Source organism: Diceros bicornis (assembly GCF_020826845.1).
Source record: "Diceros bicornis minor isolate mBicDic1 chromosome 16 unlocalized genomic scaffold, mDicBic1.mat.cur SUPER_16_unloc_1, whole genome shotgun sequence".
Classification (NCBI taxonomy): Eukaryota; Metazoa; Chordata; class Mammalia; order Perissodactyla; family Rhinocerotidae; genus Diceros; species Diceros bicornis.
The window spans coordinates 106,975-175,090 of NW_026690870.1; positions in this window are offsets into that span (position 1 = coordinate 106,975).

Below are 68,116 nucleotides of genomic sequence, written 5' to 3' on the forward strand. Positions count from 1 at the left end.
CTCAAGGCTCTGCCTGGGCCTGCTGCTTCGGCCAGGGGCTCATTTTTTCCTGGAAAGACAAAGCCATGGCCTCACCCCACGCCTGCACTTTGCCACGGCAGGCAGCCCAGATGTAGGAAAGGCTCTGTGGAGTCAGAAGTGCCGAGACAGGCAGATGGCACCAGAGGGTTTGGGGGCCAGGGCGCAACTGGGCTAGCCCCTCCTCCCGGGAGTCGGGGAGGCCCGGCCTTCCTAGTGCCCAGGCCACGGCTCCGGGGAGAAACCCGCCATGGAGGGCACGCGGGAGGCCCTCTGCCTGAGGTGGCAGGTGTCACGCCAGGGCCACTGCAAGCCTGGCTCGGCTTGCCTGCTTTCTCCAAAGGAGGCTGGCCGACCAGCCGAACCTGGCACCTGGGCCAGGCCCCTTCCAAGGGGACGAGTTCCAGAGGCTAGAGCCCTGGGGGCGGCTGCCAAGACTCCTGGGGCGTGTGCTGGGCCCCCGTCAGAGGAGGAAGCAGCCTGGTAAACGGTGTGCCAGGCCTGAGATCTGGAGGCCTCCCACAGCCGGGTCCCTGTCCTGCCCAGGCCCCCCGAGGGAGGACGATGGTCGGGCAGTGGCGAGCGGGGTGGGGCTGGCGCCGAGCCTGCCCTTGGATGCCCCGGGGAAGGGCGCCGTGGGAAGGGCTGCCCCTGGCCAGGTCTGAGGGACCGACCCAGCTCGGGGCTGTCGGGGGCAGAGAGAGAACCCCCCTCCGCCCTTTCCCTTCAGGTTCTTAGGGCTGGCCAAATCCTTCCCAAGACAGCTTGTCTGGAGAAAATCAGACCCAGCTGAAGAACATGTGTCCATGGGGGAAACCCGGGAAACTGAGTCTCCCCACACAATAGCAGAGATTCTCATCTTGCATCCTCTCCTGAGCTAATGACAAAGGTGGATGTCCCGGGTGGGCCTGTGGAATGGGAGAGGGGAGGAAGTCTATTGTCATGCAGAGGGACATGGAAAGACTTGTCTGAAGCTTATCCCCTGCACTGGGGTCAGGTCGGGAAGGGACGGCACAGAGGTGAGCAGGAACCTACCGGCCTCTCTGTGGTGGGGCTGGCCCCGGGGCAGGCATGGGGGTGATGGCTGGAAGTGGGATGGCGCGTGAGTTGGCACCAGCCAGCGGTGGAGGCAGAGACTCAGAGGTCAGGGATCTCTCTCTCTGTCTCTGTCTCTGTCTCTCTCCCTCAGGGAGCTGAGGAGAGTAAGGTGGCGCCCCCTGCCCACCTCGCCTACCTCTCCATGGGCCCTTCTTTCTCTGGACGCTCCGGGAGCCCTGCGGGCTTGGGTTCAAGCCCCCACACACCGCACAGGCCAAGGGCGCATGCCCGACCGCCGGGGCCTAGCGCTGGTCTCGGGGGGGGGGGGGGTCCTCAGTGAAGGCCCCGCCCTCCCTCCAGGCTCTGACCCAGCTGCAGCTCTTCCATCGCCGCCCTTCTGCAGCCCTTCTGGACTCGGCTTCAGCTGTCTCCCTCCCCTCCCCCACTCCCACTCAGCTTGCAGGCCGCTTCCCTGCCTTGAAAGCATTGCTCTGGCCCTGAGGGCCACAGACCTACTGGGCTTCAAGCTCAAGGCTCTGCCTGGGCCTGCTGCTTCGGCCAGGGGCTCATTTTTTCCTGGAAAGACAAAGCCATGGCCTCACCCCACGCCTGCACTTTGCCACGGCAGGCAGCCCAGATGTAGGAAAGGCTCTGTGGAGTCAGAAGTGCCGAGACAGGCAGATGGCACCAGAGGGTTTGGGGGCCAGGGCGCAACTGGGCTAGCCCCTCCTCCCGGGAGTCGGGGAGGCCCGGCCTTCCTAGTGCCCAGGCCACGGCTCCGGGGAGAAACCCGCCATGGAGGGCACGCGGGAGGCCCTCTGCCTGAGGTGGCAGGTGTCACGCCAGGGCCACTGCAAGCCTGGCTCGGCTTGCCTGCTTTCTCCAAAGGAGGCTGGCCGACCAGCCGAACCTGGCACCTGGGCCAGGCCCCTTCCAAGGGGACGAGTTGCAGAGGATAGAGCCCTGGGGGCGGCTGCCAAGTCTCCTGGGGCGTGTGCTGGGCCCCCGTCAGAGGAGGAAGCAGCCTGGTAAACGGTGTGCCAGGCCTGAGATCTGGAGGCCTCCCACAGCCGCGTCCCTGTCCTGCCCAGGCCCCCCGAGGGAGGACGATGGTCGGGCAGTGGCGAGCGGGGTGGGGCTGGCGCCGAGCCTGCCCTTGGATGCCCCGGGGAAGGGCGCCGGGGGATGGGCTGCCCCTGGCCAGGTCTGAGGGACCGACCCAGCTCGGGGCTGTCGGGGGCAGAGAGAGAACCCCCCTCCGCCCTTTCCCTTCAGGTTCTTAGGGCTGGCCAAATCCTTCCCAAGACAGCTTGTCTGGAGAAAATCAGACCCAGCTGAAGAACATGTGTCCATGGGGGAAACCCGGGAAACTGAGTCTCCCCACACAATAGCAGAGATTCTCATCTTGCATCCTCTCCTGAGCTAATGACCAAGGTGGATGTTCCGGGTGGGTGGGCCTGTGGAATGGGAGAGGGGAGGAAGTCTATTGTCATGCAGAGGGACATGGAAAGACTTGTCTGAAGCTTATCCCCTGCACTGGGGTCAGGTCGGGAAGGGACGGCACAGAGGTGAGCAGGAACCAACCGGCCTCTCTGTGGTGGGGCTGGCCCCGGGGCAGGCGTGGGGGTGATGGCTGGAAGTGGGATGGCGCGTGAGTTGGCACCAGCCAGCGGTGGAGGCAGAGACTCAGAGGTCAGGGATCTCTCTCTCTGTCTCTGTCTCTGTCTCTCTCCCTCAGGGAGCTGAGGAGAGTAAGGTGGCGCCCCCTGCCCACCTCGCCTACCTCTCCATGGGTCCTTCTTTCTCTGGCCACTCCGGGAGCCCTGCGGGCTTGGGTTCAAGCCCCCACACACCGCACAGGCCAAGGGCGCATGCGCGACCGCCGGGGCCTAGGGCTGGCCTCGGGGGGCGTGGGGGTCCTCAGTGAAGGCCCCGCCCTCCCTCCAGGCTCTGACCCAGCTGCAGCTCTTCCATCGCCGCCCTTCTGGACTCGGCTTCAGCTGTCTCCCTCCCCTCCCCCACTCCCACTCAGCTTGCAGGCCGCTTCCCTGCCTTGAAAGCATGGCTCTGGCCCTGAGGGCCACAGACCTACTGGGCTTCAAGCTCAAGGCTCTGCCTGGGCCTGCTGCTTCGGCCAGGGGCTCATTTTTACCTGGAAAGACAAAGCCATGGCCTCACCCCACGCCTGCACTTTGCCACGGCAGGCAGCCCAGATGTAGGAAAGGCTCTGTGGAGTCAGAAGTGCCGAGACAGGCAGATGGCACCAGAGGGTTTGGGGGCCAGGGCGCAAGTGGGCTAGCCCCTCCTCCCGGGAGTCGGGGAGGCCCGGCCTTCCTAGTGCCCAGGCCACGGCTCCGGGGAGAAACCCGCCATGGAGGGCACGCGGGAGGCCCTCTGCCTGAGGTGGCAGGTGTCACGCCAGGGCCACTGCAAGCCTGGCTCGGCTTGCCTGCTTTCTCCAAAGGAGGCTGGCCGACCAGCCGAACCTGGCACCTGGGCCAGGCCCCTTCCAAGGGGACGAGTTGCAGAGGATAGAGCCCTGGGGGCGGCTGCCAAGTCTCCTGGGGCGTGTGCTGGGCCCCGGTCAGAGGAGGAAGCAGCCTGGTAAACGGTGTGCCAGGCCTGAGATCTGGAGGCCTCCCACAGCCGGGTCCCTGTCCTGCCCAGGCCCCCCGAGGGAGGAGGATGGTCGGGCAGTGGCGAGCGGGGTGGGGCTGGCGCCGAGCCTGCCCTTGGATTCCCCGGGGAAGGGCGCCGGGGGATGGGCTGCCCCTGGCCAGGTCTGAGGGACCGACCCAGCTCGGGGCTGTCGGGGGCAGAGAGAGAACCCCCCTCCGCCCTTTCCCTTCAGGTTCTTAGGGCTGGCCAAATCCTTCCCAAGACAGCTCGTCTGGAGAAAATCAGACCCAGCTGAAGAACATGTGTCCATGGGGGAAACCCGGGAAACTGAGTCTCCCCACACAATAGCAGAGATTCTCATCTTGCATCCTCTCCTGAGCTAATGACAAAGGTGGATGTCCCGGGTGGGTGGGCCTGTGGAATGGGAGAGGGGAGGAAGTCTATTGTCATGCAGAGGGACATGGAAAGACTTGTCTGAAGCTTATCCCCTGCACTGGGGTCAGGTCGGGAAGGGACGGCACAGAGGTGAGCAGGAACCAACCGGCCTCTCTGTGGTGGGGCTGGCCCCAGGGCAGGCGTGGGGGTGATGGCTGGAAGTGGGATGGCGCGTGAGTTGGCACCAGCCAGCGGTGGAGGCAGAGACTCAGAGGTCAGGGATCTCTCTCTCTGTCTCTGTCTCTGTCTCTCTCCCTCAGGGAGCTGAGGAGAGTAAGGTGGCGCCCCCTGCCCACCTCGCCTACCTCTCCATGGGCCCTTCTTTCTCTGGCCGCTCCGGGAGCCCTGCGGGCTTGGGTTCAAGCCCCCACACACCGCACAGGCCAAGGGCGCATGCGCGACCGCCGGGGCCTAGGGCTGGCCTCGGGGGGCGGGGGGGTCCTCAGTGAAGGCCCCGCCCTCCCTCCAGGCTCTGACCCAGCTGCAGCTCTTCCATCGCCGCCCTTCTGGACTCGGCTTCAGCTGTCTCCCTCCCCTCCCCCACTCCCACTCAGCTTGCAGGCCGCTTCCCTGCCTTGAAAGCATGGCTCTGGCCCTGAGGGCCACAGACCTACTGGGCTTCAAGCTCAAGGCTCTGCCTGGGCCTGCTGCTTCGGCCAGGGGCTCATTTTTTCCTGGAAAGACAAAGCCATGGCCTCACCCCACGCCTGCACTTTGCCACGGCAGGCAGCCCAGATGTAGGAAAGGCTCTGTGGAGTCAGAAGTGCCGAGACAGGCAGATGGCACCAGAGGGTTTGGGGGCCAGGGCGCAAGTGGGCTAGCCCCTCCTCCCGGGAGTCGGGGAGGCCCGGCCTTCCTAGTGCCCAGGCCACGGCTCCGGGGAGAAACCCGCCATGGAGGGCACGCGGGAGGCCCTCTGCCTGAGGTGGCAGGTGTCACGCCAGGGCCACTGCAAGCCTGGCTCGGCTTGCCTGCTTTCTCCAAAGGAGGCTGGCCGACCAGCCGAACCTGGCACCTGGGCCAGGCCCCTTCCAAGGGGACGAGTTGCAGAGGATAGAGCCCTGGGGGCGGCTGCCAAGTCTCCTGGGGCGTGTGCTGGGCCCCCGTCAGAGGAGGAAGCAGCCTGGTAAACGGTGTGCCAGGCCTGAGATCTGGAGGCCTCCCACAGCCGGGTCCCTGTCCTGCCCAGGCCCCCCGAGGGAGGACGATGGTCGGGCAGTGGCGAGCGGGGTGGGGCTGGCGCCGAGCCTGCCCTTGGATGCCCCGGGGAAGGGCGCCGGGGGATGGGCTGCCCCTGGCCAGGTCTGAGGGACCGACCCAGCTCGGGGCTGTCGGGGGCAGAGAGAGAACCCCCCTCCGCCCTTTCCCTTCAGGTTCTTAGGGCTGGCCAAATCCTTCCCAAGACAGCTTGTCTGGAGAAAATCGGACCCAGCTGAAGAACATGTGTCCATGGGGGAAACCCGGGAAACTGAGTCTCCCCACACAATAGCAGAGATTCTCATCTTGCATCCTCTCCTGAGCTAATGACAAAGGTGGATGTCCTGGGTGGGTGGGCCTGTGGAATGGGAGAGGGGAGGAAGTCTATTGTCATGCAGAGGGACATGGAAAGACTTGTCTGAAGCTTATCCCCTGCACTGGGGTCAGGTCGGGAAGGGACGGCACAGAGGTGAGCAGGAACCAACCGGCCTCTCTGTGGTGGGGCTGGCCCCGGGGCAGGCGTGGGGGTGATGGCTGGAAGTGGGATGGCGCGTGAGTTGGCACCAGCCAGCGGTGGAGGCAGAGACTCAGAGGTCAGGGATCTCTCTCTCTGTCTCTGTCTCTGTCTCTCTCCCTCAGGGAGCTGAGGAGAGTAAGGTGGCGCCCCCTGCCCACCTCGCCTACCTCTCCATGGGCCCTTCTTTCTCTGGCCGCTCCGGGAGCCCTGCGGGCTTGGGTTCAAGCCCCCACACACCGCACAGGCCAAGGGCGCATGCGCGACCGCCGGGGCCTAGGGCTGGCCTCGGGGGGCGGGGGGGTCCTCAGTGAAGGCCCCGCCCTCCCTCCAGGCTCTGACCCAGCTGCAGCTCTTCCATCGCCGCCCTTCTGGACTCGGCTTCAGCTGTCTCCCTCCCCTCCCCCACTCCCACTCAGCTTGCAGGCCGCTTCCCTGCCTTGAAAGCATGGCTCTGGCCCTGAGGGCCACAGACCTACTGGGCTTCAAGCTCAAGGCTCTGCCTGGGCCTGCTGCTTCGGCCAGGGGCTCATTTTTTCCTGGAAAGACAAAGCCATGGCCTCACCCCACGCCTGCACTTTGCCACGGCAGGCAGCTCAGATGTAGGAAAGGCTCTGTGGAGTCAGAAGTGCCGAGACAGGCAGATGGCACCAGAGGGTTTGGGGGCCAGGGCGCAAGTGGGCTAGCCCCTCCTCCCGGGAGTCGGGGAGGCCCGGCCTTCCTAGTGCCCAGGCCACGGCTCCGGGGAGAAACCCGCCATGGAGGGCACGCGGGAGGCCCTCTGCCTGAGGTGGCAGGTGTCACGCCAGGGCCACTGCAAGCCTGGCTCGGCTTGCCTGCTTTCTCCAAAGGAGGCTGGCCGACCAGCCGAACCTGGCACCTGGGCCAGGCCCCTTCCAAGGGGACGAGTTGCAGAGGATAGAGCCCTGGGGGCGGCTGCCAAGTCTCCTGGGGCGTGTGCTGGGCCCCCGTCAGAGGAGGAAGCAGCCTGGTAAACGGTGTGCCAGGCCTGAGATCTGGAGGCCTCCCACAGCCGGGTCCCTGTCCTGCCCAGGCCCCCCGAGGGAGGACGATGGTCGGGCAGTGGCGAGCGGGGTGGGGCTGGCGCCGAGCCTGCCCTTGGATGCCCCGGGGAAGGGCGCCGGGGGATGGGCTGCCCCTGGCCAGGTCTGAGGGACCGACCCAGCTCGGGGCTGTCGGGGGCAGAGAGAGAACCCCCCTCCGCCCTTTCCCTTCAGGTTCTTAGGGCTGGCCAAATCCTTCCCAAGACAGCTTGTCTGGAGAAAATCGGACCCAGCTGAAGAACATGTGTCCATGGGGGAAACCCGGGAAACTGAGTCTCCCCACACAATAGCAGAGATTCTCATCTTGCATCCTCTCCTGAGCTAATGACAAAGGTGGATGTCCTGGGTGGGTGGGCCTGTGGAATGGGAGAGGGGAGGAAGTCTATTGTCATGCAGAGGGACATGGAAAGACTTGTCTGAAGCTTATCCCCTGCACTGGGGTCAGGTCGGGAAGGGACGGCACAGAGGTGAGCAGGAACCAACCGGCCTCTCTGTGGTGGGGCTGGCCCCGGGGCAGGCGTGGGGGTGATGGCTGGAAGTGGGATGGCGCGTGAGTTGGCACCAGCCAGCGGTGGAGGCAGAGACTCAGAGGTCAGGGATCTCTCTCTCTGTCTCTGTCTCTGTCTCTCTCCCTCAGGGAGCTGAGGAGAGTAAGGTGGCGCCCCCTGCCCACCTCGCCTACCTCTCCATGGGCCCTTCTTTCTCTGGCCGCTCCGGGAGCCCTGCGGGCTTGGGTTCAAGCCCCCACACACCGCACAGGCCAAGGGCGCATGCGCGACCGCCGGGGCCTAGGGCTGGCCTCGGGGGGCGGGGGGGTCCTCAGTGAAGGCCCCGCCCTCCCTCCAGGCTCTGACCCAGCTGCAGCTCTTCCATCGCCGCCCTTCTGGACTCGGCTTCAGCTGTCTCCCTCCCCTCCCCCACTCCCACTCAGCTTGCAGGCCGCTTCCCTGCCTTGAAAGCATGGCTCTGGCCCTGAGGGCCACAGACCTACTGGGCTTCAAGCTCAAGGCTCTGCCTGGGCCTGCTGCTTCGGCCAGGGGCTCATTTTTTCCTGGAAAGACAAAGCCATGGCCTCACCCCACGCCTGCACTTTGCCACGGCAGGCAGCTCAGATGTAGGAAAGGCTCTGTGGAGTCAGAAGTGCCGAGACAGGCAGATGGCACCAGAGGGTTTGGGGGCCAGGGCGCAAGTGGGCTAGCCCCTCCTCCCGGGAGTCGGGGAGGCCCGGCCTTCCTAGTGCCCAGGCCACGGCTCCGGGGAGAAACCCGCCATGGAGGGCACGCGGGAGGCCCTCTGCCTGAGGTGGCAGGTGTCACGCCAGGGCCACTGCAAGCCTGGCTCGGCTTGCCTGCTTTCTCCAAAGGAGGCTGGCCGACCAGCCGAACCTGGCACCTGGGCCAGGCCCCTTCCAAGGGGACGAGTTGCAGAGGATAGAGCCCTGGGGGCGGCTGCCAAGTCTCCTGGGGCGTGTGCTGGGCCCCCGTCAGAGGAGGAAGCAGCCTGGTAAACGGTGTGCCAGGCCTGAGATCTGGAGGCCTCCCACAGCCGGGTCCCTGTCCTGCCCAGGCCCCCCGAGGGAGGACGATGGTCGGGCAGTGGCGAGCGGGGTGGGGCTGGCGCCGAGCCTGCCCTTGGATGCCCCGGGGAAGGGCGCCGGGGGATGGGCTGCCCCTGGCCAGGTCTGAGGGACCGACCCAGCTCGGGGCTGTCGGGGGCAGAGAGAGAACCCCCCTCCGCCCTTTCCCTTCAGGTTCTTAGGGCTGGCCAAATCCTTCCCAAGACAGCTTGTCTGGAGAAAATCGGACCCAGCTGAAGAACATGTGTCCATGGGGGAAACCCGGGAAACTGAGTCTCCCCACACAATAGCAGAGATTCTCATCTTGCATCCTCTCCTGAGCTAATGACAAAGGTGGATGTCCTGGGTGGGTGGGCCTGTGGAATGGGAGAGGGGAGGAAGTCTATTGTCATGCAGAGGGACATGGAAAGACTTGTCTGAAGCTTATCCCCTGCACTGGGGTCAGGTCGGGAAGGGACGGCACAGAGGTGAGCAGGAACCAACCGGCCTCTCTGTGGTGGGGCTGGCCCCGGGGCAGGCGTGGGGGTGATGGCTGGAAGTGGGATGGCGCGTGAGTTGGCACCAGCCAGCGGTGGAGGCAGAGACTCAGAGGTCAGGGATCTCTCTCTCTGTCTCTGTCTCTGTCTCTCTCCCTCAGGGAGCTGAGGAGAGTAAGGTGGCGCCCCCTGCCCACCTCGCCTACCTCTCCATGGGCCCTTCTTTCTCTGGCCGCTCCGGGAGCCCTGCGGGCTTGGGTTCAAGCCCCCACACACCGCACAGGCCAAGGGCGCATGCGCGACCGCCGGGGCCTAGGGCTGGCCTCGGGGGGCTGGGGGGTCCTCAGTGAAGGCCCCGCCCTCCCTCCAGGCTCTGACCCAGCTGCAGCTCTTCCATCGCCGCCCTTCTGGACTCGGCTTCAGCTGTCTCCCTCCCCTCCCCCACTCCCACTCAGCTTGCAGGCCGCTTCCCTGCCTTGAAAGCATGGCTCTGGCCCTGAGGGCCACAGACCTACTGGGCTTCAAGCTCAAGGCTCTGCCTGGGCCTGCTGCTTCGGCCAGGGGCTCATTTTTTCCTGGAAAGACAAAGCCATGGCCTCACCCCACGCCTGCACTTTGCCACGGCAGGCAGCCCAGATGTAGGAAAGGCTCTGTGGAGTCAGAAGTGCCGAGACAGGCAGATGGCACCAGAGGGTTTGGGGGCCAGGGCGCAAGTGGGCTAGCCCCTCCTCCCGGGAGTCGGGGAGGCCCGGCCTTCCTAGTGCCCAGGCCACGGCTCCGGGGAGAAACCCGCCATGGAGGGCACGCGGGAGGCCCTCTGCCTGAGGTGGCAGGTGTCACGCCAGGGCCACTGCAAGCCTGGCTCGGCTTGCCTGCTTTCTCCAAAGGAGGCTGGCCGACCAGCCGAACCTGGCACCTGGGCCAGGCCCCTTCCAAGGGGACGAGTTGCAGAGGATAGAGCCCTGGGGGCGGCTGCCAAGTCTCCTGGGGCGTGTGCTGGGCCCCCGTCAGAGGAGGAAGCAGCCTGGTAAACGGTGTGCCAGGCCTGAGATCTGGAGGCCTCCCACAGCCGGGTCCCTGTCCTGCCCAGGCCCCCCGAGGGAGGACGATGGTCGGGCAGTGGCGAGCGGGGTGGGGCTGGCGCCGAGCCTGCCCTTGGATGCCCCGGGGAAGGGCGCCGGGGGATGGGCTGCCCCTGGCCAGGTCTGAGGGACCGACCCAGCTCGGGGCTGTCGGGGGCAGAGAGAGAACCCCCCTCCGCCCTTTCCCTTCAGGTTCTTAGGGCTGGCCAAATCCTTCCCAAGACAGCTTGTCTGGAGAAAATCGGACCCAGCTGAAGAACATGTGTCCATGGGGGAAACCCGGGAAACTGAGTCTCCCCACACAATAGCAGAGATTCTCATCTTGCATCCTCTCCTGAGCTAATGACCAAGGTGGATGTCCCGGGTGGGTGGGCCTGTGGAATGGGAGAGGGGAGGAAGTCTATTGTCATGCAGAGGGACATGGAAAGACTTGTCTGAAGCTTATCCCCTGCACTGGGGTCAGGTCGGGAAGGGACCGCACAGAGGTGAGCAGGAACCAACCGGCCTCTCTGTGGTGGGGCTGGCCCCGGGGCAGGCGTGGGGGTGATGGTTGGAAGAGGGATGGCGCGTGAGTTGGCACCAGCCAGCGGTGGAGGCAGAGACTCAGAGGTCAGGGATCTCTCTCTCTGTCTCTGTCTCTGTCTCTCTCCCTCAGGGAGCTGAGGAGAGTAAGGTGGCGCCCCCTGCCCACCTCGCCTACCTCTCCATGGGCCCTTCTTTCTCTGGCCGCTCCGGGTGCCCTGCGGGCTTGGGTTCAAGCCCCCACACACCGCACAGGCCAAGGGCGCATGCGCGACCGCCGGGGCCTAGGGCTGGCCTCGGGGGGCGGGGGGGTCCTCAGTGAAGGCCCCGCCCTCCCTCCAGGCTCTGACCCAGCTGCAGCTCTTCCATCGCCGCCCTTCTGGACTCGGCTTCAGCTGTCTCCCTCCCCTCCCCCACTCCCACTCAGCTTGCAGGCCGCTTCCCTGCCTTGAAAGCATGGCTCTGGCCCTGAGGGCCACAGACCTACTGGGCTTCAAGCTCAAGGCTCTGCCTGGGCCTGCTGCTTCGGCCAGGGGCTCATTTTTTCCTGGAAAGACAAAGCCATGGCCTCACCCCACGCCTGCACTTTGCCACGGCAGGCAGCCCAGATGTAGGAAAGGCTCTGTGGAGTCAGAAGTGCCGAGACAGGCAGATGGCACCAGAGGGTTTGGGGGCCAGGGCGCAAGTGGGCTAGCCCCTCCTCCCGGGAGTCGGGGAGGCCCGGCCTTCCTAGTGCCCAGGCCACGGCTCCGGGGAGAAACCCGCCATGGAGGGCACGCGGGAGGCCCTCTGCCTGAGGTGGCAGGTGTCACGCCAGGGCCACTGCAAGCCTGGCTCGGCTTGCCTGCTTTCTCCAAAGGAGGCTGGCCGACCAGCCGAACCTGGCACCTGGGCCAGGCCCCTTCCAAGTGGACGAGTTCCAGAGGATAGAGCCCTGGGGGCGGCTGCCAAGTCTCCTGGGGCGTGTGCTGGGCCCCCGTCAGAGGAGGAAGCAGCCTGGTAAACGGTGTGCCAGGCCTGAGATCTGGAGGCCTCCCACACCCGGGTCCCTGTCCTGCCCAGGCCCCCCGAGGGAGGACGATGGTCGGGCAGTGGCGAGCGGGGTGGGGCTGGCGCCGAGCCTGCCCTTGGATGCCCCGGGGAAGGGCGCCGGGGGATGGGCTGCCCCTGGCCAGGTCTGAGGGACCGACCCAGCTCGGGGCTGTCGGGGGCAGAGAGAGAACCCCCCTCCGCCCTTTCCCTTCAGGTTCTTAGGGCTGGCCAAATCCTTCCCAAGACAGCTTGTCTGGAGAAAATCAGACCCAGCTGAAGAACATGTGTCCATGGGGGAAACCCGGGAAACTGAGTCTCCCCACACAATAGCAGAGATTCTCATCTTGCATCCTCTCCTGAGCTAATGACAAAGGTGGATGTCCCGGGTGGGTGGGCCTGTGGAATGGGAGAGGGGAGGAAGTCTATTGTCATGCAGAGGGACATGGAAAGACTTGTCTGAAGCTTATCCCCTGCACTGGGGTCAGGTCGGGAAGGGATGGCACAGAGGTGAGCAGGAACCAACCGGCCTCTCTGTGGTGGGGCTGGCCCCGGGGCAGGCGTGGGGGTGATGGCTGGAAGAGGGATGGCGCGTGAGTTGGCACCAGCCAGCGGTGGAGGCAGAGACTCAGAGGTCAGGGATCTCTCTCTCTGTCTCTGTCTCTGTCTCTCTCCCTCAGGGAGCTGAGGAGAGTAAGGTGGCGCCCCCTGCCCACCTCGCCTACCTCTCCATGGGCCCTTCTTTCTCTGGCCGCTCCGGGAGCCCTGCGGGCTTGGGTTCAAGCCCCCACACACCACACAGGCCAAGGGCGCATGCGCGACGGCCGGGGCCTAGGGCTGGCCTCGGGGGGCGGGGGGGTCCTCAGTGAAGGCCCCGCCCTCCCTCCAGGCTCTGACCCAGCTGCAGCTCTTCCATCGCCGCCCTTCTGGACTCGGCTTCGGCTGTCTCCCTCCCCTCCCCCACTCCCACTCAGCTTGCAGGCCGCTTCCCTGCCTTGAAAGCATGGCTCTGGCCCTGAGGGCCACAGACCTACTGGGCTTCAAGCTCAAGGCTCTGCCTGGGCCTGCTGCTTCGGCCAGGGGCTCATTTTTTCCTGGAAAGACAAAGCCATGGCCTCACCCCACGCCTGCACTTTGCCACGGCAGGCAGCCCAGATGTAGGAAAGGCTCTGTGGAGTCAGAAGTGCCGAGACAGGCAGATGGCACCAGAGGGTTTGGGGGCCAGGGCGCAAGTGGGCTAGCCCCTCCTCCCGGGAGTCGGGGAGGCCCGGCCTTCCTAGTGCCCAGGCCACGGCTCCGGGGAGAAACCCGCCATGGAGGGCACGCGGGAGGCCCTCTGCCTGAGGTGGCAGGTGTCACGCCAGGGCCACTGCAAGCCTGGCTCGGCTTGCCTGCTTTCTCCAAAGGAGGCTGGCCGACCAGCCGAACCTGGCACCTGGGCCAGGCCCCTTCCAAGGGGACGAGATCCAGAGGATAGAGCCCAGGGGGCGGCTGCCAAGTCTCCTGGGGCGTGTGCTGGGCCCCCGTCAGAGGAGGAAGCAGCCTGGTAAACGGTGTGCCAGGCCTGAGATCTGGAGGCCTCCCACAGCCGGGTCCCTGTCCTGCCCAGGCCCCCCGAGGGAGGACGATGGTCGGGCAGTGGCGAGCGGGGTGGGGCTGGCGCCGAGCCTGCCCTTGGATGCCCCGTGGAAGGGCGCCGGGGGATGGGCTGCCCCTGGCCAGGTCTGAGGGACCGACCCAGCTCGGGGCTGTCGGGGGCAGAGAGAGAACCCCCCTCCGCCCTTTCCCTTCAGGTTCTTAGGGCTGGCCAAATCCTTCCCAAGACAGCTTGTCTGGAGAAAATCGGACCCAGCTGAAGAACATGTGTCCATGGGGGAAACCCGGGAAACTGAGTCTCCCCACACAATAGCAGAGATTCTCATCTTGCATCCTCTCCTGAGCTAATGACCAAGGTGGATGTCCCGGGTGGGTGGGCCTGTGGAATGGGAGAGGGGAGGAAGTCTATTGTCATGCAGAGGGACATGGAAAGACTTGTCTGAAGCTTATCCCCTGCACTGGGGTCAGGTCGGGAAGGGACGGCACAGAGGTGAGCAGGAACCAACCGGCCTCTCTGTGGTGGGGCTGGCCCCGGGGCAGGCGTGGGGGTGATGGCTGGAAGAGGGATGGCGCGTGAGTTGGCACCAGCCAGCGGTGGAGGCAGAGACTCAGAGGTCAGGGATCTCTCTCTCTGTCTCTGTCTCTGTCTCTCTCCCTCAGGGAGCTGAGGAGAGTAAGGTGGCGCCCCCTGCCCACCTCGCCTACCTCTCCATGGGCCCTTCTTTCTCTGGCCGCTCCGGGTGCCCTGCGGGCTTGGGTTCAAGCCCCCACACACCGCACAGGCCAAGGGCGCATGCGCGACCGCCGGGGCCTAGGGCTGGCCTCGGGGGGCGGGGGGGTCCTCAGTGAAGGCCCCGCCCTCCCTCCAGGCTCTGACCCAGCTGCAGCTCTTCCATCGCCGCCCTTCTGGACTCGGCTTCAGCTGTCTCCCTCCCCTCCCCCACTCCCACTCAGCTTGCAGGCCGCTTCCCCCGCCTTGAAAGCATGGCTCTGGCCCTGAGGGCCACAGACCTACTGGGCTTCAAGCTCAAGGCTCTGCCTGGGCCTGCTGCTTCGGCCAGGGGCTCATTTTTTCCTGGAAAGACAAAGCCATGGCCTCACCCCACGCCTGCACTTTGCCACGGCAGGCAGCCCAGATGTAGGAAAGGCTCTGTGGAGTCAGAAGTGCCGAGACAGGCAGATGGCACCAGAGGGTTTGGGGGCCAGGGCGCAAGTGGGCTAGCCCCTCCTCCCGGGAGTCGGGGAGGCCCGGCCTTCCTAGTGCCCAGGCCACGGCTCCGGGGAGAAACCCGCCATGGAGGGCACGCGGGAGGCCCTCTGCCTGAGGTGGCAGGTGTCACGCCAGGGCCACTGCAAGCCTGGCTCGGCTTGCCTGCTTTCTCCAAAGGAGGCTGGCCGACCAGCCGAACCTGGCACCTGGGCCAGGCCCCTTCCAAGGGGACGAGATCCAGAGGATAGAGCCCAGGGGGCGGCTGCCAAGTCTCCTGGGGCGTGTGCTGGGCCCCCGTCAGAGGAGGAAGCAGCCTGGTAAACGGTGTGCCAGGCCTGAGATCTGGAGGCCTCCCACAGCCGGGTCCCTGTCCTGCCCAGGCCCCCCGAGGGAGGACGATGGTCGGGCAGTGGCGAGCGGGGTGGGGCTGGCGCCGAGCCTGCCCTTGGATGCCCCGTGGAAGGGCGCCGGGGGATGGGCTGCCCCTGGCCAGGTCTGAGGGACCGACCCAGCTCGGGGCTGTCGGGGGCAGAGAGAGAACCCCCCTCCGCCCTTTCCCTTCAGGTTCTTAGGGCTGGCCAAATCCTTCCCAAGACAGCTTGTCTGGAGAAAATCGGACCCAGCTGAAGAACATGTGTCCATGGGGGAAACCCGGGAAACTGAGTCTCCCCACACAATAGCAGAGATTCTCATCTTGCATCCTCTCCTGAGCTAATGACCAAGGTGGATGTCCCGGGTGGGTGGGCCTGTGGAATGGGAGAGGGGAGGAAGTCTATTGTCATGCAGAGGGACATGGAAAGACTTGTCTGAAGCTTATCCCCTGCACTGGGGTCAGGTCGGGAAGGGACGGCACAGAGGTGAGCAGGAACCAACCGGCCTCTCTGTGGTGGGGCTGGCCCCGGGGCAGGCATGGGGGTGATGGCTGGAAGAGGGATGGCGCGTGAGTTGGCACCAGCCAGCGGTGGAGGCAGAGACTCAGAGGTCAGGGATCTCTCTCTCTGTCTCTGTCTCTGTCTCTCTCCCTCAGGGAGCTGAGGAGAGTAAGGTGGCGCCCCCTGCCCACCTCGCCTACCTCTCCATGGGCCCTTCTTTCTCTGGCCGCTCCGGGTGCCCTGCGGGCTTGGGTTCAAGCCCCCACACACCGCACAGGCCAAGGGCGCATGCGCGACCGCCGGGGCCTAGGGCTGGCCTCGGGGGGCGGGGGGGTCCTCAGTGAAGGCCCCGCCCTCCCTCCAGGCTCTGACCCAGCTGCAGCTCTTCCATCGCCGCCCTTCTGGACTCGGCTTCAGCTGTCTCCCTCCCCTCCCCCACTCCCACTCAGCTTGCAGGCCGCTTCCCTGCCTTGAAAGCATGGCTCTGGCCCTGAGGGCCACAGACCTACTGGGCTTCAAGCTCAAGGCTCTGCCTGGGCCTGCTGCTTCGGCCAGGGGCTCATTTTTTCCTGGAAAGACAAAGCCATGGCCTCACCCCACGCCTGCACTTTGCCACGGCAGGCAGCCCAGATGTAGGAAAGGCTCTGTGGAGTCAGAAGTGCCGAGACAGGCAGATGGCACCAGAGGGTTTGGGGGCCAGGGCGCAAGTGGGCTAGCCCCTCCTCCCGGGAGTCGGGGAGGCCCGGCCTTCCTAGTGCCCAGGCCACGGCTCCGGGGAGAAACCCGCCATGGAGGGCACGCGGGAGGCCCTCTGCCTGAGGTGGCAGGTGTCACGCCAGGGCCACTGCAAGCCTGGCTCGGCTTGCCTGCTTTCTCCAAAGGAGGCTGGCCGACCAGCCGAACCTGGCACCTGGGCCAGGCCCCTTCCAAGGGGACGAGTTCCAGAGGATAGAGCCCAGGGGGCGGCTGCCAAGTCTCCTGGGGCGTGTGCTGGGCCCCCGTCAGAGGAGGAAGCAGCCTGGTAAACGGTGTGGGCCTGAGATCTGGAGGCCTCCCACAGCCGGGTCCCTGTCCTGCCCAGGCCCCCCCGAGGGAGGAGGATGGTCGGGGCAGTGGCGAGCGGGGTGGGGCTGGCGCCGAGCCTGCCCTTGGATGCCCCGTGGAAGGGCGCCGGGGGATGGGCTGCCCCTGGCCAGGTCTGAGGGACCGACCCAGCTCGGGGCTGTCGGGGGCAGAGAGAGAACCCCCCTCCGCCCTTTCCCTTCAGGTTCTTAGGGCTGGCCAAATCCTTCCCAAGACAGCTTGTCTGGAGAAAATCGGACCCAGCTGAAGAACATGTGTCCATGGGGGAAACCCGGGAAACTGAGTCTCCCCACACAATAGCAGAGATTCTCATCTTGCATCCTCTCCTGAGCTAATGACCAAGGTGGATGTCCCGGGTGGGTGGGCCTGTGGAATGGGAGAGAGGGAGGAAGTCTATTGTCATGCAGAGGGACATGGAAAGACTTGTCTGAAGCTTATCCCCTGCACTGGGGTCAGGTCGGGAAGGGACGGCACAGAGGTGAGCAGGAACCAACCGGCCTCTCTGTGGTGGGGCTGGCCCCGGGGCAGGCGTGGGGGTGATGGTTGGAAGAGGGATGGCGCGTGAGTTGGCACCAGCCAGCGGTGGAGGCAGAGACTCAGAGGTCAGGGATCTCTCTCTCTGTCTCTGTCTCTGTCTCTCTCCCTCAGGAGCTGAGGAGAGTAAGGTGGCGCCCCCTGCCCACCTCGCCTACCTCTCCATGGGCCCTTCTTTCTCTGGCCGCTCCGGGTGCCCTGCGGGCTTGGGTTCAAGCCCCCACACACCGCACAGGCCAAGGGCGCATTGCGCGACCGCCGGGGCCCTAGGGCTGGCCTCGGGGGGCGGGGGGGTCCTCAGTGAAGGCCCCGCCCTCCCTCCAGGCTCTGACCCAGCTGCAGCTCTTCCATCGCCGCCCTTCTGGGACTCGGCTTCAGCTGTCTCCCTCCCCTCCCCACTCCCACTCAGCTTGCAGGCCGCTTCCCTGCCTTGAAAAGCATGGCTCTGGCCCTGAGGGCCACAGACCTACTGGGCTTCACGCTCAAGGCTCTGCCTGGGCCTGCTGCTTCGGCCAGGGGCTCATTTTTTCCTGGAAAGACAAAGCCATGGCCTCACCCCACGCCTGCACTTTGCCACGGCAGGCAGCCCAGATGTAGGAAAGGCTCTGTGGAGTCAGAAGTGCCGAGACAGGCAGATGGCACCAGAGGGTTTGGGGGCCAGGGCGCAACTGGGCTAGCCCCTCCTCCCGGGAGTCGGGGAGGCCCGGCCTTCCTAGTGCCCAGGCCACGGCTCCGGGGAGAAACCCGCCATGGAGGGCACGCGGGAGGCCCTCTGCCTGAGGTGGCAGGTGTCACGCCAGGGCCACTGCAAGCCTGGCTCGGCTTGCCTGCTTTCTCCAAAGGAGGCTGGCCGACCAGCCGAACCTGGCACCTGGGCCAGGCCCCTTCCAAGGGGACGAGTTCCAGAGGATAGAGCCCAGGGGGCGGCTGCCAAGTCTCCTGGGGCGTGTGCTGGGCCCCCGTCAGAGGAGGAAGCAGCCTGGTAAACGGTGTGCCAGGCCTGAGATCTGGAGGCCTCCCACAGCCGGGTCCCTGTCCTGCCCAGGCCCCCCGAGGGAGGAGGATGGTCGGGCAGTGGCGAGCGGGGTGGGGCTGGCGCCGAGCCTGCCCTTGGATGCCCCGTGGAAGGGCGCCGGGGGATGGGCTGCCCCTGGCCAGGTCTGAGGGACCGACCCAGCTCGGGGCTGTCGGGGGCAGAGAGAGAACCCCCCTCCGCCCTTTCCCTTCAGGTTCTTAGGGCTGGCCAAATCCTTCCCAAGACAGCTTGTCTGGAGAAAATCGGACCCAGCTGAAGAACATGTGTCCATGGGGAAACCCGGGAAACTGAGTCTCCCCACACAATAGCAGAGATTTCTCATCTTGCATCCTCTCCTGAGCTAATGACCAAGGTGGATGTCCCGGGTGGGTGGGCCTGTGGAATGGGAGAGGGGAGGAAGTCTATTGTCATGCAGAGGGACATGGAAAGACTTGTCTGAAGCTTATCCCCTGCACTGGGGTCAGGTCGGGAAGGGACGGCACAGAGGTGAGCAGGAACCAACCGGCCTCTCTGTGGTGGGGCTGGCCCCGGGGCAGGCGTGGGGGTGATGGTTGGAAGAGGGATGGCGCGTGAGTTGGCACCAGCCAGCGGTGGAGGCAGAGACTCAGAGGTCAGGGATCTCTCTCTCTGTCTCTGTCTCTGTCCTCTCTCCCTCAGGGAGCTGAGGAGAGTAAGGTGGCGCCCCCTGCCCACCCTCGCCTACCTCTCCATGGGCCCTTCTTTCTCTGCCGCTCCGGGTGCCCTGCGGGCTTGGGTTCAAGCCCCCACACACCGCACAGGCCAAGGGCGCATGCGCGACCGCCGGGGCCTAGGGCTGGCCTCGGGGGGCGGGGGGGTCCTCAGTGAAGGCCCCGCCCTCCCTCCAGGCTCTGACCCAGCTGCAGCTCTTCCATCGCCGCCCTTCTGGACTCGGCTTCAGCTGTCTCCCTCCCCTCCCCCCACTCCCACTCAGCTTGCAGGCCGCTTCCCTGCCTTGAAAGCATGGCTCTGGCCCTGAGGGCCACAGACCTACTGGGCTTCAAGCTCAAGGCTCTGCCTGGGCCTGCTGCTTCGGCCAGGGGCTCATTTTTTTCCTGGAAAGACAAAGCCATGGCCTCACCCCACGCCTGCACTTTGCCCCGGCAGGCAGCCCAGATGTAGGAAAGGCTCTGTGGAGTCAGAAGTGCCGAGACAGGCAGATGGCACCAGAGGGTTTGGGGGCCAGGGCGCAAGTGGGCTAGCCCCTCCTCCCGGGAGTCGGGGAGGCCCGGCCTTCCTAGTGCCCAGGCCACGGCTCCGGGGAGAAACCCGCCATGGAGGGCACGCGGGAGGCCCTCTGCCTGAGGTGGCAGGTGTCACGCCAGGGCCACTGCAAGCCTGGCTCGGCTTGCCTGCTTTCTCCAAAGGAGGCTGGCCGACCAGCCGAACCTGGTACCTGGGCCAGGCCCCTTCCGAGGGGACGAGTTGCAGAGGATAGAGCCCTGGGGGCGGCTGCCAAGTCTCCTGGGGCGTGTGCTGGGCCCCCGTCAGAGGAGGAAGCAGCTGGTAAACGGTGTGCCAGGCCTGAGATCTGGAGGCCTCCCACAGCCGGGTCCCTGTCCTGCCCAGGCCCCCCGAGGGAGGACAATGGTCGGGCAGTGGCGAGCGGGGTGGGGGCTGGCGCCGAGCCTGCCCTTGGATGCCCCGGGGAAGGGCGCCGGGGGATGGGCTGCCCTGGCCAGGTCTGAGGGGACCGACCCAGCTCGGGGCTGTCGGGGGCAGAGAGAGAACCCCCCTCCGCCCTTTCCCTTCAGGTTCTTAGGGCTGGCCAAATCCTTCCCAAGACAGCTTGTCTGGAGAAAATCAGACCCAGCTGAAGAACATGTGTCCATGGGGGAAACCCGGGAAACTGAGTCTCCCCACACAATAGCAGAGATTCTCATCTTGCATCCTCTCCTGAGCTAATGACCAAGGTGGATGTCCCGGGTGGGTGGGCCTGTGGAATGGGAGAGGGAGGAAGTCTATTGTCATGCAGCGGGACATGGAAAGACTTGTCTGAAGCTTATCCCCTGCACTGGGGTCAGGTCGGGAAGGGACGGCACAGAGGTGAGCAGGAACCAACCGGCCTCTCTGTGGTGGGGCTGGCCCCGGGGCAGGCGTGGGGGTGATGGCTGGAAGTGGGATGGCGCGTGAGTTGGCACCAGCCAGCGGTGGAGGCAGAGACTCAGAGGTCAGGGATCTCTCTCTCTGTCTCTGTCTCTGTCTCTCTCCCTCAGGGAGCTGAGGAGAGTAAGGTGGCGCCCCCTGCCCACCTCGCCTACCTCTCCATGGGCCCTTCTTTCTCTGGCCGCTCCGGGAGCCCTGCGGGCTTGGGTTCAACCCCCCACACACCGCACAGGCCAAGGGCGCATGCGCGACCGCCGGGGCCTAGGGCTGGCCTCGGGGGGCGGGGGGGTCCTCAGTGAAGGCCCCGCCCTCCCTCCAGGCTCTGACCCAGCTGCAGCTCTTCCATCGCCGCCCTTCTGGACTCGGCTTCAGCTGTCTCCCTCCCCTCCCCCACTCCCACTCAGCTTGCAGGCCGCTTCCCTGCCTTGAAAGCATTGCTCTGGCCCTGAGGGCCACAGACCTACTGGGCTTCAAGCTCAAGGCTCTGCCTGGGCCTGCTGCTTCGGCCAGGGGGCTCATTTTTTCCTGGAAAGACAAAGCCATGGCCTCACCCCACGCCTGCACTTTGCCCCGGCAGGCAGCCCAGATGTAGGAAAGGCTCTGTGGAGTCAGAAGTGCCGAGACAGGCAGATGGCACCAGAGGGTTTGGGGGCCAGGGCGCAAGTGGGCTAGCCCCTCCTCCCGGGAGTCGGGGAGGCCCGGCCTTCCTAGTGCCCAGGCCACGGCTCCGGGGAGAAACCCGCCATGGAGGGCACGCGGGAGGCCCTCTGCCTGAGGTGGCAGGTGTCACGCCAGGGCCACTGCAAGCCTGGCTCGGCTTGCCTGCTTTCTCCAAAGGAGGCTGGCCGACCAGCCGAACCTGGCACCTGGGGCCAGGCCCCTCCAAGGGGACGAGTTCCAGAGGATAGAGCCCTGGGGGCGGCTGCCAAGTCTCCTGGGGCGTGTGCTGGGCCCCCGTCAGAGGAGGAAGCAGCCTGGTAAACGGTGTGCCAGGCCTGAGATCTGGAGGCCTCCCACAGCCGGGTCCCTGTCCTGCCCAGGCCCCCCCGAGGGAGGACGATGGTCGGGCAGTGGCGAGCGGGGTGGGGCTGGCGCCGAGCCTGCCCTTGGATGCCCCGGGGAAGGGCGCCGGGGGATGGGCTGCCCCTGGCCAGGTCTGAGGGACCGACCCAGCTCGGGGCTGTCGGGGCAGAGAGAGACCCCCCTCCGCCCTTTCCCTTCAGGTTCTTAGGGCTGGCCAAATCCTTCCCAAGACAGCTTGTCTGGAGAAAATCAGACCCAGCTGAAGAACATGTGTCCATGGGGAAACCCGGGAAACTGAGTCTCCCCACACAATAGCAGAGATTCTCATCTTGCATCCTCTCCTGAGCTAATGACCAAGGTGGATGTCCCGGGTGGGTGGGCCTGTGGAATGGGAGAGGGGAGGAAGTCTATTGTCATGCAGAGGGACATGGAAAGACTTGTCTGAAGCTTATCCCCTGCACTGGGGTCAGGTCGGGAAGGGACGGCACAGAGGTGAGCAGGAACCAACCGGCCTCTCTGTGGTGGGGCTGGCCCCGGGGCAGGGCGTGGGGGTGATGGCTGGAAGTGGGATGGCGCATGAGTTTGGCACCAGCCAGCGGTGGAGGCAGAGACTCAGAGGTCAGGGATCTCTCTCTCTGTCTCTGTCTCTGTCTCTCTCCCTCAGGGAGCTGAGGAGAGTAAGGTGGCGCCCCCTGCCCACCTCGCCAACCTCTCCATGGGCCCTTCTTTCTCTGGCCGCTCCGGGAGCCCTGCGGGCTTGGGTTCAAGCCCCCACACACCGCACAGGCCAAGGGCGCATGCGCGACCGCCGGGGCCTAGGGCTGGCCTCGGGGGGCGGGGGGGTCCTCAGTGAAGGCCCCGCCCTCCCTCCAGGCTCTGACCCAGCTGCAGCTCTTCCATCGCTGCCCTTCTGGACTCGGCTTCAGCTGTCTCCCTCCCCTCCCCCACTCCCACTCAGCTTGCAGGCCGCTTCCCTGCCTTGAAAGCATGGCTCTGGCCCTGAGGGCCACAGACCTACTGGGCTTCAAGCTCAAGGCTCTGCCTGGGCCTGCTGCTTCGGCCAGGGGCTCATTTTTTTCCTGGAAAGACAAAGCCATGGCCTCACCCCACGCCCTGCACTTTGCCACGGCAGGCAGCCCAGATGTAGGAAAGGCTCTGTGGAGTCAGAAGTGCCGAGACAGGCAGATGGCACCAGAGGGTTTGGGGGCCAGGGCGCAAGTGGGCTAGCCCCTCCTCCCGGGAGTCGGGGAGGCCCGGCCTTCCTAGTGCCCAGGCCACGGCTCCGGGGAGAAACCCGCCATGGAGGGCACGCGGGAGGCCCTCTGCCTGAGGTGGCAGGTGTCACGCCAGGGCCACTGCAAGCCTGGCTCGGCTTGCCTGCTTTCTCCAAAGGAGGCTGGCCGACCAGCCGAACCTGGCACCTGGGCCAGGCCCCTTCCAAGGGGACGAGTTCCAGAGGATAGAGCCCTGGGGGCGGCTGCCAAGTCTCCTGGGGCGTGTGCTGGGCCCCCGTCAGAGGAGGAAGCAGCCTGGTAAAACGGTGTGCCAGGCCTGAGAATCTGGAGGCCTCCCACAGCCGGGTCCCTGTCCTGCCCAGGCCCCCCCGAGGGAGGACGATGGTCGGGCAGTGGCGAGCGGGGTGGGGCTGGCGCCGAGCCTGCCCTTGGATGCCCCGGGGAAGGGCGCCGGGGGATGGGCTGCCCCTGGCCAGGTCTGAGGGACCGACCCAGCTCGGGGCTGTCGGGGGCAGAGAGAGAAACCCCCCTCCGCCCTTTCCCTTCAGGTTCTTAGGGCTGGCCAAATCCTTCCCAAGACAGCTTGTCTGGAGAAAATCGGACCCAGCTGAAGAACATGTGTCCATGGGGGAAACCCGGGAAACTGAGTCTCCCCACACAATAGCAGAGATTCTCATCTTGCATCCTCTCCTGAGCTAATGACCAAGGTGGATGTCCCGGTGGGTGGGCCTGTGGAATGGGAGAGGGGAGGAAGTCTATTGTCATGCAGAGGGACATGGAAAGACTTGTCTGAAGCTTATCCCCTGCACTGGGGTCAGGTCGGGAAGGGACGGCACAGAGGTGAGCAGGAACCAACCGGCCTCTCTGTGGTGGGGCTGGACCCGGGGCAGGCGTGGGGGTGATGGCTGGAAGAGGGATGGCGCGTGAGTTGGCACCAGCCAGCGGTGGAGGCAGAGACTCAGAGGTCAGGGATCTCTCTCTCTGTCTCTGTCTCTGTCTCTCTCCCTCAGGGAGCTGAGGAGAGTAAGGTGGCGCCCCCTGCCCACCTCGCCTACCTCTCCATGGGCCCTTCTTTCTCTGGCCGCTCCGGGAGCCCTGCGGGCTTGGGTTCAAGCCCCCACACACCGCACAGGCCAAGGGCGCATGCGCGACCGCCGGGGCCTAGGGCTGGCCTCGGGGGGCGGGGGGGTCCTCAGTGAAGGCCCCGCCCTCCCTCCAGGCTCTGACCCAGCTGCAGCTCTTCCATCGCCGCCCTTCTGGACTCGGCTTCAGCTGTCTCCCTCCCCTCCCCCACTCCCACTCAGCTTGCAGGCCGCTTCCCTGCCTTGAAAGCATGGCTCTGGCCCTGAGGGCCACAGACCTACTGGGCTTCAAGCTCAAGGCTCTGCCTGGGCCTGCTGCTTCGGCCAGGGGCTCATTTTTTCCTGGAAAGACAAAGCCATGGCCTCACCCCACGCCTGCACTTTGCCACGGCAGGCAGCCCAGATGTAGGAAAGGCTCTGTGGAGTCAGAAGTGCCGAGACAGGCAGATGGCACCAGAGGGTTTGGGGGCCAGGGCGCAAGTGGGCTAGCCCCTCCTCCCGGGAGTCGGGGAGGCCCGGCCTTCCTAGTGCCCAGGCCACGGCTCCGGGGAGAAACCCGCCATGGAGGGCACGCGGGAGGCCCTCTGCCTGAGGTGGCAGGTGTCACGCCAGGGCCACTGCAAGCCTGGCTCGGCTTGCCTGCTTTCTCCAAAGGAGGCTGGCCGACCAGCCGAACCTGGCACCTGGGCCAGGCCCCTTCCAAGGGGACGAGTTCCAGAGGATAGAGCCCAGGGGGCGGCTGCCAAGTCTCCTGGGGCGTGTGCTGGGCCCCCGTCAGAGGAGGAAGCAGCCTGGTAAACGGTGTGCCAGGCCTGAGATCTGGAGGCCTCCCACAGCCGGGTCCCTGTCCTGCCCAGGCCCCCCGAGGGAGGAGGATGGTCGGGCAGTGGCGAGCGTGGTGGGGCTGGCGCCGAGCCTGCCCTTGGATGCCCCGTGGAAGGGCGCCGGGGGATGGGCTGCCCCTGGCCAGGTCTGAGGGACCGACCCAGCTCGGGGCTGTCGGGGGCAGAGAGAGAACCCCCCTCCGCCCTTTCCCTTCAGGTTCTTAGGGCTGGCCAAATCCTTCCCAAGACAGCTTGTCTGGAGAAAATCGGACCCAGCTGAAGAACATGTGTCCATGGGGGAAACCCGGGAAACTGAGTCTCCCCACACAATAGCAGAGATTCTCATCTTGCATCCTCTCCTGAGCTAATGACCAAGGTGGATGTCCCAGGTGGGTGGGCCTGTGGAATGGGAGAGGGGAGGAAGTCTATTGTCATGCAGAGGGACATGGAAAGACTTGTCTGAAGCTTATCCCCTGCACTGGGGTCAGGTCGGGAAGGGACGGCACAGAGGTGAGCAGGAACCAACCGGCCTCTCTGTGGTGGGGCTGGACCCGGGGCAGGCGTGGGGGTGATGGCTGGAAGAGGGATGGCGCGTGAGTTGGCACCAGCCAGCGGTGGAGGCAGAGACTCAGAGGTCAGGGATCTCTCTCTCTGTCTCTGTCTCTGTCTCTCTCCCTCAGGGAGCTGAGGAGAGTAAGGTGGCGCCCCCTGCCCACCTCGCCTACCTCTCCATGGGCCCTTCTTTCTCTGGCCGCTCCGGGTGCCCTGCGGGCTTGGGTTCAAGCCCCCACACACCGCACAGGCCAAGGGCGCATGCGCGACCGCCGGGGCCTAGGGCTGGCCTCGGGGGGCGGGGGGGTCCTCAGTGAAGGCCCCGCCCTCCCTCCAGGCTCTGACCCAGCTGCAGCTCTTCCATCGCCGCCCTTCTGGACTCGGCTTCAGCTGTCTCCCTCCCCTCCCCCACTCCCACTCAGCTTGCAGGCCGCTTCCCTGCCTTGAAAGCATGGCTCTGGCCCTGAGGGCCACAGACCTACTGGGCTTCAAGCTCAAGGCTCTGCCTGGGCCTGCTGCTTCGGCCAGGGGCTCATTTTTTCCTGGAAAGACAAAGCCATGGCCTCACCCCACGCCTGCACTTTGCCACGGCAGGCAGCCCAGATGTAGGAAAGGCTCTGTGGAGTCAGAAGTGCCGAGACAGGCAGATGGCACCAGAGGGTTTGGGGGCCAGGGCGCAAGTGGGCTAGCCCCTCCTCCCGGGAGTCGGGGAGGCCCGGCCTTCCTAGTGCCCAGGCCACGGCTCCGGGGAGAAACCCGCCATGGAGGGCACGCGGGAGGCCCTCTGCCTGAGGTGGCAGGTGTCACGCCAGGGCCACTGCAAGCCTGGCTCGGCTTGCCTGCTTTCTCCAAAGGAGGCTGGCCGACCAGCCGAACCTGGCACCTGGGCCAGGCCCCTTCCAAGGGGACGAGTTCCAGAGGATAGAGCCCTGGGGGCGGCTGCCAAGTCTCCTGGGGCGTGTGCTGGGCCCCCGTCAGAGGAGGAAGCAGCCTGGTAAACGGTGTGCCAGGCCTGAGATCTGGAGGCCTCCCACAGCCGGGTCCCTGTCCTGCCCAGGCCCCCCGAGGGAGGACGATGGTCGGGCAGTGGCGAGCGGGGTGGGGCTGGCGCCGAGCCTGCCCTTGGATGCCCCGGGGAAGGGCGCCGGGGGATGGGCTGCCCCTGGCCAGGTCTGAGGGACCGACCCAGCTCGGGGCTGTCGGGGGCAGAGAGAGAACCCCCCTCCGCCCTTTCCCTTCAGGTTCTTAGGGCTGGCCAAATCCTTCCCAAGACAGCTTGTCTGGAGAAAATCGGACCCAGCTGAAGAACATGTGTCCATGGGGGAAACCCGGGAAACTGAGTCTCCCCACACAATAGCAGAGATTCTCATCTTGCATCCTCTCCTGAGCTAATGACCAAGGTGGATGTCCCGGGTGGGTGGGCCTGTGGAATGGGAGAGGGGAGGAAGTCTATTGTCATGCAGAGGGACATGGAAAGACTTGTCTGAAGCTTATCCCCTGCACTGGGGTCAGGTCGGGAAGGGACGGCACAGAGGTGAGCAGGAACCAACCGGCCTCTCTGTGGTGGGGCTGGACCCGGGGCAGGCGTGGGGGTGATGGCTGGAAGAGGGATGGCGCGTGAGTTGGCACCAGCCAGCGGTGGAGGCAGAGACTCAGAGGTCAGGGATCTCTCTCTCTGTCTCTGTCTCTGTCTCTCTCCCTCAGGGAGCTGAGGAGAGTAAGGTGGCGCCCCCTGCCCACCTCGCCTACCTCTCCATGGGCCCTTCTTTCTCTGGCCGCTCCGGGAGCCCTGCGGGCTTGGGTTCAAGCCCCCACACACCGCACAGGCCAAGGGCGCATGCGCGACCGCCGGGGCCTAGGGCTGGCCTCGGGGGGCGGGGGGGTCCTCAGTGAAGGCCCCGCCCTCCCTCCAGGCTCTGACCCAGCTGCAGCTCTTCCATCGCCGCCCTTCTGGACTCGGCTTCAGCTGTCTCCCTCCCCTCCCCCACTCCCACTCAGCTTGCAGGCCGCTTCCCTGCCTTGAAAGCATGGCTCTGGCCCTGAGGGCCACAGACCTACTGGGCTTCAAGCTCAAGGCTCTGCCTGGGCCTGCTGCTTCGGCCAGGGGCTCATTTTTTCCTGGAAAGACAAAGCCATGGCCTCACCCCACGCCTGCACTTTGCCACGGCAGGCAGCCCAGATGTAGGAAAGGCTCTGTGGAGTCAGAAGTGCCGAGACAGGCAGATGGCACCAGAGGGTTTGGGGGCCAGGGCGCAAGTGGGCTAGCCCCTCCTCCCGGGAGTCGGGGAGGCCCGGCCTTCCTAGTGCCCAGGCCACGGCTCCGGGGAGAAACCCGCCATGGAGGGCACGCGGGAGGCCCTCTGCCTGAGGTGGCAGGTGTCACGCCAGGGCCACTGCAAGCCTGGCTCGGCTTGCCTGCTTTCTCCAAAGGAGGCTGGCCGACCAGCCGAACCTGGCACCTGGGCCAGGCCCCTTCCAAGGGGACGAGTTCCAGAGGATAGAGCCCAGGGGGCGGCTGCCAAGTCTCCTGGGGCGTGTGCTGGGCCCCCGTCAGAGGAGGAAGCAGCCTGGTAAACGGTGTGCCAGGCCTGAGATCTGGAGGCCTCCCACAGCCGGGTCCCTGTCCTGCCCAGGCCCCCCGAGGGAGGAGGATGGTCGGGCAGTGGCGAGCGTGGTGGGGCTGGCGCCGAGCCTGCCCTTGGATGCCCCGTGGAAGGGCGCCGGGGGATGGGCTGCCCCTGGCCAGGTCTGAGGGACCGACCCAGCTCGGGGCTGTCGGGGGCAGAGAGAGAACCCCCCTCCGCCCTTTCCCTTCAGGTTCTTAGGGCTGGCCAAATCCTTCCCAAGACAGCTTGTCTGGAGAAAATCGGACCCAGCTGAAGAACATGTGTCCATGGGGGAAACCCGGGAAACTGAGTCTCCCCACACAATAGCAGAGATTCTCATCTTGCATCCTCTCCTGAGCTAATGACCAAGGTGGATGTCCCAGGTGGGTGGGCCTGTGGAATGGGAGAGGGGAGGAAGTCTATTGTCATGCAGAGGGACATGGAAAGACTTGTCTGAAGCTTATCCCCTGCACTGGGGTCAGGTCGGGAAGGGACGGCACAGAGGTGAGCAGGAACCAACCGGCCTCTCTGTGGTGGGGCTGGCCCCGGGGCAGGCGTGGGGGGTGATGGCTGGAAGAGGGATGGCGCGTGAGTTGGCACCAGCCAGCGGTGGAGGCAGAGACTCAGAGGTCAGGGATCTCTCTCTCTGTCTCTGTCTCTGTCTCTCTCCCTCAGGGAGCTGAGGAGAGTAAGGTGGCGCCCCCTGCCCACCTCGCCTACCTCTCCATGGGCCCTTCTTTCTCTGGCCGCTCCGGGTGCCCTGCGGGCTTGGGTTCAAGCCCCCACACACCGCACAGGCCAAGGGCGCATGCGCGACCGCCGGGGCCTAGGGCTGGCCTCGGGGGGCGGGGGGGTCCTCAGTGAAGGCCCCGCCCTCCCTCCAGGCTCTGACCCAGCTGCAGCTCTTCCATCGCCGCCCTTCTGGACTCGGCTTCAGCTGTCTCCCTCCCCTCCCCCACTCCCACTCAGCTTGCAGGCCGCTTCCCTGCCTTGAAAGCATGGCTCTGGCCCTGAGGGCCACAGACCTACTGGGCTTCAAGCTCAAGGCTCTGCCTGGGCCTGCTGCTTCGGCCAGGGGCTCATTTTTTCCTGGAAAGACAAAGCCATGGCCTCACCCCACGCCTGCACTTTGCCACGGCAGGCAGCCCAGATGTAGGAAAGGCTCTGTGGAGTCAGAAGTGCCGAGACAGGCAGATGGCACCAGAGGGTTTGGGGGCCAGGGCGCAAGTGGGCTAGCCCCTCCTCCCGGGAGTCGGGGAGGCCCGGCCTTCCTAGTGCCCAGGCCACGGCTCCGGGGAGAAACCCGCCATGGAGGGCACGCGGGAGGCCCTCTGCCTGAGGTGGCAGGTGTCACGCCAGGGCCACTGCAAGCCTGGCTCGGCTTGCCTGCTTTCTCCAAAGGAGGCTGGCCGACCAGCCGAACCTGGCACCTGGGCCAGGCCCCTTCCAAGGGGACGAGTTCCAGAGGATAGAGCCCTGGGGGCGGCTGCCAAGTCTCCTGGGGCGTGTGCTGGGCCCCCGTCAGAGGAGGAAGCAGCCTGGTAAACGGTGTGCCAGGCCTGAGATCTGGAGGCCTCCCACAGCCGGGTCCCTGTCCTGCCCAGGCCCCCCGAGGGAGGACGATGGTCGGGCAGTGGCGAGCGGGGTGGGGCTGGCGCCGAGCCTGCCCTTGGATGCCCCGGGGAAGGGCGCCGGGGGATGGGCTGCCCCTGGCCAGGTCTGAGGGACCGACCCAGCTCGGGGCTGTCGGGGGCAGAGAGAGAACCCCCCTCCGCCCTTTCCCTTCAGGTTCTTAGGGCTGGCCAAATCCTTCCCAAGACAGCTTGTCTGGAGAAAATCGGACCCAGCTGAAGAACATGTGTCCATGGGGGAAACCCGGGAAACTGAGTCTCCCCACACAATAGCAGAGATTCTCATCTTGCATCCTCTCCTGAGCTAATGACCAAGGTGGATGTCCCGGGTGGGTGGGCCTGTGGAATGGGAGAGGGGAGGAAGTCTATTGTCATGCAGAGGGACATGGAAAGACTTGTCTGAAGCTTATCCCCTGCACTGGGGTCAGGTCGGGAAGGGACGGCACAGAGGTGAGCAGGAACCAACCGGCCTCTCTGTGGTGGGGCTGGACCCGGGGCAGGCGTGGGGGTGATGGCTGGAAGAGGGATGGCGCGTGAGTTGGCACCAGCCAGCGGTGGAGGCAGAGACTCAGAGGTCAGGGATCTCTCTCTCTGTCTCTGTCTCTGTCTCTCTCCCTCAGGGAGCTGAGGAGAGTAAGGTGGCGCCCCCTGCCCACCTCGCCTACCTCTCCATGGGCCCTTCTTTCTCTGGCCGCTCCGGGAGCCCTGCGGGCTTGGGTTCAAGCCCCCACACACCGCACAGGCCAAGGGCGCATGCGCGACCGCCGGGGCCTAGGGCTGGCCTCGGGGGGCGGGGGGGTCCTCAGTGAAGGCCCCGCCCTCCCTCCAGGCTCTGACCCAGCTGCAGCTCTTCCATCGCCGCCCTTCTGGACTCGGCTTCAGCTGTCTCCCTCCCCTCCCCCACTCCCACTCAGCTTGCAGGCCGCTTCCCTGCCTTGAAAGCATGGCTCTGGCCCTGAGGGCCACAGACCTACTGGGCTTCAAGCTCAAGGCTCTGCCTGGGCCTGCTGCTTCGGCCAGGGGCTCATTTTTTCCTGGAAAGACAAAGCCATGGCCTCACCCCACGCCTGCACTTTGCCACGGCAGGCAGCCCAGATGTAGGAAAGGCTCTGTGGAGTCAGAAGTGCCGAGACAGGCAGATGGCACCAGAGGGTTTGGGGGCCAGGGCGCAAGTGGGCTAGCCCCTCCTCCCGGGAGTCGGGGAGGCCCGGCCTTCCTAGTGCCCAGGCCACGGCTCCGGGGAGAAACCCGCCATGGAGGGCACGCGGGAGGCCCTCTGCCTGAGGTGGCAGGTGTCACGCCAGGGCCACTGCAAGCCTGGCTCGGCTTGCCTGCTTTCTCCAAAGGAGGCTGGCCGACCAGCCGAACCTGGCACCTGGGCCAGGCCCCTTCCAAGGGGACGAGTTCCAGAGGATAGAGCCCAGGGGGCGGCTGCCAAGTCTCCTGGGGCGTGTGCTGGGCCCCCGTCAGAGGAGGAAGCAGCCTGGTAAACGGTGTGCCAGGCCTGAGATCTGGAGGCCTCCCACAGCCGGGTCCCTGTCCTGCCCAGGCCCCCCGAGGGAGGACGATGGTCGGGCAGTGGCGAGCGGGGTGGGGCTGGCGCCGAGCCTGCCCTTGGATGCCCCGGGGAAGGGCGCCGGGGGATGGGCTGCCCCTGGCCAGGTCTGAGGGACCGACCCAGCTCGGGGCTGTCGGGGGCAGAGAGAGAACCCCCCTCCGCCCTTTCCCTTCAGGTTCTTAGGGCTGGCCAAATCCTTCCCAAGACAGCTTGTCTGGAGAAAATCGGACCCAGCTGAAGAACATGTGTCCATGGGGGAAACCCGGGAAACTGAGTCTCCCCACACAATAGCAGAGATTCTCATCTTGCATCCTCTCCTGAGCTAATGACCAAGGTGGATGTCCCAGGTGGGTGGGCCTGTGGAATGGGAGAGGGGAGGAAGTCTATTGTCATGCAGAGGGACATGGAAAGACTTGTCTGAAGCTTATCCCCTGCACTGGGGTCAGGTCGGGAAGGGACGGCACAGAGGTGAGCAGGAACCAACCGGCCTCTCTGTGGTGGGGCTGGCCCCGGGGCAGGCGTGGGGGTGATGGCTGGAAGAGGGATGGCGCGTGAGTTGGCACCAGCCAGCGGTGGAGGCAGAGACTCAGAGGTCAGGGATCTCTCTCTCTGTCTCTGTCTCTGTCTCTCTCCCTCAGGGAGCTGAGGAGAGTAAGGTGGCGCCCCCTGCCCACCTCGCCTACCTCTCCATGGGCCCTTCTTTCTCTGGCCGCTCCGGGTGCCCTGCGGGCTTGGGTTCAAGCCCCCACACACCGCACAGGCCAAGGGCGCATGCGCGACCGCCGGGGCCTAGGGCTGGCCTCGGGGGGCGGGGGGGGTCCTCAGTGAAGGCCCCGCCCTCCCTCCAGGCTCTGACCCAGCTGCAGCTCTTCCATCGCCGCCCTTCTGGACTCGGCTTCAGCTGTCTCCCTCCCCTCCCCCACTCCCACTCAGCTTGCAGGCCGCTTCCCTGCCTTGAAAGCATGGCTCTGGCCCTGAGGGCCACAGACCTACTGGGCTTCAAGCTCAAGGCTCTGCCTGGGCCTGCTGCTTCGGCCAGGGGCTCATTTTTTCCTGGAAAGACAAAGCCATGGCCTCACCCCACGCCTGCACTTTGCCACGGCAGGCAGCCCAGATGTAGGAAAGGCTCTGTGGAGTCAGAAGTGCCGAGACAGGCAGATGGCACCAGAGGGTTTGGGGGCCAGGGCGCAAGTGGGCTAGCCCCTCCTCCCGGGAGTCGGGGAGGCCCGGCCTTCCTAGTGCCCAGGCCACGGCTCCGGGGAGAAACCCGCCATGGAGGGCACGCGGGAGGCCCTCTGCCTGAGGTGGCAGGTGTCACGCCAGGGCCACTGCAAGCCTGGCTCGGCTTGCCTGCTTTCTCCAAAGGAGGCTGGCCGACCAGCCGAACCTGGCAGCTGGGCCAGGCCCCTTCCAAGGGGACGAGTTGCAGAGGATAGAGCCCTGGGGGCGGCTGCCAAGTCTCCTGGGGCGTGTGCTGGGCCCCCGTCAGAGGAGTAAGCAGCCTGGTAAACGGTGTGCCAGGCCTGAGATCTGGAGGCCTCCCACACCCGGGTCCCTGTCCTGCCCAGGCCCCCCGAGGGAGGACGATGGTCGGGCAGTGGCGAGCGGGGTGGGGCTGGCGCCGAGCCTGCCCTTGGATGCCCCGGGGAAGGGCGCCGGGGGATGGGCTGCCCCTGGCCAGGTCTGAGGGACCGACCCAGCTCGGGGCTGTCGGGGGCAGAGAGAGAACCCCCCTCCGCCCTTTCCCTTCAGGTTCTTAGGGCTGGCCAAATCCTTCCCAAGACAGCTTGTCTGGAGAAAATCAGACCCAGCTGAAGAACATGTGTCCATGGGGGAAACCCGGGAAACTGAGTCTCCCCACACAATAGCAGAGATTCTCATCTTGCATCCTCTCCTGAGCTAATGACAAAGGTGGATGTCCCGGGTGGGTGGGCCTGTGGAATGGGAGAGGGGAGGAAGTCTATTGTCATGCAGAGGGACATGGAAAGACTTGTCTGAAGCTTATCCCCTGCACTGGGGTCAGGTCAGGAAGGGACGGCACAGAGGTGAGCAGGAACCAACCGGCCTCTCTGTGGTGGGGCTGGCCCCGGGGCAGGCGTGGGGGTGATGGCTGGAAGAGGGATGGTGCGTGAGTTGGCACCAGCCAGCGGTGGAGGCAGAGACTCAGAGGTCAGGGATCTCTCTCTCTGTCTCTGTCTCTGTCTCTCTCCCTCAGGGAGCTGAGGAGAGTAAGGTGGCGCCCCCTGCCCACCTCGCCTACCTCTCCATGGGCCCTTCTTTCTCTGGCCGCTCCGGGAGCCCTGCGGGCTTGGGTTCAAGCCCCCACACACCGCACAGGCCAAGGGCGCATGCGCGACCGCCGGGGCCTAGGGCTGGCCTCGGGGGGCGTGGGGGTCCTCAGTGAAGTCCCCGCCCTCCCTCCAGGCTCTGACCCAGCTGCAGCTCTTCCATCGCCGCCCTTCTGGACTCGGCTTCAGCTGTCTCCCTCCCCTCCCCCACTCCCACTCAGCTTGCAGGCCGCTTCCCTGCCTTGAAAGCATGGCTCTGGCCCTGAGGGCCACAGACCTACTGGGCTTCAAGCTCAAGGCTCTGCCTGGGCCTGCTGCTTTGGCCAGGGGCCCATTTTTTCCTGGAAAGACAAAGCCATGGCCTCACCCCACGCCTGCACTTTGCCACGGCAGGCAGCCCAGATGTAGGAAAGGCTCTGTGGAGTCAGAAGTGCCGAGACAGGCAGATGGCACCAGAGGGTTTGGGGGCCAGGGCGCAAGTGGGCTAGCCCCTCCTCCCGGGAGTCGGGGAGGCCCGGCCTTCCTAGTGCCCAGGCCACGGCTCCGGGGAGAAACCCGCCATGGAGGGCACGCGGGAGGCCCTCTGCCTGAGGTGGCAGGTGTCACGCCAGGGCCACTGCAAGCCTGGCTCGGCTTGCCTGCTTTCTCCAAAGGAGGCTGGCCGACCAGCCGAACCTGGCACCTGGGCCAGGCCCCTTCCAAGGGGACGAGTTGCAGAGGATAGAGCCCTGGGGGCGGCTGCCAAGTCTCCTGGGGCGTGTGCTGGGCCCCTGTCAGAGGAGGAAGCAGCCTGGTAAACGGTGTGCCAGGCCTGAGATCTGGAGGCCTCCCACAGCCGGGTCCCTGTCCTGCCCAGGCCCCCCGAGGGAGGACGATGGTCGGGCAGTGGCGAGCGGGGTGGGGCTGGCGCCGAGCCTGCCCTTGGATGCCCCGGGGAAGGGCGCCGGGGGATGGGCTGCCCCTGGCCAGGTCTGAGGGACCGACCCAGCTCGGGGCTGTCGGGGGCAGAGAGAGAACCCCCCTCCGCCCTTTCCCTTCAGGTTCTTAGGGCTGGCCAAATCCTTCCCAAGACAGCTTGTCTGGAGAAAATCGGACCCAGCTGAAGAACATGTGTCCATGGGGGAAACCCGGGAAACTGAGTCTCCCCACACAATAGCAGAGATTCTCATCTTGCATCCTCTCCTGAGCTAATGACCAAGGTGGATGTCCCGGGTGGGTGGGCCTGTGGAATGGGAGAGGGGAGGAAGTCTATTGTCATGCAGAGGGACATGGAAAGACTTGTCTGAAGCTTATACCCTGCACTGGGGTCAGGTCGGGAAGGGACGGCACAGAGGTGAGCAGGAACCAACCGGCCTCTCTGTGGTGGGGCTGGACCCGGGGCAGGCGTGGGGGTGATGGCTGGAAGAGGGATGGCGCGTGAGTTGGCACCAGCCAGCGGTGGAGGCAGAGACTCAGAGGTCAGGGATCTCTCTCTCTGTCTCTGTCTCTGTCTCTCTCCCTCAGGGAGCTGAGGAGAGTAAGGTGGCGCCCCCTGCCCACCTCGCCTACCTCTCCATGGGCCCTTCTTTCTCTGGCCGCTCCGGGTGCCCTGCGGGCTTGGGTTCAAGCCCCCACACACCGCACAGGCCAAGGGCGCATGCGCGACCGCCGGGGCCTAGGGCTGGCCTCGGGGGGCGGGGGGGTCCTCAGTGAAGGCCCCGCCCTCCCTCCAGGCTCTGACCCAGCTGCAGCTCTTCCATCGCCGCCCTTCTGGACTCGGCTTCAGCTGTCTCCCTCCCCTCCCCCACTCCCACTCAGCTTGCAGGCCGCTTCCCTGCCTTGAAAGCATGGCTCTGGCCCTGAGGGCCACAGACCTACTGGGCTTCAAGCTCAAGGCTCTGCCTGGGCCTGCTGCTTCGGCCAGGGGCTCATTTTTTCCTGGAAAGACAAAGCCATGGCCTCACCCCACGCCTGCACTTTGCCACGGCAGGCAGCCCAGATGTAGGAAAGGCTCTGTGGAGTCAGAAGTGCCGAGACAGGCAGATGGCACCAGAGGGTTTGGGGGCCAGGGCGCAAGTGGGCTAGCCCCTCCTCCCGGGAGTCGGGGAGGCCCGGCCTTCCTAGTGCCCAGGCCACGGCTCCGGGGAGAAACCCGCCATGGAGGGCACGCGGGAGGCCCTCTGCCTGAGGTGGCAGGTGTCACGCCAGGGCCACTGCAAGCCTGGCTCGGCTTGCCTGCTTTCTCCAAAGGAGGCTGGCCGACCAGCCGAACCTGGCACCTGGGCCAGGCCCCTTCCAAGGGGACGAGTTGCAGAGGATAGAGCCCTGGGGGCGGCTGCCAAGTCTCCTGGGGCGTGTGCTGGGCCCCCGTCAGAGGAGTAAGCAGCCTGGTAAACGGTGTGCCAGGCCTGAGATCTGGAGGCCTCCCACACCCGGGTCCCTGTCCTGCCCAGGCCCCCCGAGGGAGGACGATGGTCGGGCAGTGGCGAGCGGGGTGGGGCTGGCGCCGAGCCTGCCCTTGGATGCCCCGGGGAAGGGCGCCGGGGGATGGGCTGCCCCTGGCCAGGTCTGAGGGACCGACCCAGCTCGGGGCTGTCGGGGGCAGAGAGAGAACCCCCCTCCGCCCTTTCCCTTCAGGTTCTTAGGGCTGGCCAAATCCTTCCCAAGACAGCTTGTCTGGAGAAAATCAGACCCAGCTGAAGAACATGTGTCCATGGGGGAAACCCGGGAAACTGAGTCTCCCCACACAATAGCAGAGATTCTCATCTTGCATCCTCTCCTGAGCTAATGACAAAGGTGGATGTCCCGGGTGGGTGGGCCTGTGGAATGGGAGAGGGGAGGAAGTCTATTGTCATGCAGAGGGACATGGAAAGACTTGTCTGAAGCTTATCCCCTGCACTGGGGTCAGGTCAGGAAGGGACGGCACAGAGGTGAGCAGGAACCAACCGGCCTCTCTGTGGTGGGGCTGGCCCCGGGGCAGGCGTGGGGGTGATGGCTGGAAGAGGGATGGTGCGTGAGTTGGCACCAGCCAGCGGTGGAGGCAGAGACTCAGAGGTCAGGGATCTCTCTCTCTGTCTCTGTCTCTGTCTCTCTCCCTCAGGGAGCTGAGGAGAGTAAGGTGGCGCCCCCTGCCCACCTCGCCTACCTCTCCATGGGCCCTTCTTTCTCTGGCCGCTCCGGGAGCCCTGCGGGCTTGGGTTCAAGCCCCCACACACCGCACAGGCCAAGGGCGCATGCGCGACCGCCGGGGCCTAGGGCTGGCCTCGGGGGGCGTGGGGGTCCTCAGTGAAGTCCCCGCCCTCCCTCCAGGCTCTGACCCAGCTGCAGCTCTTCCATCGCCGCCCTTCTGGACTCGGCTTCAGCTGTCTCCCTCCCCTCCCCCACTCCCACTCAGCTTGCAGGCCGCTTCCCTGCCTTGAAAGCATGGCTCTGGCCCTGAGGGCCACAGACCTACTGGGCTTCAAGCTCAAGGCTCTGCCTGGGCCTGCTGCTTCGGCCAGGGGCCCATTTTTTCCTGGAAAGACAAAGCCATGGCCTCACCCCACGCCTGCACTTTGCCACGGCAGGCAGCCCAGATGTAGGAAAGGCTCTGTGGAGTCAGAAGTGCCGAGACAGGCAGATGGCACCAGAGGGTTTGGGGGCCAGGGCGCAAGTGGGCTAGCCCCTCCTCCCGGGAGTCGGGGAGGCCCGGCCTTCCTAGTGCCCAGGCCACGGCTCCGGGGAGAAACCCGCCATGGAGGGCACGCGGGAGGCCCTCTGCCTGAGGTGGCAGGTGTCACGCCAGGGCCACTGCAAGCCTGGCTCGGCTTGCCTGCTTTCTCCAAAGGAGGCTGGCCGACCAGCCGAACCTGGCACCTGGGCCAGGCCCCTTCCAAGGGGACGAGTTGCAGAGGATAGAGCCCTGGGGGCGGCTGCCAAGTCTCCTGGGGCGTGTGCTGGGCCCCTGTCAGAGGAGGAAGCAGCCTGGTAAACGGTGTGCCAGGCCTGAGATCTGGAGGCCTCCCACAGCCGGGTCCCTGTCCTGCCCAGGCCCCCCGAGGGAGGACGATGGTCGGGCAGTGGCGAGCGGGGTGGGGCTGGCGCCGAGCCTGCCCTTGGATGCCCCGGGGAAGGGCGCCGGGGGATGGGCTGCCCCTGGCCAGGTCTGAGGGACCGACCCAGCTCGGGGCTGTCGGGGGCAGAGAGAGAACCCCCCTCCGCCCTTTCCCTTCAGGTTCTTAGGGCTGGCCAAATCCTTCCCAAGACAGCTTGTCTGGAGAAAATCGGACCCAGCTGAAGAACATGTGTCCATGGGGGAAACCCGGGAAACTGAGTCTCCCCACACAATAGCAGAGATTCTCATCTTGCATCCTCTCCTGAGCTAATGACCAAGGTGGATGTCCCGGGTGGGTGGGCCTGTGGAATGGGAGAGGGGAGGAAGTCTATTGTCATGCAGAGGGACATGGAAAGACTTGTCTGAAGCTTATCCCCTGCACTGGGGTCAGGTCGGGAAGGGACGGCACAGAGGTGAGCAGGAACCAACCGGCCTCTCTGTGGTGGGGCTGGACCCGGGGCAGGCGTGGGGGTGATGGCTGGAAGAGGGATGGCGCGTGAGTTGGCACCAGCCAGCGGTGGAGGCAGAGACTCAGAGGTCAGGGATCTCTCTCTCTGTCTCTGTCTCTGTCTCTCTCCCTCAGGGAGCTGAGGAGAGTAAGGTGGCGCCCCCTGCCCACCTCGCCTACCTCTCCATGGGCCCTTCTTTCTCTGGCCGCTCCGGGTGCCCTGCGGGCTTGGGTTCAAGCCCCCACACACCGCACAGGCCAAGGGCGCATGCGCGACCGCCGGGGCCTAGGGCTGGCCTCGGGGGGCGGGGGGGTCCTCAGTGAAGGCCCCGCCCTCCCTCCAGGCTCTGACCCAGCTGCAGCTCTTCCATCGCCGCCCTTCTGGACTCGGCTTCAGCTGTCTCCCTCCCCTCCCCCACTCCCACTCAGCTTGCAGGCCGCTTCCCTGCCTTGAAAGCATGGCTCTGGCCCTGAGGGCCACAGACCTACTGGGCTTCAAGCTCAAGGCTCTGCCTGGGCCTGCTGCTTCGGCCAGGGGCTCATTTTTTCCTGGAAAGACAAAGCCATGGCCTCACCCCACGCCTGCACTTTGCCACGGCAGGCAGCCCAGATGTAGGAAAGGCTCTGTGGAGTCAGAAGTGCCGAGACAGGCAGATGGCACCAGAGGGTTTGGGGGCCAGGGCGCAAGTGGGCTAGCCCCTCCTCCCGGGAGTCGGGGAGGCCCGGCCTTCCTAGTGCCCAGGCCACGGCTCCGGGGAGAAACCCGCCATGGAGGGCACGCGGGAGGCCCTCTGCCTGAGGTGGCAGGTGTCACGCCAGGGCCACTGCAAGCCTGGCTCGGCTTGCCTGCTTTCTCCAAAGGAGGCTGGCCGACCAGCCGAACCTGGCAGCTGGGCCAGGCCCCTTCCAAGGGGACGAGTTGCAGAGGATAGAGCCCTGGGGGCGGCTGCCAAGTCTCCTGGGGCGTGTGCTGGGCCCCCGTCAGAGGAGGAAGCAGCCTGGTAAACGGTGTGCCAGGCCTGAGATCTGGAGGCCTCCCACACCCGGGTCCCTGTCCTGCCCAGGCCCCCCGAGGGAGGACGATGGTCGGGCAGTGGCGAGCGGGGTGGGGCTGGCGCCGAGCCTGCCCTTGGATGCCCCGGGGAAGGGCGCCGGGGGATGGGCTGCCCCTGGCCAGGTCTGAGGGACCGACCCAGCTCGGGGCTGTCGGGGGCAGAGAGAGAACCCCCCTCCGCCCTTTCCCTTCAGGTTCTTAGGGCTGGCCAAATCCTTCCCAAGACAGCTTGTCTGGAGAAAATCAGACCCAGCTGAAGAACATGTGTCCATGGGGGAAACCCGGGAAACTGAGTCTCCCCACACAATAGCAGAGATTCTCATCTTGCATCCTCTCCTGAGCTAATGACAAAGGTGGATGTCCCGGGTGGGTGGGCCTGTGGAATGGGAGAGGGGAGGAAGTCTATTGTCATGCAGAGGGACATGGAAAGACTTGTCTGAAGCTTATCCCCTGCACTGGGGTCAGGTCAGGAAGGGATGGCACAGAGGTGAGCAGGAACCAACCGGCCTCTCTGTGGTGGGGCTGGCCCCGGGGCAGGCGTGGGGGTGATGGCTGGAAGAGGGATGGTGCGTGAGTTGGCACCAGCCAGCGGTGGAGGCAGAGACTCAGAGGTCAGGGATCTCTCTCTCTGTCTCTGTCTCTGTCTCTCTCCCTCAGGGAGCTGAGGAGAGTAAGGTGGCGCCCCCTGCCCACCTCGCCTACCTCTCCATGGGCCCTTCTTTCTCTGGCCGCTCCGGGAGCCCTGCGGGCTTGGGTTCAAGCCCCCACACACCGCACAGGCCAAGGGCGCATGCGCGACCGCCGGGGCCTAGGGCTGGCCTCGGGGGGCGGGGGGGTCCTCAGTGAAGGCCCCGCCCTCCCTCCAGGCTCTGACCCAGCTGCAGCTCTTCCATCGCCGCCCTTCTGGACTCGGCTTCAGCTGTCTCCCTCCCCTCCCCCACTCCCACTCAGCTTGCAGGCCGCTTCCCTGCCTTGAAAGCATGGCTCTGGCCCTGAGGGCCACAGACCTACTGGGCTTCAAGCTCAAGGCTCTGCCTGGGCCTGCTGCTTCGGCCAGGGGCTCATTTTTTCCTGGAAAGACAAAGCCATGGCCTCACCCCACGCCTGCACTTTGCCACGGCAGGCAGCCCAGATGTAGGAAAGGCTCTGTGGAGTCAGAAGTGCCGAGACAGGCAGATGGCACCAGAGGGTTTGGGGGCCAGGGCGCAAGTGGGCTAGCCCCTCCTCCCGGGAGTCGGGGAGGCCCGGCCTTCCTAGTGCCCAGGCCACGGCTCCGGGGAGAAACCCGCCATGGAGGGCACGCGGGAGGCCCTCTGCCTGAGGTGGCAGGTGTCACGCCAGGGCCACTGCAAGCCTGGCTCGGCTTGCCTGCTTTCTCCAAAGGAGGCTGGCCGACCAGCCGAACCTGGCACCTGGGCCAGGCCCCTTCCAAGGGGACGAGTTGCAGAGGATAGAGCCCTGGGGGCGGCTGCCAAGTCTCCTGGGGCGTGTGCTGGGCCCCCGTCAGAGGAGGAAGCAGCCTGGTAAACGGTGTGCCAGGCCTGAGATCTGGAGGCCTCCCACAGCCGGGTCCCTGTCCTGCCCAGGCCCCCCGAGGGAGGACGATGGTCGGGCAGTGGCGAGCGGGGTGGGGCTGGCGCCGAGCCTGCCCTTGGATGCCCCGGGGAAGGGCGCCGGGGGATGGGCTGCCCCTGGCCAGGTCTGAGGGACCGACCCAGCTCGGGGCTGTCGGGGGCAGAGAGAGAACCCCACTCCGCCCTTTCCCTTCAGGTTCTTAGGGCTGGCCAAATCCTTCCCAAGACAGCTTGTCTGGAGAAAATCAGACCCAGCTGAAGAACATGTGTCCATGGGGGAAACCCGGGAAACTGAGTCTCCCCACACAATAGCAGAGATTCTCATCTTGCATCCTCTCCTGAGCTAATGACCAAGGTGGATGTCCCGGGTGGGTGGGCCTGTGGAATGGGAGAGGGGAGGAAGTCTATTGTCATGCAGAGGGACATGGAAAGACTTGTCTGAAGCTTATCCCCTGCACTGGGGTCAGGTCGGGAAGGGACGGCACAGAGGTGAGCAGGAACCAACCGGCCTCTCTGTGGTGGGGCTGGCCCCGGGGCAGGCGTGGGGGTGATGGCTGGAAGTGGGATGGCGCGTGAGTTGGCACCAGCCAGCTGTGGAGGCAGAGACTCAGAGGTCAGGGATCTCTCTCTCTGTCTCTGTCTCTGTCTCTCTCCCTCAGGGAGCTGAGGAGAGTAAGGTGGCGCCCCCTGCCCACCTCGCCTACCTCTCCATGGGCCCTTCTTTCTCTGGCCGCTCCGGGAGCCCTGCGGGCTTGGGTTCAAGCCCCCACACACCGCACAGGCCAAGGGCGCATGCGCGACCGCCGGGGCCTAGGGCTGGCCTCGGGGGGCGTGGGGGTCCTCAGTGAAGGCCCCGCCCTCCCTCCAGGCTCTGACCCAGCTGCAGCTCTTCCATCGCCGCCCTTCTGGACTCGGCTTCGGCTGTCTCCCTCCCCTCCCCCACTCCCACTCAGCTTGCAGGCCGCTTCCCTGCCTTGAAAGCATGGCTCTGGCCCTGAGGGCCACAGACCTACTGGGCTTCAAGCTCAAGGCTCTGCCTGGGCCTGCTGCTTCGGCCAGGGGCTCATTTTTTCCTGGAAAGACAAAGCCATGGCCTCACCGCACGCCTGCACTTTGCCACGGCAGGCAGCCCAGATGTAGGAAAGGCTCTGTGGAGTCAGAAGTGCCGAGACAGGCAGATGGCACCAGAGGGTTTGGGGGCCAGGGCGCAAGTGGGCTAGCCCCTCCTCCCGGGAGTCGGGGAGGCCCGGCCTTCCTAGTGCCCAGGCCACGGCTCCGGGGAGAAACCCGCCATGGAGGGCACGCGGGAGGCCCTCTGCCTGAGGTGGCAGGTGTCACGCCAGGGCCACTGCAAGCCTGGCTCGGCTTGCCTGCTTTCTCCAAAGGAGGCTGGCCGACCAGCCGAACCTGGCACCTGGGCCAGGCCCCTTCCAAGGGGACGAGTTGCAGAGGATAGAGCCCTGGGGGCGGCTGCCAAGTCTCCTGGGGCGTGTGCTGGGCCCCCGTCAGAGGAGGAAGCAGCTTGGTAAACGGTGTGCCAGGCCTGAGATCTGGAGGCCTCCCACAGCCGGGTCCCTGTCCTGCCCAGGCCCCCCGAGGGAGGACGATGGTCGGGCAGTGGCGAGCGGGGTGGGGCTGGCGCCGAGCCTGCCCTTGGATGCCCCGGGGAAGGGCGCCGGGGGATGGGCTGCCCCTGGCCAGGTCTGAGGGACCGACCCAGCTCGGGGCTGTCGGGGGCAGAGAGAGAACCCCCCTCCGCCCTTTCCCTTCAGCTTCTTAGGGCTGGCCAAATCCTTCCCAAGACAGCTTGTCTGGAGAAAATCAGACCCAGCTGAAGAACATGTGTCCATGGGGGAAACCCGGGAAACTGAGTCTCCCCACACAATAGCAGAGATTCTCATCTTGCATCCTCTCCTGAGCTAATGACCAAGGTGGATGTCCCGGGTGGGTGGGCCTGTGGAATGGGAGAGGAGAGGAAGTCTATTGTCATGCAGAGGGACATGGAAGACTTGTCTGAAGCTTATCCCCTGCACTGGGGTCAGGTCGGGAAGGGACGGCACAGAGGTGAGCAGGAACCAACCGGCCTCTCTGTGGTGGGGCTGGCCCCGGGGCAGGCGTGGGGGTGATGGCTGGAAGAGGGATGGCGCGTGAGTTGGCACCAGCCAGCGGTGGAGGCAGAGACTCAGAGGTCAGGGATCTCTCTCTCTGTCTCTGCCTCTGTCTCTCTCCCTCAGGGAGCTGAGGAGAGTAAGGTGGCGCCCCCTGCCCACCTCGCCTACCTCTCCAAGGGCCCTTCTTTCTCTGGCCGCTCCGGGAGCCCTGCGGGCTTGGGTTCAAGCCCCCACACACCGCACAGGCCAAGGGCGCATGCGCGACCGCCGGGGCCTAGGGCTGGCCTCGGGGGGGCGGGGGGGTCCTCAGTGAAGGCCCCGCCCTCCCTCCAGGCTCTGACCCAGCTGCAGCTCTTCCATCGCCGCCCTTCTGGACTGGGCTTCGGCTGTCTCCCTCCCCTCCCCCACTCCCACTCAGCTTGCAGGCCGCTTCCCTGCCTTGAAAGCATGGCTCTGGCCCTGAGGGCCACAGACCTACTGGGCTTCAAGCTCAAGGCTCTGCCTGGGCCTGCTGCTTCGGCCAGGGGCTCATTTTTTCCTGGAAAGACAAAGCCATGGCCTCACCCCACGCCTGCACTTTGCCACGGCAGGCAGCCCAGATGTAGGAAAGGCTCTGTGGAGTCAGAAGTGCCGAGACAGGCAGATGGCACCAGAGGGTTTGGGGGCCAGGGCGCAAGTGGGCTAGCCCCTCCTCCCGGGAGTCGGGGAGGCCCGGCCTTCCTAGTGCCCAGGCCACGGCTCCGGGGAGAAACCCGCCATGGAGGGCACGCGGGAGGCCCTCTGCCTGAGGTGGCAGGTGTCACGCCAGGGCCACTGCAAGCCTGGCTCGGCTTGCCTGCTTTCTCCAAAGGAGGCTGGCCGACCAGCCGAACCTGGCACCTGGGCCAGGCCCCTTCCAAGGGGACGAGTTGCAGAGGATAGAGCCCTGGGGGCGGCTGCCAAGTCTCCTGGGGCGTGTGCTGGGCCCCCGTCAGAGGAGGAAGCAGCCTGGTAAACGGTGTGCCAGGCCTGAGATCTGGAGGCCTCCCACACCCGGGTCCCTGTCCTGCCCAGGCCCCCCGAGGGAGGACGATGGTCGGGCAGTGGCGAGCGGGGTGGGGCTGGCGCCGAGCCTGCCCTTGGATGCCCCGGGGAAGGGCGCCGGGGGATGGGCTGCCCCTGGCCAGGTCTGAGGGACCGACCCAGCTCGGGGCTGTCGGGGGCAGAGAGAGAACCCCCCTCCGCCCTTTCCCTTCAGGTTCTTAGGGCTGGCCAAATCCTTCCCAAGACAGCTTGTCTGGAGAAAATCAGACCCAGCTGAAGAACATGTGTCCATGGGGGAAACCCGGGAAACTGAGTCTCCCCACACAATAGCAGAGATTCTCATCTTGCATCCTCTCCTGAGCTAATGACCAAGGTGGATGTCCCGGGTGGGTGGGCCTGTGGAATGGGAGAGGGGAGGAAGTCTATTGTCATGCAGAGGGACATGGAAAGACTTGTCTGAAGCTTATCCCCTGCACTGGGGTCAGGTCGGGAAGGGACGGCACAGAGGTGAGCAGGAACCAACCGGCCTCTCTGTGGTGGGGCTGGCCCCGGGTCAGGCGTGGGGGTGATGGCTGGAAGTGGGATGGCGCGTGAGTTGGCACCAGCCAGCTGTGGAGGCAGAGACTCAGAGGTCAGGGATCTCTCTCTCTGTCTCTGTCTCTGTCTCTCTCCCTCAGGGAGCTGAGGAGAGTAAGGTGGCGCCCCCTGCCCACCTCGCCTACCTCTCCATGGGCCCTTCTTTCTCTGGCCGCTCCGGGAGCCCTGCGGGCTTGGGTTCAAGCCCCCACACACCGCACAGGCCAAGGGCGCATGCGCGACCGCCGGGGCCTAGGGCTGGCCTCGGGGGGCGGGGGGGTCCTCAGTGAAGGCCCCGCCCTCCCTCCAGGCTCTGACCCAGCTGCAGCTCTTCCATCGCCGCCCTTCTGGACTCGGCTTCAGCTGTCTCCCTCCCCTCCCCCACTCCCACTCAGCTTGCAGGCCGCTTCCCTGCCTTGAAAGCATGGCTCTGGCCCTGAGGGCCACAGACCTACTGGGCTTCAAGCTCAAGGCTCTGCCTGGGCCTGCTGCTTCGGCCAGGGGCTCATTTTTTCCTGGAAAGACAAAGCCATGGCCTCACCCCACGCCTGCACTTTGCCACGGCAGGCAGCCCAGATGTAGGAAAGGCTCTGTGGAGTCAGAAGTGCCGAGACAGGCAGATGGCACCAGAGGGTTTGGGGGCCAGGGCGCAAGTGGGCTAGCCCCTCCTCCCGGGAGTCGGGGAGGCCCGGCCTTCCTAGTGCCCAGGCCACGGCTCCGGGGAGAAACCCGCCATGGAGGGCACGCGGGAGGCCCTCTGCCTGAGGTGGCAGGTGTCACGCCAGGGCCACTGCAAGCCTGGCTCGGCTTGCCTGCTTTCTCCAAAGGAGGCTGGCCGACCAGCCGAACCTGGCACCTGGGCCAGGCCCCTTCCAAGGGGACGAGTTGCAGAGGATAGAGCCCTGGGGGCGGCTGCCAAGTCTCCTGGGGCGTGTGCTGGGCCCCCGTCAGAGGAGGAAGCAGCCTGGTAAACGGTGTGCCAGGCCTGAGATCTGGAGGCCTCCCACACCCGGGTCCCTGTCCTGCCCAGGCCCCCCGAGGGAGGACGATGGTCGGGCAGTGGCGAGCGGGGTGGGGCTGGCGCCGAGCCTGCCCTTGGATGCCCCGGGGAAGGGCGCCGGGGGATGGGCTGCCCCTGGCCAGGTCTGAGGGACCGACCCAGCTCGGGGCTGTCGGGGGCAGAGAGAGAACCCCCCTCCGCCCTTTCCCTTCAGGTTCTTAGGGCTGGCCAAATCCTTCCCAAGACAGCTTGTCTGGAGAAAATCAGACCCAGCTGAAGAACATGTGTCCATGGGGGAAACCCGGGAAACTGAGTCTCCCCACACAATAGCAGAGATTCTCATCTTGCATCCTCTCCTGAGCTAATGACAAAGGTGGATGTCCCGGGTGGGTGGGCCTGTGGAATGGGAGAGGGGAGGAAGTCTATTGTCATGCAGAGGGACATGGAAGACTTGTCTGAAGCTTATCCCCTGCACTGGGGTCAGGTCGGGAAGGGACGGCACAGAGGTGAGCAGGAACCAACCGGCCTCTCTGTGGTGGGGCTGGCCCCGGGGCAGGCGTGGGGGTGATGGCTGGAAGAGGGATGGCGCGTGAGTTGGCACCAGCCAGCGGTGGAGGCAGAGACTCAGAGGTCAGGGATCTCTCTCTCTGTCTCTGCCTCTGTCTCTCTCCCTCAGGGAGCTGAGGAGAGTAAGGTGGCGCCCCCTGCCCACCTCGCCTACCTCTCCATGGGCCCTTCTTTCTCTGGCCGCTCCGGGAGCCCTGCGGGCTTGGGTTCAAGCCCCCACACACCGCACAGGCCAAGGGCGCATGCGCGACCGCCGGGGCCTAGGGCTGGCCTCGGGGGGCGTGGGGGTCCTCAGTGAAGGCCCCGCCCTCCCTCCAGGCTCTGACCCAGCTGCAGCTCTTCCATCGCCGCCCTTCTGGACTCGGCTTCGGCTGTCTCCCTCCCCTCCCCCACTCCCACTCAGCTTGCAGGCCGCTTCCCTGCCTTGAAAGCATGGCTCTGGCCCTGAGGGCCACAGACCTACTGGGCTTCAAGCTCAAGGCTCTGCCTGGGCCTGCTGCTTCGGCCAGGGGCTCATTTTTTCCTGGAAAGACAAAGCCATGGCCTCACCCCACGCCTGCACTTTGCCACGGCAGGCAGCCCAGATGTAGGAAAGGCTCTGTGGAGTCAGAAGTGCCGAGACAGGCAGATGGCACCAGAGGGTTTGGGGGCCAGGGCGCAACTGGGCTAGCCCCTCCTCCCGGGAGTCGGGGAGGCCCGGCCTTCCTAGTGCCCAGGCCACGGCTCCGGGGAGAAACCCGCCATGGAGGGCACGCGGGAGGCCCTCTGCCTGAGGTGGCAGGTGTCACGCCAGGGCCACTGCAAGCCTGGCTCGGCTTGCCTGCTTTCTCCAAAGGAGGCTGGCCGACCAGCCGAACCTGGCACCTGGGCCAGGCCCCTTCCAAGGGGACGAGTTGCAGAGGATAGAGCCCTGGGGGCGGCTGCCAAGTCTCCTGGGGCGTGTGCTGGGCCCCCGTCAGAGGAGGAAGCAGCTTGGTAAACGGTGTGCCAGGCCTGAGATCTGGAGGCCTCCCACAGCCGGGTCCCTGTCCTGCCCAGGCCCCCCGAGGGAGGACGATGGTCGGGCAGTGGCGAGCGGGGTGGGGCTGGCGCCGAGCCTGCCCTTGGATGCCCCGGGGAAGGGCGCCGGGGGATGGGCTGCCCCTGGCCAGGTCTGAGGGACCGACCCAGCTCGGGGCTGTCGGGGGCAGAGAGAGAACCCCCCTCCGCCCTTTCCCTTCAGCTTCTTAGGGCTGGCCAAATCCTTCCCAAGACAGCTTGTCTGGAGAAAATCAGACCCAGCTGAAGAACATGTGTCCATGGGGGAAACCCGGGAAACTGAGTCTCCCCACACAATAGCAGAGATTCTCATCTTGCATCCTCTCCTGAGCTAATGACCAAGGTGGATGTCCCGGGTGGGTGGGCCTGTGGAATGGGAGAGGAGAGGAAGTCTATTGTCATGCAGAGGGACATGGAAGACTTGTCTGAAGCTTATCCCCTGCACTGGGGTCAGGTCGGGAAGGGACGGCACAGAGGTGAGCAGGAACCAACCGGCCTCTCTGTGGTGGGGCTGGCCCCGGGGCAGGCGTGGGGGTGATGGCTGGAAGAGGGATGGCGCGTGAGTTGGCACCAGCCAGCGGTGGAGGCAGAGACTCAGAGGTCAGGGATCTCTCTCTCTGTCTCTGCCTCTGTCTCTCTCCCTCAGGGAGCTGAGGAGAGTAAGGTGGCGCCCCCTGCCCACCTCGCCTACCTCTCCATGGGCCCTTCTTTCTCTGGCCGCTCCGGGAGCCCTGCGGGCTTGGGTTCAAGCCCCCACACACCGCACAGGCCAAGGGCGCATGCGCGACCGCCGGGGCCTAGGGCTGGCCTCGGGGGGCGTGGGGGTCCTCAGTGAAGGCCCCGCCCTCCCTCCAGGCTCTGACCCAGCTGCAGCTCTTCCATCGCCGCCCTTCTGGACTCGGCTTCAGCTGTCTCCCTCCCCTCCCCCACTCCCACTCAGCTTGCAGGCCGCTTCCCTGCCTTGAAAGCATGGCTCTGGCCCTGAGGGCCACAGACCTACTGGGCTTCAAGCTCAAGGCTCTGCCTGGGCCTGCTGCTTCGGCCAGGGGCTCATTTTTTCCTGGAAAGACAAAGCCATGGCCTCACCCCACGCCTGCACTTTGCCACGGCAGGCAGCCCAGATGTAGGAAAGGCTCTGTGGAGTCAGAAGTGCCGAGACAGGCAGATGGCACCAGAGGGTTTGGGGGCCAGGGCGCAACTGGGCTAGCCCCTCCTCCCGGGAGTCGGGGAGGCCCGGCCTTCCTAGTGCCCAGGCCACGGCTCCGGGGAGAAACCCGCCATGGAGGGCACGCGGGAGGCCCTCTGCCTGAGGTGGCAGGTGTCACGCCAGGGCCACTGCAAGCCTGGCTCGGCTTGCCTGCTTTCTCCAAAGGAGGCTGGCCGACCAGCCGAACCTGGCACCTGGGCCAGGCCCCTTCCAAGGGGACGAGTTGCAGAGGATAGAGCCCTGGGGGCGGCTGCCAAGTCTCCTGGGGCGTGTGCTGGGCCCCCGTCAGAGGAGGAAGCAGCTTGGTAAACGGTGTGCCAGGCCTGAGATCTGGAGGCCTCCCACAGCCGGGTCCCTGTCCTGCCCAGGCCCCCCGAGGGAGGACGATGGTCGGGCAGTGGCGAGCGGGGTGGGGCTGGCGCCGAGCCTGCCCTTGGATGCCCCGGGGAAGGGCGCCGGGGGATGGGCTGCCCCTGGCCAGGTCTGAGGGACCGACCCAGCTCGGGGCTGTCGGGGGCAGAGAGAGAACCCCCCTCCGCCCTTTCCCTTCAGCTTCTTAGGGCTGGCCAAATCCTTCCCAAGACAGCTTGTCTGGAGAAAATCAGACCCAGCTGAAGAACATGTGTCCATGGGGGAAACCCGGGAAACTGAGTCTCCCCACACAATAGCAGAGATTCTCATCTTGCATCCTCTCCTGAGCTAATGACCAAGGTGGATGTCCCGGGTGGGTGGGCCTGTGGAATGGGAGAGGAGAGGAAGTCTATTGTCATGCAGAGGGACATGGAAGACTTGTCTGAAGCTTATCCCCTGCACTGGGGTCAGGTCGGGAAGGGACGGCACAGAGGTGAGCAGGAACCAACCGGCCTCTCTGTGGTGGGGCTGGCCCCGGGGCAGGCGTGGGGGTGATGGCTGGAAGAGGGATGGCGCGTGAGTTGGCACCAGCCAGCGGTGGAGGCAGAGACTCAGAGGTCAGGGATCTCTCTCTCTGTCTCTGCCTCTGTCTCTCTCCCTCAGGGAGCTGAGGAGAGTAAGGTGGCGCCCCCTGCCCACCTCGCCTACCTCTCCAAGGGCCCTTCTTTCTCTGGCCGCTCCGGGAGCCCTGCGGGCTTGGGTTCAAGCCCCCACACACCGCACAGGCCAAGGGCGCATGCGCGACCGCCGGGGCCTAGGGCTGGCCTCGGGGGGCGGGGGGGTCCTCAGTGAAGGCCCCGCCCTCCCTCCAGGCTCTGACCCAGCTGCAGCTCTTCCATCGCCGCCCTTCTGGACTGGGCTTCGGCTGTCTCCCTCCCCTCCCCCACTCCCACTCAGCTTGCAGGCCGCTTCCCTGCCTTGAAAGCATGGCTCTGGCCCTGAGGGCCACAGACCTACTGGGCTTCAAGCTCAAGGCTCTGCCTGGGCCTGCTGCTTCGGCCAGGGGCTCATTTTTTCCTGGAAAAACAAAGCCATGGCCTCACCCCACGCCTGCACTTTGCCACGGCAGGCAGCCCAGATGTAGGAAAGGCTCTGTGGAGTCAGAAGTGCCGAGACAGGCAGATGGCACCAGAGGGTTTGGGGGCCAGGGCGCAACTGGGCTAGCCCCTCCTCCCGGGAGTCGGGGAGGCCCGGCCTTCCTAGTGCCCAGGCCACGGCTCCGGGGAGAAACCCGCCATGGAGGGCACGCGGGAGGCCCTCTGCCTGAGGTGGCAGGTGTCACGCCAGGGCCACTGCAAGCCTGGCTCGGCTTGCCTGCTTTCTCCAAAGGAGGCTGGCCGACCAGCCGAACCTGGCACCTGGGCCAGGCCCCTTCCAAGGGGACGAGTTGCAGAGGATAGAGCCCTGGGGGCGGCTGCCAAGTCTCCTGGGGCGTGTGCTGGGCCCCCGTCAGAGGAGGAAGCAGCCTGGTAAACGGTGTGCCAGGCCTGAGATCTGGAGGCCTCCCACAGCCGGGTCCCTGTCCTGCCCAGGCCCCCCGAGGGAGGACAATGGTCGGGCAGTGGCGAGCGGGGTGGGGCTGGCGCCGAGCCTGCCCTTGGATGCCCCGGGGAAGGGCGCCGGGGGATGGGCTGCCCCTGGCCAGGTCTGAGGGACCGACCCAGCTCGGGGCTGTCGGGGGCAGAGAGAGAACCCCCCTCGGCCCTTTCCCTTCAGGTTCTTAGGGCTGGCCAAATCCTTCCCAAGACAGCTTGTCTGGAGAAAATCAGACCCAGCTGAAGAACATGTGTCCATGGGGGAAACCCGGGAAACTGAGTCTCCCCACACAATAGCAGAGATTCTCATCTTGCATCCTCTCCTGAGCTAATGACCAAGGTGGATGTCCCGGGTGGGTGGGCCTGTGGAATGGGAGAGGGGAGGAAGTCTATTGTCATGCAGAGGGACATGGAAAGACTTGTCTGAAGCTTATCCCCTGCACTGGGGTCAGGTCGGGAAGGGACGGCACAGAGGTGAGCAGGAACCAACCGGCCTCTCTGTGGTGGGGCTGGCCCCGGGTCAGGCGTGGGGGTGATGGCTGGAAGTGGGATGGCGCGTGAGTTGGCACCAGCCAGCTGTGGAGGCAGAGACTCAGAGGTCAGGGATCTCTCTCTCTGTCTCTGTCTCTGTCTCTCTCCCTCAGGGAGCTGAGGAGAGTAAGGTGGCGCCCCCTGCCCACCTCGCCTACCTCTCCATGGGCCCTTCTTTCTCTGGCCGCTCCGGGAGCCCTGCGGGCTTGGGTTCAAGCCCCCACACACCGCACAGGCCAAGGGCGCATGCGCGACCGCCGGGGCCTAGGGCTGGCCTCGGGGGGCGGGGGGGTCCTCAGTGAAGGCCCCGCCCTCCCTCCAGGCTCTGACCCAGCTGCAGCTCTTCCATCGCCGCCCTTCTGGACTCGGCTTCAGCTGTCTCCCTCCCCTCCCCCACTCCCACTCAGCTTGCAGGCCGCTTCCCTGCCTTGAAAGCATGGCTCTGGCCCTGAGGGCCACAGACCTACTGGGCTTCAAGCTCAAGGCTCTGCCTGGGCCTGCTGCTTCGGCCAGGGGCTCATTTTTTCCTGGAAAGACAAAGCCATGGCCTCACCCCACGCCTGCACTTTGCCACGGCAGGCAGCTCAGATGTAGGAAAGGCTCTGTGGAGTCAGAAGTGCCGAGACAGGCAGATGGCACCAGAGGGTTTGGGGGCCAGGGCGCAAGTGGGCTAGCCCCTCCTCCCGGGAGTCGGGGAGGCCCGGCCTTCCTAGTGCCCAGGCCACGGCTCCGGGGAGAAACCCGCCATGGAGGGCACGCGGGAGGCCCTCTGCCTGAGGTGGCAGGTGTCACGCCAGGGCCACTGCAAGCCTGGCTCGGCTTGCCTGCTTTCTCCAAAGGAGGCTGGCCGACCAGCCGAACCTGGCACCTGGGCCAGGCCCCTTCCAAGGGGACGAGTTGCAGAGGATAGAGCCCTGGGGGCGGCTGCCAAGTCTCCTGGGGCGTGTGCTGGGCCCCCGTCAGAGGAGGAAGCAGCTTGGTAAACGGTGTGCCAGGCCTGAGATCTGGAGGCCTCCCACAGCCGGGTCCCTGTCCTGCCCAGGCCCCCCGAGGGAGGACGATGGTCGGGCAGTGGCGAGCGGGGTGGGGCTGGCGCCGAGCCTGCCCTTGGATGCCCCGGGGAAGGGCGCCGGGGGATGGGCTGCCCCTGGCCAGGTCTGAGGGACCGACCCAGCTCGGGGCTGTCGGGGGCAGAGAGAGAACCCCCCTCCGCCCTTTCCCTTCAGGTTCTTAGGGCTGGCCAAATCCTTCCCAAGACAGCTTGTCTGGAGAAAATCAGACCCAGCTGAAGAACATGTGTCCATGGGGGAAACCCGGGAAACTGAGTCTCCCCACACAATAGCAGAGATTCTCATCTTGCATCCTCTCCTGAGCTAATGACCAAGGTGGATGTCCCGGGTGGGTGGGCCTGTGGAATGGGAGAGGGGAGGAAGTCTATTGTCATGCAGAGGGACATGGAAGACTTGTCTGAAGCTTATCCCCTGCACTGGGGTCAGGTCGGGAAGGGAGGGCACAGAGGTGAGCAGGAACCAACAGGCCTCTCTGTGGTGGGGCTGGCCCCGGGGCAGGCGTGGGGGTGATGGCTGGAAGAGGGATGGCGCGTGAGTTGGCACCAGCCAGCGGTGGAGGCAGAGACTCAGAGGTCAGGGATCTCTCTCTCTGTCTCTGCCTCTGTCTCTCTCCCTCAGGGAGCTGAGGAGAGTAAGGTGGCGCCCCCTGCCCACCTCGCCTACCTCTCCATGGGCCCTTCTTTCTCTGGCCGCTCCGGGAGCCCTGCGGGCTTGGGTTCAAGCCCCCACACACCGCACAGGCCAAGGGCGCATGCGCGACCGCCGGGGCCTAGGGCTGGCCTCGGGGGGCGGGGGGGTCCTCAGTGAAGGCCCCGCCCTCCCTCCAGGCTCTGACCCAGCTGCAGCTCTTCCATCGCCGCCCTTCTGGACTCGGCTTCAGCTGTCTCCCTCCCCTCCCCCACTCCCACTCAGCTTGCAGGCCGCTTCCCTGCCTTGAAAGCATGGCTCTGGCCCTGAGGGCCACAGACCTACTGGGCTTCAAGCTCAAGGCTCTGCCTGGGCCTGCTGCTTCGGCCAGGGGCTCATTTTTTCCTGGAAAGACAAAGCCATGGCCTCACCCCACGCCTGCACTTTGCCACGGCAGGCAGCCCAGATGTAGGAAAGGCTCTGTGGAGTCAGAAGTGCCGAGACAGGCAGATGGCACCAGAGGGTTTGGGGGCCAGGGCGCAAGTGGGCTAGCCCCTCCTCCCGGGAGTCGGGGAGGCCCGGCCTTCCTAGTGCCCAGGCCACGGCTCCGGGGAGAAACCCGCCATGGAGGGCACGCGGGAGGCCCTCTGCCTGAGGTGGCAGGTGTCACGCCAGGGCCACTGCAAGCCTGGCTCGGCTTGCCTGCTTTCTCCAAAGGAGGCTGGCCGACCAGCCGAACCTGGCACCTGGGCCAGGCCCCTTCCAAGGGGACGAGTTGCAGAGGATAGAGCCCTGGGGGCGGCTGCCAAGTCTCCTGGGGCGTGTGCTGGGCCCCCGTCAGAGGAGGAAGCAGCTTGGTAAACGGTGTGCCAGGCCTGAGATCTGGAGGCCTCCCACAGCCGGGTCCCTGTCCTGCCCAGGCCCCCCGAGGGAGGACGATGGTCGGGCAGTGGCGAGCGGGGTGGGGCTGGCGCCGAGCCTGCCCTTGGATGCCCCGGGGAAGGGCGCCGGGGGATGGGCTGCCCCTGGCCAGGTCTGAGGGACCGACCCAGCTCGGGGCTGTCGGGGGCAGAGAGAGAACCCCCCTCCGCCCTTTCCCTTCAGGTTCTTAGGGCTGGCCAAATCCTTCCCAAGACAGCTTGTCTGGAGAAAATCAGACCCAGCTGAAGAACATGTGTCCATGGGGGAAACCCGGGAAACTGAGTCTCCCCACACAATAGCAGAGATTCTCATCTTGCATCCTCTCCTGAGCTAATGACCAAGGTGGATGTCCCGGGTGGGTGGGCCTGTGGAATGGGAGAGGGGAGGAAGTCTATTGTCATGCAGAGGGACATGGAAGACTTGTCTGAAGCTTATCCCCTGCACTGGGGTCAGGTCGGGAAGGGAGGGCACAGAGGTGAGCAGGAACCAACAGGCCTCTCTGTGGTGGGGCTGGCCCCGGGGCAGGCGTGGGGGTGATGGCTGGAAGAGGGATGGCGCGTGAGTTGGCACCAGCCAGCGGTGGAGGCAGAGACTCAGAGGTCAGGGATCTCTCTCTCTGTCTCTGCCTCTGTCTCTCTCCCTCAGGGAGCTGAGGAGAGTAAGGTGGCGCCCCCTGCCCACCTCGCCTACCTCTCCATGGGCCCTTCTTTCTCTGGCCGCTCCGGGAGCCCTGCGGGCTTGGGTTCAAGCCCCCACACACCGCACAGGCCAAGGGCGCATGCGCGACCGCCGGGGCCTAGGGCTGGCCTCGGGGGGCGGGGGGGTCCTCAGTGAAGGCCCCGCCCTCCCTCCAGGCTCTGACCCAGCTGCAGCTCTTCCATCGCCGCCCTTCTGGACTCGGCTTCAGCTGTCTCCCTCCCCTCCCCCACTCCCACTCAGCTTGCAGGCCGCTTCCCTGCCTTGAAAGCATGGCTCTGGCCCTGAGGGCCACAGACCTACTGGGCTTCAAGCTCAAGGCTCTGCCTGGGCCTGCTGCTTCGGCCAGGGGCTCATTTTTTCCTGGAAAGACAAAGCCATGGCCTCACCCCACGCCTGCACTTTGCCACGGCAGGCAGCCCAGATGTAGGAAAGGCTCTGTGGAGTCAGAAGTGCCGAGACAGGCAGATGGCACCAGAGGGTTTGGGGGCCAGGGCGCAACTGGGCTAGCCCCTCCTCCCGGGAGTCGGGGAGGCCCGGCCTTCCTAGTGCCCAGGCCACGGCTCCGGGGAGAAACCCGCCATGGAGGGCACGCGGGAGGCCCTCTGCCTGAGGTGGCAGGTGTCACGCCAGGGCCACTGCAAGCCTGGCTCGGCTTGCCTGCTTTCTCCAAAGGAGGCTGGCCGACCAGCCGAACCTGGCACCTGGGCCAGGCCCCTTCCAAGGGGACGAGTTACAGAGGATAGAGCCCTGGGGGCGGCTGCCAAGTCTCCTGGGGCGTGTGCTGGGCCCCCGTCAGAGGAGGAAGCAGCTTGGTAAACGGTGTGCCAGGCCTGAGATCTGGAGGCCTCCCACAGCCGGTTCCCTGTCCTGCCCAGGCCCCCCGAGGGAGGACGATGGTCGGGCAGTGGCGAGCGGGGTGGGGCTGGCGCCGAGCCTGCCCTTGGATGCCCTGGGGAAGGGCGCCGGGGGATGGGCTGCCCCTGGCCAGGTCTGAGGGACCGACCCAGCTCGGGGCTGTCGGGGGCAGAGAGAGAACCCCCCTCCGCCCTTTCCCTTCAGGTTCTTAGGGCTGGCCAAATCCTTCCCAAGACAGCTTGTCTGGAGAAAATCAGACCCAGCTGAAGAACATGTGTCCATGGGGGAAACCCGGGAAACTGAGTCTCCCCACACAATAGCAGAGATTCTCATCTTGCATCCTCTCCTGAGCTAATGACCAAGGTGGATGTCCCGGGTGGGTGGGCCTGTGGAATGGGAGAGGGGAGGAAGTCTATTGTCATGCAGAGGGACATGGAAGACTTGTCTGAAGCTTATCCCCTGCACTGGGGTCAGGTCGGGAAGGGACGGCACAGAGGTGAGCAGGAACCAACCGGCCTCTCTGTGGTGGGGCTGGCCCCGGGGCAGGCGTGGGGGTGATGGCTGGAAGAGGGATGGCGCGTGAGTTGGCACCAGCCAGCGGTGGAGGCAGAGACTCAGAGGTCAGGGATCTCTCTCTCTGTCTCTGCCTCTGTCTCTCTCCCTCAGGGAGCTGAGGAGAGTAAGGTGGCGCCCCCTGCCCACCTCGCCTACCTCTCCATGGGCCCTTCTTTCTCTGGCCGCTCCGGGAGCCCTGCGGGCTTGGGTTCAAGCCCCCACACACCGCACAGGCCAAGGGCGCATGCGCGACCGCCGGGGCCTAGGGCTGGCCTCGGGGGGCGGGGGGGTCCTCAGTGAAGGCCCCGCCCTCCCTCCAGGCTCTGACCCAGCTGCAGCTCTTCCATCGCCGCCCTTCTGGACTGGGCTTCAGCTGTCTCCCTCCCCTCCCCCACTCCCACTCAGCTTGCAGGCCGCTTCCCTGCCTTGAAAGCATGGCTCTGGCCCTGAGGGCCACAGACCTACTGGGCTTCAAGCTCAAGGCTCTGCCTGGGCCTGCTGCTTCGGCCAGGGGCTCATTTTTTCCTGGAAAGACAAAGCCATGGCCTCACCCCACGCCTGCACTTTGCCACGGCAGGCAGCCCAGATGTAGGAAAGGCTCTGTGGAGTCAGAAGTGCCGAGACAGGCAGATGGCACCAGAGGGTTTGGGGGCCAGGGCGCAAGTGGGCTAGCCCCTCCTCCCGGGAGTCGGGGAGGCCCGGCCTTCCTAGTGCCCAGGCCACGGCTCCGGGGAGAAACCCGCCATGGAGGGCACGCGGGAGGCCCTCTGCCTGAGGTGGCAGGTGTCACGCCAAGGCCACTGCAAGCCTGGCTCGGCTTGCCTGCTTTCTCCAAAGGAGGCTGGCCGACCAGCCGAACCTGGCACCTGGGCCAGGCCCCTTCCAAGGGGACGAGTTGCATAGGATAGAGCCCTGGGGGCGGCTGCCAAGTCTCCTGGGGCGTGTGCTGGGCCCCCGTCAGAGGAGGAAGCAGCCTGGTAAACGGTGTGCCAGGCCTGAGATCTGGAGGCCTCCCACAGCCGGGTCCCTGTCCTGCCCAGGCCCCCCGAGGGAGGACGATGGTCGGGCAGTGGCGAGCGGGGTGGGGCTGGCGCCGAGCCTGCCCTTGGATGCCCCGGGGAAGGGCGCCGGGGGATGGGCTGCCCCTGGCCAGGTCTGAGGGACCGACCCAGCTCGGGGCTGTCGGGGGCAGAGAGAGAACCCCCCTCCGCCCTTTCCCTTCAGGTTCTTAGGGCTGGCCAAATCCTTCCCAAGACAGCTTGTCTGGAGAAAATCAGACCCAGCTGAAGAACATGTGTCCATGGGGGAAACCCGGGAAACTGAGTCTCCCCACACAATAGCAGAGATTCTCATCTTGCATCCTCTCCTGAGCTAATGACCAAGGTGGATGTCCCGGGTGGGTGGGCCTGTGGAATGGGAGAGGGGAGGAAGTCTATTGTCATGCAGAGGGACATGGAAAGACTTGTCTGAAGCTTATCCCCTGCACTGGGGTCAGGTCTGGAAGGGACGGCACAGAGGTGAGCAGGAACCAACCGGCCTCTCTGTGGTGGGGCTGGCCCCGGGTCAGGCGTGGGGGTGATGGCTGGAAGTGGGATGGCGCGTGAGTTGGCACCAGCCAGCGGTGGAGGCAGAGACTCAGAGGTCAGGGATCTCTCTCTCTGTCTCTGTCTCTGTCTCTCTCCCTCAGGGAGCTGAGGAGAGTAAGGTGGCGCCCCCTGCCCACCTCGCCTACCTCTCCATGGGCCCTTCTTTCTCTGGCCGCTCCGGGAGCCCTGCGGGCTTGGGTTCAAGCCCCCACACACCGCACAGGCCAAGGGCGCATGCGCGACCGCCGGGGCCTAGGGCTGGCCTCGGGGGGCGGGGGGGTCCTCAGTGAAGGCCCCGCCCTCCCTCCAGGCTCTGACCCAGCTGCAGCTCTTCCATCGCCGCCCTTCTGGACTCGGCTTCGGCTGTCTCCCTCCCCTCCCCCACTCCCACTCAGCTTGCAGGCCGCTTCCCTGCCTTGAAAGCATGGCTCTGGCCCTGAGGGCCACAGACCTACTGGGCTTCAAGCTCAAGGCTCTGCCTGGGCCTGCTGCTTCGGCCAGGGGCTCATTTTTTCCTGGAAAGACAAAGCCATGGCCTCACCCCACGCCTGCACTTTGCCACGGCAGGCAGCCCAGATGTAGGAAAGGCTCTGTGGAGTCAGAAGTGCCGAGACAGGCAGATGGCACCAGAGGGTTTGGGGGCCAGGGCGCAACTGGGCTAGCCCCTCCTCCCGGGAGTCGGGGAGGCCCGGCCTTCCTAGTGCCCAGGCCACGGCTCCGGGGAGAAACCCGCCATGGAGGGCACGCGGGAGGCCCTCTGCCTGAGGTGGCAGGTGTCACGCCAGGGCCACTGCAAGCCTGGCTCGGCTTGCCTGCTTTCTCCAAAGGAGGCTGGCCGACCAGCCGAACCTGGCACCTGGGCCAGGCCCCTTCCAAGGGGACGAGTTCCAGAGGATAGAGCCCTGGGGGCGACTGCCAAGTCTCCTGGGGCGTGTGCTGGGCCCCCGTCAGAGGAGGAAGCAGCCTGGTAAACGGTGTGCCAGGCCTGAGATCTGGAGGCCTCCCACAGCCGGGTCCCTGTCCTGCCCAGGCCCCCCGAGGGAGGACGATGGTCGGGCAGTGGCGAGCGGGGTGGGGCTGGCGCCGAGCCTGCCCTTGGATGCCCCGGGGAAGGGCGCCGGGGGATGGGCTGCCCCTGGCCAGGTCTGAGGGACGGACCCAGCTCGGGGCTGTCGGGGGCAGAGAGAGAACCCCCCTCCGCCCTTTCCCTTCAGGTTCTTAGGGCTGGCCAAATCCTTCCCAAGACAGCTTGTCTGGAGAAAATCAGACCCAGCTGAAGAACATGTGTCCATGGGGGAAACCCGGGAAACTGAGTCTCCCCACACAATAGCAGAGATTCTCATCTTGCATCCTCTCCTGAGCTAATGACCAAGGTGGATGTCCCGGGTGGGTGGGCCTGTGGAATGGGAGAGGGGAGGAAGTCTATTGTCATGCAGAGGGACATGGAAAGACTTGTCTGAAGCTTATCCCCTGCACTGGGGTCAGGTCGGGAAGGGACGGCACAGAGGTGAGCAGGAACCAACCGGCCTCTCTGTGGTGGGGCTGGCCCCGGGGCAGGCGTGGGGGTGATGGCTGGAAGTGGGATGGCGCGTGAGTTGGCACCAGCCAGCTGTGGAGGCAGAGACTCAGAGGTCAGGGATCTCTCTCTCTCTGTCTCTGTCACTGTCTCTCTCCCTCAGGGAGCTGAGGAGAGCAAGGTGGCGCCCCCTGCCCACCTCGCCTACCTCTCCATGGGCCCTTCTTTCTCTGGCCGCCACGGGAGCCCTGCGGGCTTGGGTTCAACACCCCACACACCGCACAGGCCAAGGGCGCATGCGCGACCGCCTGGGCCTAGGGCTGGCCTCGGGGGGGGGGGGGTCCTCAGTGAAGGCCCCGCCCTCCCTCCAGGCTCTGACCCAGCTGCAGCTCTTCCATCGCCGGCCTTCTGGACTCGGCTTCAGCTGTCTCACTCCCCTCCCCCACTCCCACTCAGCTTGGAGGCCGCTTCCCTGCCTTGAAAGCATGGCTCTGGCCCTGAGGGCCACAGACCTACTGGGCTTCAAGCTCAAGGCTCTGCCTGGGCCTGCTGCTTCGGCCAGGGGCTCATTTTTTCCTGGAAAGACAAAGCCATGGCCTCACCCCACGCCTGCACTTTGCCACGGCAGGCAGCCCAGATGTAGGAAAGGCTCTGTGGAGTCAGAAGTGCCGAGACAGGCAGATGGCACCAGAGGGTTTGGGGGCAAGGGGGCAACTGGGCTAGCCCCTCACCCCGGGAGTCGGGGAGGCCCGGCCTTCCTAGTGCCCAGGCCACGGCTCCGGGGAGAAACCTGCCATGGAGGGCACGCGGGAGGCCCTCTGCCTGAGGTGGCAGGTGTCACGCCAGGGCCACTGCAAGCCTGGCTCGGCTTGCCTGCTTTCTCCAAAGGAGGCTGGCCGACCAGCCGAACCTGGCACCTGGGCCAGGCCCCTTCCAAGGGGACGAGTTCCAGAGGCTAGAGCCCTGGGGGCGGCTGCCAAGTCTCCTGGGGCGTGTGCTGGGCCCCCGTCAGAGGAGGAAGCAGCCTGGTAAACGGTGTGCCAGGCCTGAGATCTGGAGGCCTCCCACAGCCGGGTCCCTGTCCTGCCCAGGCCCCCCGAGGGAGGACGATGGTCGGGCAGTGGCGAGCGGGGTGGGGCTGGCGCCGAGCCTTCCCTTGGATGCCCCGGGGAAGGGCGCCGGGGGATGGGCTGCCCCTGGCCAGGTCTGAGGGACCGACCCAGCTCGGGGCTGTCGGGGGCAGAGAGAGAACCCCCCTCCGCCCTTTCCCTTCAGGTTCTTAGGGCTGGCCAAATCCTTCCCAAGACAGCTTGTCTGGAGAAAATCAGACCCAGCTGAAGAACATGTGTCCATGGGGGAAACCCGGGAAACTGAGTCTCCCCACACAATAGCAGAGATTCTCATCTTGCATCCTCTCCTGAGCTAATGACAAAGGTGGATGTCCCGGGTGGGCCTGTGGAATGGGAGAGGGGAGGAAGTCTATTGTCATGCAGAGGGACATGGAAAGACTTGTCTGAAGCTTATCCCCTGCACTGGGGTCAGGTCGGGAAGGGACGGCACAGAGGTGAGCAGGAACCAACCGGCCTCTCTGTGGTGGGGCTGTCCCCGGGGCAGGCGTGGGGGTGATGGCTGGAAGTGGGATGGCGCGTGAGTTGGCACCAGCCAGCGGTAGAGGCAGAGACTCAGAGGTCAAGGATCTCTCTCTCTGTCTCTGTCTCTGTCTCTCTCCCTCAGGGAGCTGAGGAGAGTAAGGTGGCGCCCCCTGCCCACCTCGCCTACCTCTCCATGGGCCCTTCTTTCTCTGGTCGCTCCGGGAGCCCTGCGGGCTTGGGTTCAACCCCTCACACCCCGCACAGGCCAAGGGCGCATGCGCGACCCCCGGGGCCTAGGGCTGACTTCGGGGGGCGGGGGGGGTCCTCAGTGAAGGCCCCGCCCTCCCTCCAGGCTCTGACCCAGCTGCAGCTCTTCCATCGCCGCCCTTCTGGACTCTGCTTCAGGCTTCAGCTGTCTCCCTCCCCTCCCCCACTCCCACTCAGCTTGCAGGCCGCTTCCCTGCCTTGAAAGCATGGCTCTGGCCCTGAGGGCCACAGACCTACTGGGCTTCAAGCTCAGGGCTCTGCCTGGGCCTGCTGCTTCGGCCAGGGGCTCATTTTTTCCTGGAAAGACAAAGCCATGGCCTCACCCCACGCCTGCACTTTGCCACGGCAGGCAGCCCAGATGTAGGAAAGGCTCTGTGGAGTCAGAAGTGCCGAGACAGGCAGATGGCACCAGAGGGTTTGGGGGCAAGGGCGCAACTGGGCTAGCCCCTCCTCCCGGGAGTCGGGGAGGCCCGGCCTTCCTAGTGCCCAGGCCACGGCTCCGGGGAGAAACCCGCCATGGAGGGCACGCGGGAGGCCCTCTGCCTGAGGTGGCAGGTGTCACGCCAGGGCCACTGCAAGCCTGGCTCGGCTTGCCTGCTTTCTCCAAAGGAGGCTGGCCGAACAGCCGAACCTGGCACCTGGGCCAGGCCCCTTCCAAGGGGACGAGTTCCAGAGGCTAGAGCACTGAGGGCGGCTGCCAAGTCTCCTGGGGCGTGTGCTGGGCCCCCGTCAGAGGAGGAAGCAGCCTGGTAAACGGTGTGCCAGGCCTGAGATCTGGAGGCCTCCCACAGCCGGGTCCCTGTCCTGCCCAGGCCCCCCGAGGGAGGACGATGGTCGGGCAGTGGCGAGCGGGGTGGGGCTGGCGCCGAGCCTGCCCTTGGATGCCCCGGGGAAGGGCGCCGGGGGATGGGCTGCCCCTGGCCAGGTCTGAGGGACCGACCCAGCTCGGGGCTGTCGGGGGCAGAGAGAGAACCCCCCTCCGCCCTTTCCCTTCAGGTTCTTAGGGCTGCCCAAATCCTTCCCAAGACAGCTTGTCTGGAGAAAATCAGACCCAGCTGAAGAACATGTGTCCATGGGGGAAACCCGGGAAACTGAGTCTCCCCACACAATAGCAGAGATTCTCATCTTGCATCCTCTCCTGAGCTAATGACAAAGGTGGATGTCCTGGGGGGGTGGGCCTGTGGAATGGGAGAGGGGAGGAAGTCTATTGTCATGCAGAGGGACATGGAAAGACTTGTCTGAAGCTTATCCCCTGCACTGGGGTCAGGTCGGGAAGGGACGGCACAGAGGGGAGCAGGAACCAACCGGCCTCTCTGTGGTGGGGCTGTCCCCGGGGCAGGCGTGGGGGTGATGGCTGGAAGTGGGATGGCGCGTGAGTTGGCACCAGCCAGCGGTGGAGGCAGAGACTCAGATGTCAGGGATCTCTCTCTCTGTCTCTGTCTCTGTCTCTCTCCCTCAGGGAGCTGAGGAGAGTAAGGTGGCGCCCCCTGCCCACCTCGCCTACCTCTCCATGGGCCCTTCTTTCTCTGGCCGCTCCGGGAGCCCTGCGGGCTTGGGTTCAACCCCCCACACACCGCACAGGCCACGGGCGCATGCACGACCGCCGGGGCCTAGGGCTGGCCTCGGGGGAGGGGGTCCTCAGTGAAGGCCCCCCCCTCCCTCCAGGCTCTGACCCAGCTGCAGCTCTTCCATCGCCGCCCTTCTGGACTCGGCTTCAGCTGTCTCCCTCCCCTCCCCCACTCCCATTCAGCTTGGAGGCCGCTTCCCTGCCTTGAAAGCATGGCTCTGGCCCTGAGGGCCACAGACCTACTGGGCTTCAAGCTCAAGGCTCTGCCTGGGCCTGCTGCTTCGGCCAGGGGCTCATTTTTTCCTGGAAAGACAAAGCCATGGCCTCACCCCACACCTGCACTTTGCCACGGCAGGCAGCCCAGATGTAGGAAAGGCTCTGTGGAGTCAGAAGAGCCGAGACAGGCAGATGGCACCAGAGGGATTGGGGGCCAGGGCGCAACTGGGCTAGCCCCTCCTCCCGGGAGTCGGGGAGGCCCGGCCTTCCTAGTGCCCAGGCCACGGCTCCGGGCAGAAACCCGCCATGGAGGGCACGCGGGAGGCCCTCTGCCTGAGGTGGCAGGTGCCACACCAGGGCCACTGCAAGCCTGGCTCGGCTTGCCTGCTTTCTCCAAAGGAGGCTGGCCGACCAGCCGAACCTGGCACCTGGGCCAGGCCCCTTCCAAGGGGACGAGTTCCAGAGGCTAGAGCCCTGAGGGCGGCTGCCAAGTCTCCTGGGGCGTGTGCTGGGCCCCCGTCAGAGGAGGAATCAGCCTGGTAAACGGTGTGCCAGGCCTGAGATCTGGAGGCCTCCCACAGCCGGGTCCCTGTCCTGCCCAGGCCCCCCGAGGGAGGACGATGGTCGGGCAGTGGCGAGCGGGGTGGGGCTGGCGCCGAGCCTGCCCTTGGATGCCCCGGGGAAGGGCGCCGGGGGATGGGCTGCCCCTGGCCTGGTCTGAGGGACCGACCCAGCTCGGGGCTGTCGGGGGCAGAGAGAGAACCCCCCTCCGCCCTTTCCCTTCAGGTTCTTAGGGCTGGCCAAATCCTTCCCAAGACAGCTTGTCTGGAGAAAATCAGACCCAGCTGAAGAACATGTGTCCATGGGGGAAACCGGGAAACTGAGTCTCCCCACACAATAGCAGAGATTCTCATCTTGCATCCTCTCCTGAGCTAATGACAAAGGTGGATGTCCTGGGGGGGTGGGCCTGTGGCATGGGAGAGGGGAGGAAGTCTATTGTCATGCAGAGGGACATGGAAAGACTTGTCTGAAGCTTATCCCCTGCACTGGGGTCAGGTCGGGAAGGGACGGCACAGAGGTGAGCAGGAACCAACCGGCCTCTCTGTGGTGGGGCTGGCCCCGGAGCAGGCGTGGGGGTGATGGCTGGAAGTGGGATGGCGCGTGAGTTGGCACCAGCCAGCGGTGGAGGCAGAGACTCAGAGGTCAGGGATCTCTCTCTCTGTCTCTGTCTCTGTCTCTCTCCCTCAGGGAGCTGAGGAGAGTAAGGTGGCGCCCCCTGCCCACCTCGCCTACCTCTCCATGGGCCCTTCTTTCTCTGGCCGCTCCGGGAGCCCTGCGGGCTTGGGTTCAAGCCCCCACACACCGCACAGGCCAAGGGCGCATGCGCGACCGCCGGGGCCTAGGGCTGGCCTCGGGGGGGGGGGGGTCCTCAGTGAAGGCCCCGCCCTCCCTCCAGGCTCTGACCCAGCTGCAGCTCTTCCATCGCCGCCCTTCTGGACTTGGCTTCAGCTGTCTCCCTCCCCTCCCCCACTCCCACTCAGCTTGCAGGCCGCTTCCCTGCCTTGAAAGCATGGCTCTGGCCCTGAGGGCCACAGACCTACTGGGCTTCAAGCTCAAGGCTCTGCCTGGGCCTGCTGCTTCGGCCAGGGGCTCATTTTTTCCTGGAAAGACAAAGCCATGGCCTCACCCCACGCCTGCACTTTGCCACGGCAGGCAGCCCAGATGTAGGAAAGGCTCTGTGGAGTCAGAAGTGCCGAGACAGGCAGATGGCACCAGAGGGTTTGGGGGCCAGGGCGCAACTGGGCTAGCCCCTCCTCCAGGGAGTCGGGGAGGCCCGGCCTTCCTAGTGCCCAGGCCACGGCTCCGGGGAGAAACCCGCCATGGAGGGCACGCGGGAGGCCCTCTGCCTGAGGTGGCAGGTGTCACGCCAGGGCCACTGCAAGCCTGGCTCGGCTTGCCTGCTTTCTCCAAAGGAGCTTGGCCGACCAGCCGAACCTGGCACCTGGGCCAGGCCCCTTCCAAGGGTACGAGTTCCAGAGGCTAGAGCCCTGAGGGCGGCTGCCAAGTCTCCTGGGGCGTGTGCTGGGCCCCCGTCAGAGGAGGAATCAGCCTGGTATACGGTGTGCCAGGCCTGAGATCTGGAGGCCTCCCACAGCCGGGTCCCTGTCCTGCCCAGGACCCCCGAGGGAGGACGATGGTCGGGCAGTGGCGAGCGGGGTGGGGCTGGCGCCGAGCCTGCCCTTGGATGCCCCGGGGAAGGGCGCCGGGGGATGGGCTGCCCCTGGCCAGGTCTGAGGGACCGACCCGGCTCGGGACTGTCGGGGGCAGAGAGAGAACCCCCCTCCGCCCTTTCCCTTCAGGTTCTTAGGGCTGGCCAAATCCTTCCCAAGACAGCTTGTCTGGAGAAAATCAGACCCAGCTGAAGAACATGTGTCCATGGGGGAAACCGGGAAACTGAGTCTCCCCACACAATAGCAGAGATTCTCATCTTGCATCCTCTCCTGAGCTAATGACAAAGGTGGATGTCCTGGGGGGGTGGGCCTGTGGCATGGGAGAGGGGAGGAAGTCTATTGTCATGCAGAGGGACATGGAAAGACTTGTCTGAAGCTTATCCCCTGCACTGGGGTCAGGTCGGGAAGGGACGGCACAGAGGTGAGCAGGAACCAACCGGCCTCTCTGTGGTGGGGCTGTCCCCGGGGCAGGCGTGGGGGTGATGGCTGGAAGTGGGATGGCGCGTGAGTTGGCACCAGCCAGCGGTGGAGGCAGAGACTCAGATGTCAGGGATCTCTCTCTCTGTCTCTGTCTCTGTCTCTCTCCCTCAGGGAGCTGAGGAGAGTAAGGTGGCGCCCCCTGCCCACCTCGCCTACCTCTCCATGGGCCCTTCTTTCTCTGGCCGCTCCGGGAGCCCTGCGGGCTTGGGTTCAACCCCCCACACACCGCACAGGCCAAGGGCGCATGCACGACCGCCGGGGCCTAGGGCTGGCCTCGGGGGAGGGGGTCCTCAGTGAAGGCCCCGCCCTCCCTCCAGGCTCTGACCCAGCTGCAGCTCTTCCATCGCCGCCCTTCTGGACTCGGCTTCAGCTGTCTCCCTCCCCTCCCCCACTCCCATTCAGCTTGGAGGCCGCTTCCCTGCCTTGAAAGCATGGCTCTGGCCCTGAGGGCCACAGACCTACTGGGCTTCAAGCTCAAGGCTCTGCCTGGGCCTGCTGCTTCGGCCAGGGGCTCATTTTTTCCTGGAAAGACAAAGCCATGGCCTCACCCCACACCTGCACTTTGCCACGGCAGGCAGCCCAGATGTAGGAAAGGCTCTGTGGAGTCAGAAGAGCCGAGACAGGCAGATGGCACCAGAGGGATTGGGGGCCAGGGCGCAACTGGGCTAGCCCCTCCTCCCGGGAGTCGGGGAGGCCCGGCCTTCCTAGTGCCCAGGCCACGGCTCCGGGCAGAAACCCGCCATGGAGGGCACGCGGGAGGCCCTCTGCCTGAGGTGGCAGGTGCCACACCAGGGCCACTGCAAGCCTGGCTCGGCTTGCCTGCTTTCTCCAAAGGAGGCTGGCCGACCAGCCGAACCTGGCACCTGGGCCAGGCCCCTTCCAAGGGGACGAGTTCCAGAGGCTAGAGCCCTGAGGGCGGCTGCCAAGTCTCCTGGGGCGTGTGCTGGGCCCCCGTCAGAGGAGGAATCAGCCTGGTAAACGGTGTGCCAGGCCTGAGATCTGGAGGCCTCCCACAGCCGGGTCCCTGTCCTGCCCAGGCCCCCCGAGGGAGGACGATGGTCGGGCAGTGGCGAGCGGGGTGGGGCTGGCGCCGAGCCTGCCCTTGGATGCCCCGGGGAAGGGCGCCGGGGGATGGGCTGCCCCTGGCCAGGTCTGAGGGACCGACCCAGCTCGGGGCTGTCGGGGGCAGAGAGAGAACCCCCCTCCGCCCTTTCCCTTCAGGTTCTTAGGGCTGGCCAAATCCTTCCCAAGACAGCTTGTCTGGAGAAAATCGGACCCAGCTGAAGAACATGTGTCCATGGGGGAAACCCGGGAAACTGAGTCTCCCCACACAATAGCAGAGATTCTCATCTTGCATCCTCTCCTGAGCTAATGACAAAGGTGGATGTCCTGGGGGGGTGGGCCTGTGGAATGGGAGAGGGGAGGAAGTCTATTGTCATGCAGAGGGACATGGAAAGACTTGTCTGAAGCTTATCCCCTGCACTGGGGTCAGGTCGGGAAGGGACGGCACAGAGGGGAGCAGGAACCAACCGGCCTCTCTGTGGTGGGGCTGTCCCCGGGGCAGGCGTGGGGGTGATGGCTGGAAGTGGGATGGCGCGTGAGTTGGCACCAGCCAGCGGTGGAGGCAGAGACTCAGATGTCAGGGATCTCTCTCTCTGTCTCTGTCTCTGTCTCTCTCCCTCAGGGAGCTGAGGAGAGTAAGGTGGCGCCCCCTGCCCACCTCGCCTACCTCTCCATGGGCCCTTCTTTCTCTGGCCGCTCCGGGAGCCCTGCGGGCTTGGGTTCAACCCCCCACACACCGCACAGGCCACGGGCGCATGCACGACCGCCGGGGCCTAGGGCTGGCCTCGGGGGAGGGGGTCCTCAGTGAAGGCCCCCCCCTCCCTCCAGGCTCTGACCCAGCTGCAGCTCTTCCATCGCCGCCCTTCTGGACTCGGCTTCAGCTGTCTCCCTCCCCTCCCCCACTCCCATTCAGCTTGGAGGCCGCTTCCCTGCCTTGAAAGCATGGCTCTGGCCCTGAGGGCCACAGACCTACTGGGCTTCAAGCTCAAGGCTCTGCCTGGGCCTGCTGCTTCGGCCAGGGGCTCATTTTTTCCTGGAAAGACAAAGCCATGGCCTCACCCCACACCTGCACTTTGCCACGGCAGGCAGCCCAGATGTAGGAAAGGCTCTGTGGAGTCAGAAGAGCCGAGACAGGCAGATGGCACCAGAGGGATTGGGGGCCAGGGCGCAACTGGGCTAGCCCCTCCTCCCGGGAGTCGGGGAGGCCCGGCCTTCCTAGTGCCCAGGCCACGGCTCCGGGCAGAAACCCGCCATGGAGGGCACGCGGGAGGCCCTCTGCCTGAGGTGGCAGGTGCCACACCAGGGCCACTGCAAGCCTGGCTCGGCTTGCCTGCTTTCTCCAAAGGAGGCTGGCCGACCAGCCGAACCTGGCACCTGGGCCAGGCCCCTTCCAAGGGGACGAGTTCCAGAGGCTAGAGCCCTGAGGGCGGCTGCCAAGTCTCCTGGGGCGTGTGCTGGGCCCCCGTCAGAGGAGGAATCAGCCTGGTAAACGGTGTGCCAGGCCTGAGATCTGGAGGCCTCCCACAGCCGGGTCCCTGTCCTGCCCAGGCCCCCCGAGGGAGGACGATGGTCGGGCAGTGGCGAGCGGGGTGGGGCTGGCGCCGAGCCTGCCCTTGGATGCCCCGGGGAAGGGCGCCGGGGGATGGGCTGCCCCTGGCCTGGTCTGAGGGACCGACCCAGCTCGGGGCTGTCGGGGGCAGAGAGAGAACCCCCCTCCGCCCTTTCCCTTCAGGTTCTTAGGGCTGGCCAAATCCTTCCCAAGACAGCTTGTCTGGAGAAAATCAGACCCAGCTGAAGAACATGTGTCCATGGGGGAAACCGGGAAACTGAGTCTCCCCACACAATAGCAGAGATTCTCATCTTGCATCCTCTCCTGAGCTAATGACAAAGGTGGATGTCCTGGGGGGGTGGGCCTGTGGCATGGGAGAGGGGAGGAAGTCTATTGTCATGCAGAGGGACATGGAAAGACTTGTCTGAAGCTTATCCCCTGCACTGGGGTCAGGTCGGGAAGGGACGGCACAGAGGTGAGCAGGAACCAACCGGCCTCTCTGTGGTGGGGCTGGCCCCGGAGCAGGCGTGGGGGTGATGGCTGGAAGTGGGATGGCGCGTGAGTTGGCACCAGCCAGCGGTGGAGGCAGAGACTCAGAGGTCAGGGATCTCTCTCTCTGTCTCTGTCTCTGTCTCTCTCCCTCAGGGAGCTGAGGAGAGTAAGGTGGCGCCCCCTGCCCACCTCGCCTACCTCTCCATGGGCCCTTCTTTCTCTGGCCGCTCCGGGAGCCCTGCGGGCTTGGGTTCAACCCCCCACACACCGCACAGGCCAAGGGCGCATGCGCGACCGCCGGGGCCTAGGGCTGGCCTCGGGGGGGGGGGTCCTCAGTGAAGGCCCCGCCCTCCCTCCAGGCTCTGACCCAGCTGCAGCTCTTCCATCGCCGCCCTTCTGGACTTGGCTTCAGCTGTCTCCCTCCCCTCCCCCACTCCCACTCAGCTTGCAGGCCGCTTCCCTGCCTTGAAAGCATGGCTCTGGCCCTGAGGGCCACAGACCTACTGGGCTTCAAGCTCAAGGCTCTGCCTGGGCCTGCTGCTTCGGCCAGGGGCTCATTTTTTCCTGGAAAGACAAAGCCATGGCCTCACCCCACGCCTGCACTTTGCCACGGCAGGCAGCCCAGATGTAGGAAAGGCTCTGTGGAGTCAGAAGTGCCGAGACAGGCAGATGGCACCAGAGGGTTTGGGGGCCAGGGCGCAACTGGGCTAGCCCCTCCTCCAGGGAGTCGGGGAGGCCCGGCCTTCCTAGTGCCCAGGCCACGGCTCCGGGGAGAAACCCGCCATGGAGGGCACGCGGGAGGCCCTCTGCCTGAGGTGGCAGGTGTCACGCCAGGGCCACTGCAAGCCTGGCTCGGCTTG